Genomic DNA, 72,089 nt, shown 5'->3' with positions numbered 1-72,089 from the left:
GGACAAGATGAAGAAAAGAAAGAGAACGACTGCAGAGACAACGTCATCTATCAGGTACGTGGATGTAAATATATTTGTGATACTAATTCTCATATTTTTATTTGTTAGAAGTGTTAAAGGGGTTGTCCAAGTCTGTCATGAGATTGCAGTCATTCTATGTGACTGCAGACTACTGAATTCTCAAGTGTTCACACTGCACATTGACGGGATTCTCTAGTCCCAGCAATTTGCATACATGCCTGTTGTGATAGGCAATTCAGTAACACAATGGACACAGCGATCAGAGCACATACAGTGATCTGACAAACACCCAAAATAATAGAACGAGCTCTGAGACGTGGGAACTCTGCAGACCGCAATCCCTAATCCTCTCCAAACAACACTAGAGGCAGCCGTGGATTGCGCCTAACACTGCCTATGCAACTCGGCACAGCCTGAGAAACTAACTAGCCTGAAGATAGAAAAATAAGCCTACCTTGCCTCAGAGAAATACCCCAAAGGAAAAGGCAGCCCCCCACATATAATGACTGTGAGTAAGAGGAAAAGACAAACGTAGAGATGAAATAGATTCAGCAAAGTGAGGCCCGACTTTCTTAACAGAGCGAGGATAGGAAAGATAACTTTGCGGTCCACACAAAACCCTAAAGAAAACCACGCAAAGGGGGCAAAATGACCCTCCGTACCGAACTAACGGCACGGAGGTACACCCCTTGCGTCCCAGAGCTTCCAGCAAAACAAATAGACAAGCTGGACAGAAAAAATAGCAAACAAATAGCAAAGAAGAACTTAGCTATGCAGAGCAGCAGGCCACAGGAATGATCCAGGGAAAAACAAGTCCAACACTGGAACATTGACAGGAAGCATGGATCAAAGCATTAGGTGGAGTTAAGTAGAGAAGCACCTAACGACCTCACCAGATCACCCGAGGGAGGAAACTCAGAAGCTGCAGTACCACTTTCCTCCACAAATGGAAGCTCCCAGAGAGAATCAGCCGAAGTACCACTTGTGACCACAGGAGTGAACTCTGCCACAGAATTCACAACAGTACCCCCCCCTTGAGGAGGGGTCACCGAACCCTCACCAGAGCCCCCAGGCCGACCAGGATGAGCCACATGAAAGGCACGAACAAGATCGGGAGCATGGACATCAGAGGCAAAAACCCAGGAATTATCTTCCTGAGCATAACCCTTCCATTTAACCAGATACTGGAGTTTCCGTCTTGAAACACGAGAATCCAAAATCTTCTCCACAATATACTCCAATTCCCCCTCCACCAAAACCGGGGCAGGAGGTTCAACAGATGGAACCATAGGTGCCACGTATCTCCGCAACAATGACCTATGGAATACGTTATGTATGGAAAAAGAATCTGGGAGGGTCAGACGAAAAGACACAGGATTAAGAACCTCAGAAATCCTATACGGACCAATAAAACGAGGTTTAAACTTAGGAGAGGAAACCTTCATAGGAATATGACGAGAAGATAACCAAACCAGATCCCCAACACGAAGTCGGGGACCCACACGGCGTCTGCGATTAGCGAAACGTTGAGCCTTCTCCTGGGACAAGGTCAAATTGTCCACTACCTGAGTCCAAATCTGCTGCAACCTGTCCACCACAGTATCCACACCAGGACAGTCCGAAGACTCAACCTGTCCTGAAGAGAAATGAGGATGGAACCCAGAATTGCAGAAAAATGGCGAAACCAAGGTAGCCGAGCTGGCCCGATTATTAAGGGCGAACTCAGCCAAAGGCAAAAAGGACACCCAATCATCCTGATCGGCAGAAACAAAGCATCTCAGATAAGTTTCCAAGGTCTGATTGGTTCGTTCGGTCTGGCCATTAGTCTGAGGATGGAAAGCCGAGGAAAAAGACAAGTCAATGCCCATCCTACCACAAAAGGCTCGCCAAAACCTCGAAACAAACTGGGAACCTCTGTCAGAAACAATATTCTCTGGAATGCCATGCAAACGAACCACATGCTGGAAGAACAACGGCACCAAATCAGAGGAGGAAGGCAATTTAGACAAGGGTACCAGATGGACCATCTTAGAAAAGCGATCACAGACCACCCAAATGACTGACATCTTTTGAGAAACGGGAAGATCTGAAATAAAATCCATAGAGATATGTGTCCAAGGCCTCTTCGGGACCGGCAAGGGCAAAAGCAACCCACTGGCACGAGAACAGCAGGGCTTAGCCCGAGCACAAATCCCACAGGACTGCACAAAAGTACGCACATCCCGCGACAGAGATGGCCACCAAAAGGATCTAGCCACTAACTCTCTGGTACCAAAGATTCCAGGATGAGCAGCCAACACCGAACAATGAACCTCAGAGATAACTTTATTCGTCCACCTATCAGGGACAAACAGTTTCTCCGCTGGGCAACGATCAGGTTTATTAGCCTGAAATTTTTGCAGCACCCGTCGCAAATCAGGGGAGATGGCAGACACAATTACTCCTTCCTTGAGGATACCCGCCGGCTCAGATAAACCCGGAGAGTCGGGCACAAAACTCCTAGACAGAGCATCCGCCTTCACATTTTTAGAGCCCGGAAGGTACGAAATCACAAAGTCAAAACGGGCAAAAAACAACGACCAACGAGCTTGTCTAGGATTCAAGCGCTTGGCAGACTCAAGATAAGTCAAGTTCTTATGATCAGTCAATACCACCACGCGATGCTTAGCTCCTTCAAGCCAATGACGCCACTCCTCGAATGCCCACTTCATGGCCAGCAACTCTCGGTTGCCCACATCATAATTTTGCTCAGCAGGTGAAAACTTCCTGGAAAAGAAAGCGCATGGTTTCATCACTGAGCACCCAGAACCTCTCTGCGACAAAACAGCCCCTGCTCCAATCTCAGAAGCATCAACCTCGACCTGGAACGGAAGAGAAACATCGGGTTGACACAACACAGGGGCAGAAGAAAAACGACGCTTCAACTCTTGAAAAGCTTCCACAGCAGCAGAAGACCAAATCAGCACCCTTCTTGGTCAAATCGGTCAATGGTTTGGCAACACTAGAAAAATTGCAGATGAAGCGACGATAAAAATTAGCAAAGCCCAGGAACTTTTGCTGACTTTTCAGAGATGTCGGCTGAGTCCAATCATGGATGGCTTGGACCTTAACCGGATCCATCTCGATAGTAGAAGGGGAAAAGATGAACCCCAAAAATGAAACCTTCTGCACACCAAAGAGACACTTTGATCCCTTCACAAACAAAGAATTAGCACGCAGGACCTGAAAAACCGTTCTTACCTGCTTCACATGAGACTCCCAATCATCCGAGAAGATCAAAATGTCATCCAAGTACACAATCAGGAATTTATCCAGGTACTCTCGGAAGATGTCATGCATAAAGGACTGAAACACTGATGGAGCATTGGCAAGTCCGAACGGCATCACTAGATACTCAAAATGACCCTCGGGCGTATTAAATGCAATTTTCCATTCATCGCCTTGCCTGATTCTCACCAGATTATACGCACCACGAAGATCTATCTTAGTGAACCAACTAGCCCCCTTAATCCGAGCAAACAAATCAGATAACAATGGCAAGGGGTACTGAAATTTAACAGTGATCTTATTAAGAAGGCGGTAATCTATACACGGTCTCAGCGAACCATCCTTCTTGGCTACAAAAAAGAACCCTGCTCCTAATGGCGACGATGACGGGCGAATATGCCCCTTCTCCAGGGATTCCTTCACATAACTGCGCATAGCGGTGTGCTCAGGCACGGATAAATTAAACAGTCGACCTTTTGGGAATTTACTACCAGGAATTAAATTGATAGCACAATCACAATCCCTATGCGGAGGTAGGGCATCGGACTTGGGCTCATCAAATACATCCCGGTAATCAGACAAGAACTCTGGAACCTCAGAAGGGGTGGATGATGAAATTGACAGAAATGGAACATCACCATGTACCCCCTGACAACCCCAGCTGGACACCGACATGGAATTCCAATCCAATACTGGATTATGGGCTTGTAGCCATGGCAACCCCAACACGACCACATCATGCAGATTATGCAAGACCAGAAAGCGAATAACCTCCTGATGTGCAGGAGTCATGCACATGGTCAGCTGGGTCCAGTATTGAGGCTTATTTTTGGCTAAAGGCGTAGCATCAATTCCTCTCAATGGAATAGGACACTGCAAGGGCTCCAAGAAAAACCCACAATGCTTAGCATAATCCAAGTCCATCAAATTCAGGGCAGCGCCTGAATCCAGAAACGCCATGACAGAATACGATGACAAAGAGCATATTAAGGTAACGGACAGAAGAAATTTTGACTGTACAGTACCAATGGTGGCAGACCTAGCGAACCGCTTAGTGCGCTTAGGACAATCAGAGATAGCATGAGTGGAATCACCACAGTAGAAACACAGCCCATTCAGACGTCTGTGTTCTTGCCGTTCAACTCTGGTCATAGTCCTATCGCACTGCATAGGCTCAGGTTTATTCTCAGGTAATACCGCCAAATGGTGCACAGATTTACGCTCACGCAAGCGTCGACCGATCTGAATGGCCAAAGACATAGACTCATTCAAACCAGCGGGCATAGGAAATCCCACCATGACATCCTTAAGGGCTTCAGAGAGACCCTTTCTGAATATAGCTGCAAGCGCAGATTCATTCCATTGAGTGAGCATGGACCATTTTATAAATTTCTGGCAATATACCTCTATCTCATCCTGAGCCTGACAAAGAGCCAGCAAATTTTTCTCTGCCTGATCTACTGAATTAGGCTCATTGTACAGCAATCCAAGCGCCAGGAAAAACGCATCGATATTACTTAATGCAGGATCTCCTGACGCAAGAGAAAATGCCCAGTCCTGAGGGTCGCCACGCAAAAAAGAAATGACGATCCTAACCTGTTGCGCTGGGTCACCAGAGGAGCGAGGTTTCAAAGCCAGAAACAGTTTACAATTAATCTTGAAACTCAGAAATTTAGTTCTATCTCCAAAAAACAAATCTGGAATAGGAATTCTCGGTTCTAACAAAGAATTCTGAACCACAAAATCTTGAATATCTTGAACTCTTGCCGTGAGCTGATCTACACATGAAGACAGACCTTTAATGTCCATTGTTACACCTGTGTCCTGAACCACCCAAATGTCTAGGGGAAAAAAAAGACAAATCACAGTGCAAAGGAAAAAAAATGGTCTCAGAACTTCTTTTTTCCCTCTATTGAGAATCATTAGCACTTTGGCTTCCTGTACTGTTGTGATAGGCAATTCAGTAACACAATGGACATAGCGATCAGAGCACATACAGTGATCTGACAAACACCCAAAATAATAGAACGAGCTCTGAGACGTGGGAACTCTGCAGACCGCAATCCCTAATCCTCTCCAAACAACACTAGAGGCAGTTGTGGATTGCGCCTAACACTGCCTATGCAACTCGGCACAGCCTGAGAAACTAACTAGCCTGAAGATAGAAAAATAAGCCTACCTTGCCTCAGAGAAATACCCCAAAGGAAAAGGCAGCCCCCCACATATAATGACTGTGAGTAAGATGAAAAGACAAACGTAGGGATGAAATAGATTCAGCAAAGTGAGGCCCGATATTCTAGACAGAACGAGGATAGGAAAGATAACTTTGCGGTCTACACAAAACCCTAAAGAAAACGACGCAAAGGGGGCAAAAAGACCCTCCGTACCGAACTAACGGCACGGAGGTACACCCTTTGCGTCCCAGAGCTTCCAGCAAAACAAATAGACAAGCTGGACAGAAAAAATAGCAACAAATAGCAAAGAAGCACTTAGCTATGCAGAGCAGCAGGCCACAGGAATGATCCAGAGAAACACAAGTCCAACACTGGAACATTGACAGGAAGCATGGATCAAAGCATTAGGTGGAGTTAAGTAGAGAAGCACCTAACGACCTCACCAGATCACCTGAGGGAGTAAACTCAGAAGCTGCAGTACCACTTTCCTCCACAAACGGAAGCTACCAGAGAGAATCAGCCGAAGTACCACTTGTGACCACAGGAGTGAACTCTGCCACAGAATTCACAACACATGCCATCTCATGCCAACTAGACATGCATGGCCTTGCTAATTGAAAATGAAGTGAGCAAGTTGGAATGTGGTCAAAAGTATACAAATCACATACTTGTGCTGACATGACCGTCTACTCTTGCCACTGGCGAGGGAGAATCCTAAAAGTGTGCAGTGTATGTGATGTGATAATTCAGAGGCTTGCAGTCACATACAGTGACTGCAGACTTTCATCTCAAACCTGGACAAGACATTTAATTATAAAATGAGGCCCTATAGCATGCCAATCCTAACAGCTTGTAATCTACTCACTGTCAGGATTCAGCTCTGCTTGCAGTTTGCTTGCTTCAGTCATCAACTTCACTCATATGCGATTTTCATACTAATGGTCCTGTGACAACTAGCTTTTCTTCCCGCTTCTCTCAGTTTTTCACTGAACATTGAGAGAATTAGGGAGAGCAGCTCGTCATTACTAGGGTTGAGCAAAATGGATCGTTCATTTTCAAAAGTCGCCGACTTTTGGCACAGTCAGGTTTCACGAAACCCGACCCGACCCCTGTGTGGGGTCGGCCATGCGGTACGTGACTTTCGCGCCAAAGTCGCGTTTCAATGACGCGAAAAGCGCCATTTCTCAGCCAATGAAGGTGGACGCAGAGTGTGGGCAGCGTGATGACATAGGTCCTGGTCCCCACCATCTTAGAGAAGGGCATTGCAGTGATTGGCTTGCTGTCTGCGGCATCACAGGGGCTATAAAGAGGCGTTCCCGTCGACCGCCATCTTACTGCTGCTGATCTGAGCATAGGGAGAGGTTGCTGCCGCTTCGTCAGAAGCAGGGATAGCGTTAGGCAGGGTCCATTAACCACCAAACTGCTTGTGCTGTAGCGATTTCCACTGTCCAACACCACCTTTTGTTTGCAGGGACAGTGGAAGCTACATTTTTTTTCCTCAGCGCTGTAGCTCATTGGGCTGCCCGAGAAGGCTCCCTGATAGCTGCATTGCTGTGTGTACGCCGCTGTGCAAACCAACTGCTTTTTTCCAAGCACAAATCCTGTTGTTCCTTCCTTTCTGCACAGCTATCTTTTTTGTTTGTCCACACTTTTGATTTAATTTGTGCAGCAGTCTACTCCTTCTTATTGCTGCCTGCCATACCTGGCTGAGATTACTGCAGGGAGAGAGTAATTGTAGGACAGTCCCTTTTTTTTTTAATTCTCCATAAAAAAATAAGTTGTGGGAGATTAAGATTGGCCTTTGTGCTTGTGTGCCACGTTGTGAATTCTGTGGCCAAGCTCCCTCCTGTGGTCGTGAGTGGTACTTCGGCTGGTTCTGTCTATGAGCTTCCTTTGGTAGATGAGAGTGGTACTGCGGCTTCTGAGTTTCCTTCCTCAGGTGATGAGGTTAAGTCGTTAGGTGCTGCTCTATTTAACTCCACCTAGTGCTTTGATCCTGGCTTCCAGTCAATGTTCTAGTATTGGTCTTGCTTTCTCCTGGATCGTTCCTGTGGCCTGTCTTTCCTGCATAAGCTAAGTTTTGCTTGTGTTATTTTTGTTTGCTATTTTTTCTGTCCAGCTTGCTATATTGGTTTTTCTTGCTTGCTGGAAGCTCTGGGACGCAGAGGAAGCACCTCCGTACCGTTAGTCGGTGCGGAGGGTCTTTTTGCCCCCTCTGCGTGGTTGTTTGTAGGGTTTTGTGTTGACCGCAAAGCAATCTTTCCTATCCTCGGTCTATTCAGTAAGTTGGGCCTCAATTTGCTAAATCTATTTCATCTCTGCGTTTGTATTTTCATCTCAACTCACAGTCATTATATGTGGGGGGCTGCCTTTTCCTTTGGGGTATTTCTCTGAGGCAAGGTAGGCTTATTTTTCTATCTTTAGGGCTAGCTAGTTTCTCAGGCTGTGCTCGAGGCGCATAGGACTGGTCAGGAGCGCTCCACGGCTACCTTTAGTGTGGTTGGATAGGATTAGGGATTGCGGTCTGCAGAGTTCCCACGTCTCAGAGCTCGTCCTATGTTTTTGGTAATTGTCAGGTCACTTTGTGTGCTCTGAACTTCAAGGTCCATTGTGGTTCTGAATCACCTGCTCACAACAGTGCCAGTCCTGAGTGTGCCATCTCTCTTAAATAGTGGGCCATAGAAAGCCCGTGTTTGTTTGTTTTTTTAAATTTGGTTTCTAACTTCTCCCTGAATAAATAAAAAAAACAGTGGGAGATTAATATTGGCCTTTCTGCTTGTGTGCCAGTCCTGAGTGTGCCATCTCTCTTAAATAGTGGGCCATAGAAAGCCCTGTGTTTTTGTTTTTTTTTAAATTTGGTTTCTAAATTGTCCCTGAAAAAAAAAACAGTGGGAGATTAATATTGGCCTTTCTGCTTGTGTGCCAGTCCTGAGTGTGCCATCTCTCTTAAATAGTGGGCCATAGAAAGCCTAGTTGTTTTTTTTTAATTTGGTATCTAAATTCTCCCTGAAAAAAAAAACAGTGGGAGATTAATATTGGCCTTTCTGCTTGTGTGCCCGTCCTGAGTGTGCCATCTCTCTTACATAGTGGGCCATAGAAAGCCTAGCGTTTTTTTTTTAATTTGGTATCTAAATTCTCCCTGAAAAAATAAAAAAAACAATGGGAGATTAATATTGGCCTTTCTGCTTGTGTGCCAGTCCCGAGTGTGCCATCTCTCTTAAATAGTGGGCCATAGAAAGCCTAGAGTTTTTTTTTTTTTTTTAAATTTGGTATCTAAATTCTCCTTGAAAAAAAAACAATGGGAGATTAATATTGGCCTTTCTGCTTGTGTAACAGTCCTGAGTGTGCCATCTCTCTTAAATAGTGGGCCATAGAAAGCCTAGCGTTTTTTTTTTTAAATTTGGTATCTAAATTCTCCCTGAAAAAATAAAAAAAACAGTGGGAGATTAATATTGGCCTTTCTGCTTGTGTGCCAGTCCTGAGTGTGCCATCTCTCTTAAATAGTGGGCCATAGAAAGCCTAGTGTTTTTTTTTTTTTTTTTAATTTGGTATCTAAATTCTCCTTGAAAAAAAAAACAATGGGAGATTAATATTGGCCTTTCTGCTTGTGTACCAGTCCTGAGTGTGCCATCTCTCTTAAATAGTGGGCCATAGAAAGCCTAGTGTTTTTTATTTTAAATTTGGTTTCTAAATTCTCCCTGGAAAAATTAAAAAAAAACGTGGGAGACTAATATTGGCCTTTCTGTTTGTGTACCAGTCCTGAGTGTGCCATCTCTATTAAATAGTGGGCCATAGAAAGCCACGTGTTTTTTTTTTTTTTTTTAAATTTGGTTTCTAACTTCTCCCTGAAAAAATAAAATAAACAGTGGGAGATTAATATTGGCCTTTGTGCTTGAGTGACAGTCCTGCGTGTGTGGCATCTCTCTCATTTGGTGCCACAGAAAACAGAGTGTGTAACATTGTGCCTGATTTTCCTTGCGGTCTCACCCACCTATTAAGGGATATCTAAATCATACAGAAGTTAGAGTTCACCTTGTAAGTTGTTTGACAGTAACAAATACCGTTAGTGTGGTGACGTTTTTAAAACAATGAGGAAGTCTGGTGGAAGAGGTCGTGGCCGTGGGCGTTCATTGCCAGCTGGAAATGATGGTAGTGGTAGTGGAGCATTGGGTGGTCGTGGGAAAAACAATATAGCACCTAAGTCTCGAGCTGTGGAGCCAGGTTCGTCATCTGGCTACACAAGGCCTCGAATGCTCCCTTTTCTGGGAGTAGGAAAACCGCTTTTAAAGCTGGAGCAGCAAGAGCAAGTTTTGGCTTACCTTGCTGACTCAGCCTCTAGCTCTTTTGCCTCCTCTTCTGAAACTGCTAAATGTAAAAGCAGCGCGTCGTTTGTGGATGTTCACGGTCAGGGACAAGTCGCTTCCTTGTCCTCTTCAGCAAAAACAGAAACAGAGAAGGATGCAGCAGGCGACACAACGGGTTACTCCATGGAGCTCTTTACACATATCGTCCCTGGCTTAGAAAGTGAAACAGTTAACAGGCCACGCCCATTACAAGTTGAATCTGAAATGGAGTGCACTGATGCACAGCCACAACCAGACTACTATGCTGGTCCTTTGACTCAGACCACAACATTGCCCTCGCAGGGTACTGATCCAGAATCAGACCCTGATGAGACTATGGTGCCCCGTCACGAACGCTATACCACCGACTTACACGGTGACACAGATGAAGTTGCACACGAGCTAGAAGAGGAGGTTATAGATGATCCAGTTGTTCACCCTGATTGGCAGCCATTGGGGGAACAGAGTGAAGGCGGCAGTAGTTCTGAAGCGGAGGAGGAGGGGCCGCAGCAGGCATCAACATCGCAACAGGTTCCATCTGCCGGGCCCGTATCTGGCCCAAAACGCGTGGAAAAGCCAAAACCTGTTGGAGGGCAACGTGGCCATCCGGTTAAAGCTCAGTCTGCAATGCCTGAAAAGGGATCCGATGTTAGAAAGAGTGCAGTCTGGCATTTTTTTAAACAACATCCAATTGATCAGCGCAAAGTCATCTGTCAAAAATGTTCAACTACCTTAAGCAGAGGTCAGAATCTGAAAAGTCTAAATACAAGTTGCATGCATAGACATTTAACCACCATGCATTTGCAAGCCTGGACTAACTACCAAACGTCCCTTAAGGTTGTAGCACCCTCGGCCAATGAAGCTAGTCAGCAACGCTACATCCCTTCCGTCACTGTAAGGCCACCATTTTCCGCACCACCTGAAGTATCTGTGCAGGTTTCTTTGCCAGGCCAAAGCAGTCAGGGTCAGGGAATCACCAGTTTCGTAGTAGGAAACACTGCATCTAGGGCACCGGCGGCCACAATATTGTCTCCAACCGTCTCTCAGTCTGCCATGTCCACCGGCACCCCCGCTAGTTCCACAATCTCCAGCTCTCCAGTCAAGCTCACCCTACATGAGACTCTGGTTAGAAAAAGGAAGTACTTGGCCTCACATCCGCGTACACAAGGTTTGAACGCCCACATAGCTAGACTAATCTCGTTAGAGATGATGCCCTACCGGTTAGTTGAAAGCAAAGTTTTCAAAGTCCTGATGGACTACGCTGTACCACGCAACGAGCTACCCAGTCGACACTTCTTTTCGAGAAAAGCCATCCCAGCCCTCCACCAGCATGTTAAAGAGCGCATCGTCCATGCACTCAGGCAATCTGTGAGTACAAAGGTGCACCTGACAACAGATGCATGGACCAGTAGGCATGGCCAGGGACATTACGTGTCCATCACGGCACACTGGGTAAATGTGGTGGATGCAGGGTCCACAGGGGACAGCAATTTTGGGACAGTTCTGCCTAGCCCACGGTCTAGGAAACAGTTGGCTGTAGCCATTCGCACCCCCTCCTCCTCCTCCTCCTGCAGAAGCGAGAGCTCGTCCACAGACCGCAGTCGCCCAACCACTCCTTCCGCAGCTGCCACTGTTGCACACCAGTTGTCCCACTATGGGGCAGCTACTGGCAAGCGTCAGCAGGCTGTATTGGCTATGAAGTGTTTGGGCGACAACAGACACACCGCGGAAGTTCTGTCCGAGTTCTTGCAGAAAGAAACGCAGTCGTGGCTGGGCACTGTAGATCTTGAGGCAGGCAAGGTAGTGAGTGATAACGGAAGGAATTTCATGGCTGCCATCTCCCTTTCCCAACTGAAACACATTCCTTGCCTGGCTCACACCTTAAACCTCGTGGTGCAGTGCTTCCTGAAGAGTTATCCTGGGTTATCCGACCTGCTCCTCAAAGTGCGCGGACTTTGCTCGCATATCCGCCGTTCACCCGTACACTCCAACAGTATGCAGACCTATCAGCGGTCTTTGAACCTTCCCCAGCATCGCCTAATCATCGACGTTACAACAAGGTGGAACTCAACACTGCACATGCTTCAGAGACTGTGCGAACAGAGGCGTGCTATTATGTATTTGTGGGAGGATACACATACACGGGCAGGCAGTAGGATGGCAGACATGGAGTTGTCAGGTGTGCAGTGGTCGAAGATACAAGACATGTGTCAAGTCCTTCAGTGTTTTGAGGAATGCACACGGCTGGTTAGTGCAGACAATGCCATAATAAGCATGAGCATCCCCCTAATGCGTCTGCTGATGCAAAGTTTGACGCACATAAAGGAGCAGGTGTCTGCAGCAGAGGAAGAGGAAAGCCTTGATGACAGTCAGCCATTGTTTGGTCAGGGCAGTGTACAGGACGAGGTAGCGGGCGAACAGGAGGAGGAGGACGAGGAGGGTGATGGGGATGAGTATTTTTTTAATGAGGAAGCTTTTCCGGGGCCACTGGAAATTGGTGGCGTGGCAAGGCCGGGTTCTGGTTTTTTGAGGGACACAAGTGACGTAGATTTGGCTGAAACAGCCCCTCAACCCAGCACAACCGCAGATTTGACAACTGGAACTTTGGCCCACATGGCGGATTATGCCTTACGTATCCTCAAAAGGGACACACACATTACTAAAATGATGAATGATGACGATTACTGGTTGGCCTGCCTCCTTGATCCTCGCTATAAAGGCAAATTGCAAAATATTATGCCACATGAGAACTTGGAACTAATATTAGCAACCAAACAATCAACTCTTGTTGACCGTTTGCTTCAGGCATTCCCATCACACAGCGCCCGTGATCGTTCTCACACGAGCTGCAGAGGGCAGCACACCAGAGGTGTTAGAGGTGCAGAAATCAGAAGTGGCGTTGGACAGAGGGGTTTTCTGATCAGGTTGTGGAGTGATTTTGCTATGACCGCAGACAGGACAGGTACTGCAGCATCAATTCAAAGTGACAGGAGACAACATTTGTCCAGTATGGTTACTAACTATTTTTCATCCCTTATCGATGTTCTCCCTCAACCGTCATTCCCATTTGATTACTGGGCATCCAAATTAGACACCTGGCCAGAATTGGCAGAATATGCATTGCAGGAGCTTTATTGCCCGGCAGCTAGTGTCCTATCAGAAAGAGTATTCAGTGCTGCAGGTTCAATATTAACCAAAAAAAGGACTCATCTGGCTACCCAAAATGTGGATGATCTAACCTTCATTAAAATGAACCACAACTGGATTTCGAATTCTTTTGCCCCACCTTGCCCGGCTGACACCTAGCTTTCCTATGAAAAGGTCTTGCTTGTGGACTACTCTGACAGACTTTTCCAATCGCGTAATTTGCAGCAGCTGATTGCCCAGCATACGACATGTTTACACCTCCCTAAATGCCAAACTCCCCCCAAGGGGCCGTGGTCTCGCCACTTGGCGCAAGCACCCGTGAGAGTGCCGTTTGTCTGAAGAGGTGGGTGTGCCCGCTTCTGGTCGACGGCACTGCCACTGGGTCCCTCATAGTACAATAAAGTGTCTCTGGCGGTGGTGGTGCGCACCCAACGTCAGACACACTGTTGTAACATGAGGGGCCCTGGGACTGTACCGCCGGCCACAAGAGAGTTCCCCCCCAGCTCAAACATTGCTCTACCACTTGCACAATTATCTCTCACAATTCCACCAATGTTTAGTCTATGCGCTGACATCATTCAATGCCTGGCACTGACAATACCATTGTGTTGACATGTATGATGGTACTTAACATAGTCAGGGGCAGTGTTCTATATTTACACCAGTAAATAATTAGCGCCAAATTACTAGGTCTAAAACTCAGTAGAGTAGCCCACCCCTGTACCTAAGTATTCCACCCTTTTGTGCTTTGGTTTTGTTGTAATGCGAGACATTAACACCTATATTTTTTTTTGGAGTACTAACTGGCAGACACTCATTACAATCAGCCTCCACTGACAATACCAATGCTGCCTGTGTACCCCTGCAAGAGAATTGCAAGTGCCTACAGCCGAATTTTGTTATGTTAGGCCTACTACGCCTGTCTGCGGTCCCTCCTTCCACTAGTCCTCCACTGACCAGACCACTGCTGCCCGTGTACCCCTGGAACCTATTTAAAAGTGCCTACAGCCAAATTTTGTTATGTTAGGCCTACTACGCCTGTCTGCGGTCCCTCCTTCCACTAGTCCTCCACTGACCAGACCACTGCTGCCCGTGTACCCCTGGAACCTATTTAAAAGTGCCTACAGCCAAATTTTGTTATGTTAGGCCTACTACGCCAGTCTGCGGTCCCTCCTTCCACTAGTCCTCCACTGACCAGACCACTGCTGCCCTTGTACCCTTGGAACCAATTTAAAAGTGCCTACAGACAAATTTTGTTATGTTAGGCCTACTACGCCTGTCTGCGGTCCCTCCTTCCACTAGTCATCCACTGACTAGACCACTGCTGCCCGTGTACCCCTGGAACCTATTTAAAAGTGCCTACAGCCAAATTTTGTTATGTTAGGCCTACAACGCCTGTCTGAGGTCCCTCCTTCCACTAGTCCTCCAGTGACCTGTCTACTGCTGCCCGTGTACCCCTGGAACCTATTTTAAATTGCATAGAGCATCCTTTTTTTAATAGTAGACATACAAACTCTGTCTGTGGTCCATAATTGAAATTGTCCTCCACTGAACAGACCAATGCTGCCTGTGTACCCCTGTAACCTTTTTTAAACTGCATTGAGCCAAATGTTGTGTTTAAGGCCTACTACCTGTGTCTGTCTGCGCCACTCAATACAGCTGTCCTCCTCTGAAAAAAGCTGAGCGTCAATAGTCTGGTTTTCAGCCTATAGGAATTTGAAAACTGCATTGGGGCTACTACTACTACTTCGGTAGGGCCTACTAACGGTGTCTGCCGCTCCAAGGTGTTCCCCAGGTTTCCTCTCCATAGCTTCGAGCTTCTAGCTCTCGTTTAGTAGTTGTTGAAAACAACACTGCATTAGGCCTACAAGTTGGGTCTGGGTTGTAGAGACGGTGTCATCCGCTCCAAGGTGTTCTCCAGGTTTCCTCTCCATTGCTTCAATCTTAAAGCTCTCGTTTAGTAGTTGTTGAAAACAACACTGCATTAGGCCTACAAGTTGGGTCTGGGTTGTAGAGACGGTGTCTTCCGCTCCAAGGTGTTCTCCAGGTTTCCTCTCCAGGTTTCCTCTCCATTGCTTGAATCTTAAAACTCTCGTTTAGTAGTTGTTGAAAACAACACTGCATTAGGCCTACAAGTTGGGTCTGGGTTGTAGAGACGGTGTCTTCCGCTCCAAGGTGTTCTCCACGTTTCCTCTCCAGGTTTCCTCTCCATTGCTTGAATCTTAAAGCTCTCGTTTAGTAGTTGTTGAAAACAACACTGCATTAGGCCTACAAGTTGGGTCTGGGTTGTAGAGACGGTGTCTCCCGCTCCAAGGTGTTCTCCAGGTTTCCTCTCCATTGCTTCAATCTTAAAGCTCTCGTTTAGTAGTTGTTGAAAACAACACTGCATTCGGCCTGCAAGTTGGGTCTGGGGTGTAGAGACGGTGTCTTCCGCTCCAAGGTGTTCCCCAGGTTGCCTCTCCATTGATTCAATCTTAAAGCTCTTGTTTAGTAGTTGTTGAAAACCACACTGCATTCGGCCTACAAGTTGGGTCTGGGGTGTAGAGACGGTGTGTTCCACTCCTGGGTGTTCCCCAGGTTGCCTCTCCATTGCTTCAATCTTAAAGCTCTTGTTTAGTAGTTGTTGAAAACAACACTGCATTCGGCCTACAAGTTGGGTCTGGGGTGTAGAGATGGTGTGTTCCACTCCAAGGTGTTCCCCAGGTTGCCTCTCCATTGCTTCAATCTTAAAGCTCTTGTTTAGTAGTTGTTGAAAACAACACTGCATTCGGCCTACAAGTTGGGTCTGGGGTGTAGAGACGGTGTGTTCCACTCCAAGGTGTTCCCCAGGTTCCCTCTCCATTGCTTCGATCTTCTGGCTCTCGTTTAGTAGTTGTTGAAAACAACACTGCATTAGGCCTACTAGTTGGGTATGGGGTGTAGAGACGGTGTGTTACACTCCAAGGTGTTCACCAGGTTGCCTCTCCATTGCTTCAATCTTAAAGCTCTTGTTTAGTAGTTGTTGAAAACAACACTGCATTCGGCCTACAAGTTGGGTCTGGGGTGTAGAGACGGTGTCTTCCGCTCCAAGGTGTTCCCCAGGTTGCCTCTCCATTGCTTCAATCTTAAAGCTCTTGTTTAGTAGTTATTGAAAACAACACTGCATTCGGCCTACAAGTTGGGTCTGGGGTGTAGAGACGGTGTGTTCCACTCCAAGGTGTTCCCCAGGTTGCCTCTCCATTGCTTCAATCTTCTGGCTCTCGTTTAGTAGTTGTTGAAAACAACACTGCATTCGGCCTACAAGTTGGGTCTGTGGTGTAGAGACGGCGTGTTCCACTCCAAGGTGTTCTCCAGGTTTCCTCTCCATTGCTTCAATCTTCATGCTCGTCTTAAGTAGTTGTTGAAACAACACAACATTAGGCCTACAAATTGGGTCTGGGTCGTAGAGAAGGTGTCTGATGCTCCAAGGTGTTCTCCAGGTTGCCACATAATCGAAGCTGCATAGAGCCTATTCTGTAATTTTACGCCTACAAAGTCTTTCTGCGGTCCCTCCTTCCAATTGTCCTGCACTGAGCACAACAATGCAGAACGTGTACCCATGTAACCTTTTTAAAACCAGCGTCGAGCCAACTTTGTGGTTTAAGGCCTACTTGTAGTGTCTGGCTGCGCCACTCAATACAGCTGTCCTCTTTACAAAAAATGACCTACAATTATCTGGTTTTCAGCCTATCGGAATTTTAAAACTGCAGTGGGCCTACTAGTTGGGTTGGGGCCTTCTATCTGTGTCTGCCGCTCCTTGCTGTTCTCCTACAGTGAACAAAGCTGTGCCAACTGTTTACTACTCTTGCCAATTTTGAACTGCATTTAGACTACTTACAGATTTGGGCCTTCTCTCTGTGTCAGCCTCTCATTCCAGTTGTCCTCCACTGAACAAAACAATGCCCCCTGGTTAGTCCTGTTACCAATTTTGAACTGCATTTAGCCCACTTTATTCTTTGGGCCTATATCTGTGTTTCCTCCTCATCCTGCCCATTGCCCAGCCAGTAATAGATGAGTCTGCTGGTACATTGACCCATAATGCAACATTCCCCGTGCACATTACACTGCAAGATTGTGACCCTGCTGAAAGTAAAGTCCCCCTTCCCGCATACCATACCACCTTACACGGGGACAAAGAGGAAGGTGCAGATGAAGGTGCAGGTTCCTTCATCAGGTGGGGGGAGGAATACTCGTTGGTGACGTCACTGGCACAGGGCCCCTCATAGTACGCAAAAGTGTTGCTGCCGGTGGGAGGCGCACCTGCCGTGCAAACAGTAACAAGAATGGATGTTTTTGCCATTAAAATGGGCTCTGTACATGTTTTCCTGGCCTCTACTCACTGCCGACTATGCTCCCCCATTGACTTGCATTGGGTTTCGTGTTTCGGTCGATCCCCGACTTTTCGCGATAATCGGCCGATTCCACTCGACTCGACTTTTGAGATAGTCGGGTTTCGCGAAACCCGACTCGACTCTAAAAAGGTCAAGGTCGCTCAACCCTAGTCATTACCTGACTAAGTGTGTAAATCAAGTATGTGCATGAGGTGGGGGGCATCGTAGATAAAGAGTGATGGCCATCAAATGGGCAATTGACAAGCTGAGATACTACCTGTTAGGCTGGAAGTTCAGGTTAGTGTCAGATCCTGCGCCCCTGAGATGGATGAAGGAAAGGAAGGGGAAGAATTCCCAGGTGACTAGATGTTTTATAGCGCTCCAGGATTTTAGTTTTCATGTCGCGCACAGGCCAGCACATAAAATGTTGCAAGGGGTGAACAGCCAATTTGTAAAAGGGCTGTTTTTTTTGGTGGACAACCGTAGAGAGGGTTGGAAGTTGTTGACCTTATCTCCACCCCATGATGTGGTCTGGGGCTTAAATAGCTGGCCTCCAGGGGCAGTCAGGATTCAATAGGGTGTAATAATTATATGGATACTATGGAATCTAATAGCATGGGATAAAGCCAGTCCGAGAACAAAGTTGCAGCAAAGAATATTTTACTCAAAACAGAAAAGTAAACAGATATTTCTGCAATTGTAACGAGGTCATCAGCTCTATATAGTAAATAATAGCAGACAGAACATAATACAGATATTCCTGTTACAGTGACGAGGTCCTCAGCACAATATAGTAAGTCACAGCAAATGGAGAGGCGAACAGATATATAAACAAGGAAGTCCGATAAGGTTATTAGTGCAAATGCACACAGTCCTTAAATGAGGAAGTCCAGCAAAACTCGATCACACATGTACACAGTAATTGTAGAAGTAGTCCAGTAATTCACAGATGAGGCGTTGTGTGAATGCAGTCCTGGGAAAGAGAGGATGAGGGAAAAAGAGAGAGCGCTATCTAAGCGTAGCAAATGAGTAAATATTCCTGAATGAGACAAGCACAACTTGAATCTTGCTCACCTGGTGTGGTTGTGCAAAGAGGCACAACACTGGGAAAAGTTTTGCAAACAAGGAAGATACTTCCACAGGTACGCAGCCCGTTGCAGAGGTTCCAGAGATAGCTGAATGCAGACCACTGAGTAGTGAACAGAAGTAGCAGGGAGTTCACCAGCAGAAGCTCAGGAGCCAGCAGCACAAAATACTCAGGCACCTTAGCACACATGACCCGGACTTAAATAATCTGGACAGACAGGAAGTTCCATGACAGGGCGAGATACAAGACTCCATCTTGGATCAGGGCGAACAGGCACTAGGAAATTCCAGAATCCTTACATAGGGCTGGAGAGAGGAACTCCACTGGTTTGTGTCCTGAGGAGGAAAGACTGAACCTGTGCTATCCCTGTGTTTCACCAGAGCGGGCAGCTCCCTGCAGATGTATAGACTGTTTTGTCTTCCTGTTTTGTCTGAAGGACTATGTATATCTTTCCCTTCGTGTTGGTTTATGCAGTCTACATAATAAACCAAAAGAAGATTTAAAGAGACAGTGTTCCTGTTTTCAACCTCCGTGTACCGCTTAGGGAGCGCAACTACCGCGAGTGGAGTTTTGAATACGGGCAACATTCCAGGAACAAGAGTAGCTGCTGTGGACAAACCTTTTCGTAGGTAAAGGCGACCATAAACCAGGTAACAAAGTCAGACAGTATGGAGGACGTGATCAAGCATCTGGTGAAAGCACAGCAGCATCAACAGCTGGCACATCAAGAGACAAGTAAGAGTCTTATCCAGAAGATGCAACAGCACCAGCATCTGCTCGAACAACAGCAGCAGCACCAACAAGACCAGTTCAGAAAACAGCAGCAGCAGAAAGAGGCGGTTCGTAGAATGCCGGAAGCCCATTACCCAAGTTCAGGTGACGACACATACATCCAGAAGGCATTAAGACTACAGAAATGACTCCTGTGTTATATGTGATGGTCACTATGTATCCCCCAGGATGTGCATCAAAGCGTATAGAGGCCGCTGGAGTACATTGATGTCACAGGCATAGCTGTGATTGCAGTGCAAAATAAAAATAAGTTTGGTCTTGGGCAAGCTATTTTCCCAAGGCAGATTTAAGAAAACCCGGCATGGGCTTTCATAAACGGAGAGAACTACAGAATGGTAGTGGGAAGTTTGCTCCCTCCAGGCCGGGTCTTACAAGTGGCCCATGTGTTGTGAATTCTGGGGCAGAGTTCACTCCTGTGGTCACAAGTGGTACTTCGGCTGATTCTCTCTGGGAGCTTCCGTTTGTGGAGGAAAGTGGTACTGCAGCTTCTGAGTTTCCTCCCTCAGGTGATCTGGTGAGGTCGTTAGCTGCTTCTCTACTTAGCTCCACCTAATGCTTTGATCCATGCTTCCTGTCAATGTTCCAGTGTTGGACTTGTGTTTCTCTGGATCATTCCTGTGGCCTGCTGCTCTGCATAGCTAAGTGCTTCTTTGCTATTTGTTGCTATTTTTTCTGTCCAGCTTGTCTATTTGTTTTGCTGGAAGCTCTGGGACACAAAGGGTGTACCTCCGTGCCGTTAGTTCGGTACGGAGGGTCTTTTTGCCCCCTTTGCGTGGTTTTCTTTAGGGTTTTATGTAGACCGCAAAGTTATCTTTCCTATCCTCGTTCTGTCTAGAATATCGGGCCTCACTTTGCTGAATCTATTTCATCCCTACGTTTGTCTTTTCATCTTACTCACAGTCATTATATGTGGGGGGCTGCCTTTTCCTTTGGGGTATTTCTCTGAGGCAAGGTAGGCTTATTTTTCTATCTTCAGGCTAGTTAGTTTCTCAGGCTGTGCCGAGTTGCATAGGGAGCGTTAGGCGCAATCCACGGCTGCCTCTAGTTGTGTTTGGAGAGGATCAGGAATTGCGGTCTACAGAGTTCCCACCAGGGGTGGATTAAGGGTAGCCAGGGCCCCGGGCTGTTCAGACACTGTGGGCCCCCCCGGTCATGTGACGGGGGTCATGTGACGGGGGTCATGTGACGGGGGTCATGTGACGGGGGTCATGTGACGGGGGTCATGATATACCCGAACCAGATTATTCCAGAAAAATGGCCGGGCCCTACTCTACTGTAACCTATTAAATATTTGTTAGAATCTGCAATACAATTTAGGTATATTTTGACCAATAATATCACATACAAGGAACAAATACCACCGCACCGTGACCAGACCACAAATTACAACCACAGTGATCGAATAATATCACATACAAGGATCAAATACCACCGCGCCATGACCAGACCACAAATTACAACCACAGTGATCGAATAATATCACATACAAGGGACAAATACCACAACACCATTTCCAGACCACATATTACCACCACATAGTGACTAAATACTACAATACTGATCAGTAAAAAACAACAACACAATACTATTACCATAAGTGCCAGTATTCACAGGAGATCTGTACTTAGTGTGCAGTGTCTGTGTAGAGGTAATACAGAGATCACTGGTGGTATTATACACAGGAGCTCAATATAGTATACAGTGTATAGTGTCAGTGTATAGGTAACACTGACTCACCAGTGACGTCTCTAGGTGAAGTCCTTCATCTTTCAGCCAGCACAGACCGCCATCATTTCTTCCAGCCAGGACTCGTTTCTGCAGGAAATAACACAGTTATCTCGAGCTCCGCTTGCAGAACACATTACTTAATTTTCACAACTTCTACATTACACCACATGAAGAAAAAAAGGTGATATAGTGTCACTCTGCACAGTAACAGGACCGACCCCCATTTAAAACAGTATACTCAAAAAATAAAATAAATACATCACTGCAGTAATAATATCCCTAAATTAGCCCCTATGGTAATAATATTCCACATCCTGGCCCCGTGTGTCTCATTCCTGGCTCCAGCCATATGTTCTCGCATCCTGCCCTCATGAGTATCCATTCTACCCCATATGATCTCCACATCCTGCCCCATGTGTCTCCATCGTATCCATCCTGCCCCATGATCCAATCCTGCCCCATGTCTTTAATTCTGCCCCGTGTCTCCAATCATGCCCCGTGTCTACATTCTGCCCATGCCTCCAGTCCTGCCCCCATTGTGTCCAGCAATCTGCCCCAGTATGTCCAGCATATTGCCCCAGTGTCCAGCAATCTGCCCCAGTGTCTCCAGCATATTGCCCCCAGTGTGTCCAGCATTGCCCCCAGTGTGTCCAGCAATCTGCCCCAGTGTGTCCAGCAATCTGCCCCAGTGTGTCCAGCATATTACCCCCAGTGTGTCCAGCATATTGCCCCCAGACAGTGTGTCCAGCAATCTGCCCCAGTGCATCCAGCATTGCCCCCGGACAGTGTGTCCAGCAATCTGCCCCAGTGCGTCCAGCATTGCCCCCAGACAGTGTGTCCAGAAATCTGCCCCAGTAAGTCCAGCATTTCCCCCAGTATGTCCAGCATTTCCCCCAGTGTCTCCAGCATTGCCCCAGTGTCCTCCAGCTCCAGCAATCTGCCCCAATGTCCTCCAGCATTGCCCCAGTGTCCTCCAGCATTGCCCGTGTCATCCAGCAATCTGCCCCAGTGTCCTCCAGCATTGCCCCAGTGTCCTCCAGCAATCTGCCCCAGTGTCCTCCAGCAATCTGCCCCAGTGTCCTCCAGCAATCTGCCCCAGTGTCATCCAGCATTGCCCCAGTGTCTTCCAGCATTGCCCCAGTGTCCTCCAGCAATCTGCCCCAGTGTCCTCCAGCATTGCCCCAGTGTCCTCCAGCATTGCCCCAGTGTCATCCAGCAATCTGCCCCAGTGTCATCCAGCATTGCCCCAGTGTCATCCAGCATTGCCCCAGTGTCTTCCAGCATTGCCCCAGTGTCTTCCAGCATTGCCCCAGTGTCCTCCAACCATCTGCCCCAGTGTCCTCCAGCCATCTGCCCCAGTGTCCTCCAGCCATCTGCCCCAGTGTCCTCCAGCCATCTGCCCCAGTGTCCTCCAGCCATCTGCCCCAGTGTCCTCCAGCCATCTGCCCCAGTGTCCTCCAGCCATCTGCCCCAGTGTCCTCCAGCCATCTGCCCCAGTGTCCTCCAGCCATCTGCCCCAGTGTCCTCCAGCCATCTGCCCCAGTGTCCTCCAGCATTGCCCCAGTGACTGTCCTCCAGCAATCTGCCCCAGTGTCCTCCAGCAATCTGCCCCAGTGTCCTCCAGCAATCTGCCCCAGTGTCCTCCAGCATTGCCCCAGTGTCCTCCAGCCATCTGCCCCAGTGTCCTCCAGCCATCTGCCCCAGTGTCCTCCAGCATTGCCCCAGTGTCCTCCAGCCATCTGCCCCAGTGTCCTCCAGCCATCTGCCCCAGTGTCCTCCAGCCATCTGCCCCAGTGTCCTCCAGCCATCTGCCCCAGTGTCCTCCAGCCATCTGCCCCAGTGTCCTCCAGCCATCTGCCCCAGTGTCCTCCAGCATTGCCCTCAGTGTGTCCAGTCCACCGTTGTAAAAAAAACAAAGTCTCCTCACCTGTCCTCGCTCCAGCGCCGCGGTGAGCTCCCTCCAACAGAGCACACTCGCCGGCGACTGACAATGACGTCAGACGCCGGCGACGTGTGCGCCTGCGGCCGACATCAGCCGCCAGCCTCCAATTGGCTGGCGGCAACTATTGACGTGCGGGCGCGTGCCCGCACGTCAATAGGAAACCGCCGCAGGCAGCGCCGGAAGGGGCCCGGTGAGCAGATGAGAAGGGGCCCGATGCGGGCCCCCTCTCTCTGCCCACCGGCTACGGCAGGGGGCCGGGGGCGGGCACATAAATGCCGGCGGCGGCCGCCGGCAGCGGTATTCGAATCACAGATGATCAGAGGGTCAACAGTGCGGTAGCCCAGGGCCCCCCCAGACCACTGGGCCCTGGGCTACCGCCCATATTGACCCTCTGATAATCCGCCCCTGGTTCCCACGTCTCAGAGCTCGTTCTATTATTTTGGGTTATTGTCAGATCACTGTATGTGCTCTGATCGCTATGTACATTGTGTTACTGAATTGCCTATCATAACAGTACAGGAAGCCAAAAGTACTAATGATTCTCAATAGAGGGAAAAAAGAAGTTCTGAGACCATTTTTTTTCCTTTGCACTGTGATTTGTCTTTTTTTTCCCCTAGAAATTTGGGTGGTTCAGGACACAGGTGTTACAATGGACATTAAAGGTCTGTCTTCATGTGTAGATCAGCTCACGGCAAGAGTTCAAGATATTCAAAATTTTGTGGTTCAGAATTCTTTGTTAGAACCGAGAATTCCTATTCCAGATTTGTTTTTTGGAGATAGAACTAAATTTCTGAGTTTCGAGAATAATTTTAACTGTTTCTGGCTTTGAAACCTCGTTCCTCTGGTGACCCAGCGCAACAGGTTAGGATCGTCATTTCTTTTTTGCGTGGCGACCCTCAGGACTGGGCATTTTCTCTTGCGTCAGGAGATCCTGCATTAAGTAATATCGATGCGTTTTTCCTGGCGCTTGGATTGCTGTACGATGAGCCTAATTCAGTAGATCAGGCAGAAAAAAATTTGCTGGCTCTTTGTCAGGCTCAGGATGAGATAGAGCTATATTGCCAGAAATTTAGAAAATGGTCCGTGCTCACTCAATGGAATGAATTTGCGCTTGCAGCCATTTTCAGAAAGGGTCTCTCTGAAGCCATTAAGGATGTCATGGTGGGATTTCCTATGCCCGCTGGTTTGAATGAGTCTATGTCTTTGGCCATTCAGATCGGTCGACGCTTGCGTGAGCGTAAATCTGTGCACCATTTGGCGGTATTACCTGAGATTAAACCTGAGCCTATGCAGTGCGATAGGACTATGACCAGAGTTGAACGGCAAGAACACAGACGTCTGAATGGGCTGTGTTTCTACTGTGGTGATTCCACTCATGCTATCTCTGATTGTCCTAAGCGCACTAAGCGGTTCGCTAGGTCTGCCGCCATTGGTACTGTACAGTCAAAATTTCTTCTGTCCGTTACCTTGATATGCTCCTTGTCGTCGTATTCTGTCATGGCGTTTGTGGATTCAGGCGCTGCCCTGAATTTGATGGACTTGGATTATGCTAAACGTTGTGGGTTTTTCTTGGAGCCCTTGCAGTGTCCTATTCCATTGAGAGGAATTGATGCTACACCTTTGGCCAAGAATAAGCCTCAATACTGGACCCAGCTGACCATGTGCATGGCTCCTGCACATCAGGAGGTTATTCGCTTTCTGGTCTTGCATAATCTGCATGATGTGGTCATGTTGGGGTTGCCATGGCTACAAGCCCATAATCCAGTATTGGATTGGAATTCCATGTTGGTGTCCAGCTGGGGTTGTCAGGGGGTACATGGTGATGTTCCATTTCTGTCAATTTCGTCATCCACCCCTTCTGAGGTTCCAGAGTTCTTGTCTGATTACCGGGGTGTATTTGATGAGCCCAAGTCTGATGCCGTACCTCCGCATAGGGATTGTGATTGTGCTATCAATTTGATTCCTGGTAGTAAATTCCCTAAAGGTCGACTGTTTAATTTATCTGTGCCTGAGCACACCGCTATGCGCAGTTATGTGAAGGAATCCCTGGAGAAGGGGCATATTCGCCTGTCATCGTCGCCATTAGGAGCAGGGTTCTTTTTTGTAGCCAAGAAGAATGGTTCGCTGAGACCGTGTATAGATTACCGCCTTCTTAATAAGATCACTGTTAAATTTCAGTACCCCTTGCCATTGTTATCTGATTTGTTTGCTCGGATTAAGGGGGCTAGTTGGTTCACTAAAACAGATCTTCGTGGTGCGTATAATCTGGTGAGAATCAGACAAGGCGATGAATGGAAAACTGCATTTAATACGCCCGAGGGTCATTTTGAGTATCTAGTGATGCCGTTTGGACTTGCCAATGCTCCATCAGTGTTTCAATCCTTTATGCATGACATCTTCCGTGAGTACCTGGATAAATTCCTGATTGTGTACTTGGATGACATTTTGATCTTCTCGGATGATTGGGAGTCTCATGTGAAGCAGGTCAGAACGGTTTTTCAGGTCCTGCGTGCTAATTCTTTGTTTGTGAAGGGATCAAAGTGTCTCTTTGGTGTGCAGAAGGTTTCATTTTTGGGGTTCATCTTTTCCCCTTCTACTATCGAGATGGATCCGGTTAAGGTCCAAGCCATCCATGATTGAACTCAGCCGACATCTCTGAAAAGTCTGCAAGAGTTCCTGGGCTTTGCTAATTTTTATCGTCGCTTCATCTGCAATTTTTCTAGTGTTGCCAAACCATTGACCGATTTGACCAAGAAGGGTGCTGATTTGGTCAATTGGTCTTCTGCTGCTGTGTAAGCTTTTCAAGAGTTGAAGCGTCGTTTTTCTTCTGCCCCTGTGTTGTGTCAACCAGATGTTTCTCTTCCATTCCAGGTCGAGGTTGAGGCTTCTGAGATTGGAGCAGGGGCTGTTTTGTCACAGAGAGGTTCTGGTTGCTCAGTGGTGAAACCATGCGCTTTCTTTTCCAGGAAGTTTTCGCCTGCTGAGCGAAATTATGATATGGGCAACCGAGAGTTGCTGGCCATGAAGTGGGCATTCGAGGAGTGGCGTCATTGGCTTGAAGGAGCTAAACATCGCGTGGTGGTATTGACTGATCATAAGAACTTGACTCATCTCGAGTCTGCCAAGCGTTTGAATCCTAGACAAGCTCGTTGGTCGTTGTTTTTTGCCCGTTTTGACTTTGTGATTTCGTACCTTCCGGGCTCTAAAAATGTGAAGGCGGATGCTCTGTCTAGGAGTTTTGTGCCCGACTCTCCGGGTTTATCTGAGCCGGCGGGTATCCTCAAGGAAGGAATAATTGTGTCTGCCATTTCCCCTGATTTGCGGCGGGTGCTGCAAAAATTTCAGGCTAATAAACCTGATCATTGCCCAGCGGAGAGACTGTTTGTCCCTGATAGGTGGACGAATAGAGTTATCTCTGAACTTCATTGTTCGGTGTTGGCTGGTCATCCTGGAATCTTTGGTACCAGAGAGTTAATGGCTAGATCCTTTTGGTGGCCGTCTCTGTCGCGGGATGTTCGTACTTTTGTGCAGTCCTGTGGGATTTGTGCTCGGGCTAAGCCCTGCTGTTCTCGTGCCAGTGGGTTGCTTTTGCCCTTGCCGGTCCCAAAGAGGCCTTGGACACATATCTCTATGGATTTTATTTCAGATCTTCCCGTTTCTCAAAAGATGTCAGTCATTTGGGTGGTCTGTGATCGCTTTTCTAAGATGGTCCATCTGGTACCCTTGTCTAAATTGCCTTCCTCCTCTGATTTGGTGCCTTTGTTCTTCCAGCATGTGGTTTGTTTGCATGGCATTCCTGAGAATATTGTTTCTGACAGAGGTTCCCAGTTTGTTTCGAGGTTTTGGCGAGCCTTTTGTGGTAGGATGGGCATTGACTTGTCTTTTTCCTCGGCTTTCCACCCTCAGACTAATGGCCAGACCGAACGAACCAATCAGACCTTGGAAACTTATCTGAGATGCTTTGTTTCTGCTGATCAGGATGACTGGGTGTCCTTTTTGCCTTTGTCTGAGTTCGCTCTTAATAATCGGGCCAGCTCGGCTACCTTGGTTTCGCCGTTTTTCTGCAATTCTGGGTTCCATCCTCGTTTCTCTTCAGGACAGGTTGAGTCTTCGGACTGTCCTGGTGTGGATACTGTGGTGGACAGGTTGCAGCAGATTTGGACTCAGGTAGTGGACAATTTGACCTTGTCCCAGGAGAAGGCTCAACTTTTCGCTAATCGCAGACGCCGTGTGGGTCCCCGACTTCGTGTTGGGGATCTGGTTTGGTTATCTTCTCGTCATATTCCTATGAAGGTTTCCGCTCCTAAGTTTAAACCTCGTTTTATTGGTCCGTATAGGATTTCTGAGGTTCTTAATCCTGTGTCTTTTCGTCTGACCCTCCCAGATTCTTTTTCCATACATAACGTATTCCATAGGTCATTGTTGCGGAGATACGTGGCACCTATGGTTCCATCTGTTGAGCCTCCTGCCCCGGTTTTGGTGGAGGGGGAATTGGAGTATATTGTGGAGAAGATTTTGGATTCTCGTGTTTCAAGACGGAAACTCCAGTATCTGGTTAAATGGAAGGGTTATGCTCAGGAAGATAATTCCTGGGTTTTTGCCTCTGATGTCCATGCTCCCGATCTTGTTCGTGCCTTTCATGTGGCTCATCCTGGTCGGCCTGGGGGCTCTGGTGAGGGTTCGGTGACCCCTCCTCAAGGGGGGGGTACTGTTGTGAATTCTGTGGCAGAGTTCACTCCTGTGGTCACAAGTGGTACTTCGGCTGATTCTCTCTGGGAGCTTCCGTTTGTGGAGGAAAGTGGTACTGCAGCTTCTGAGTTTCCTCCCTCAGGTGATCTGGTGAGGTCGTTAGCTGCTTCTCTACTTAACTCCACCTAATGCTTTGATCCATGCTTCCTGTCAATGTTCCAGTGTTGGACTTGTGTTTCTCTGGATCATTCCTGTGGCCTGATGCTCTGCATAGCTAAGTGCTTCTTTGCTATTTGTTGCTATTTTTTCTGTCCAGCTTGTCTATTTGTTTTGCTGGAAGCTCTGGGACGCAAAGGGTGTACCTCCGTGCCGTTAGTTCGGTACGGAGGGTCTTTTTGCCCCCTTTGCGTGGTTTTCTTTAGGGTTTTGTGTAGACCGCAAAGTTATCTTTCCTATCCTCGTTCTGTCTAGAATATCGGGCCTCACTTTGCTGAATCTATTTCATCCCTACGTTTGTCTTTTCATCTTACTCACAGTCATTATATGTGGGAGGCTGCCTTTTCCTTTGGGGTATTTCTCTGAGGCAAGGTAGGCTTATTATTCTATCTTCAGGCTAGTTAGTTTCTCAGGCTGTGCCAAGTTGCATAGGGAGCGTTAGGCGCAATCCACGGCTGCCTCTAGTTGTGTTTGGAGAGGATCAGGAATTGCGGTCTACAGAGTTCCCACGTCTCAGAGCTCGTTCTATTATTTTGGGTTATTGTCAGATCACTGTATGTGCTCTGATCGCTATGTACATTGTGTTACTGAATTGCCTATCATAACACCCATGGCCACAGATTTCATTTAGAAAAAAAACCCTGCAGCAAAAGGTTGGGTGTGTCAGTCTTGATTTACAAGCTTGTAGAACAGGTGGCTCTGCAAAGCTCAACCTGTGTGAGGCAACACGGAGCCAAGCAAAGCCAAAATGCCTGGCACCCCTCAGTGTCGCACGGTGGTGCATTTGCCCAAGGTAACTGGTCTCGGATATGGACTGTCTTGATTCCCGGCTGCGATCCAGAGAATACAATGTGCTGCTTACTTTGTGAGTTCTGGACAGTAATACACATTTGTTTTGAACTTTCCTGGGTCACTGTCTGTCTGTCACACTGCACTAACCCAGCTGCACTACACTCCAAGAAATGATATAGAGACATTGTGGAGACACATAATTGCATCTTAATTAACCAGATTACTATTTTTAGCAAGTCAAGAAGAATAGACTGTTATTTGTATTTTGGCTTTTGAATTTATGTGTCTGTCAAGAAAGCAGACTTCTGCTTGTGTAAGGGTACCGTCACACAGTGCAATTTTGATCGCTACGACGGCACGATTTGTGACGTTACATCGTCGCTTAATTATCGTTTCAAACATCGTAGACTGCGGTCACACTACACGATGCACGGCGCTGAAGCGATAAATTCATGACGTATTTGCGATGTAGAAGTCGTATGGGACAGTCGTAGGGTCGTGTCACACACGACGATTCTGAGCAAATTTTGCATAATCTGTGCGTGACGTTGTTCACTAGGGGCGTGTTGTGCTACTAGCTAGTGTGCTGATAGGCCAAAGGTTCTGTGCACACAATTGGTTGGAAAATTTGTCACCTGAGCGCTATTGTTCCCAATGCCACCTCACTGCTTTCAAAATTTCCTTTCTTCACTTCGTACTTGGACACTTGGTGGACCTGGACATTGGAATTTTCTACTTCGCTGAATATACCACGCTTTGCACCGCTGCTTCGAGGTATGTAAACCGCTTGGGCGTGGTGGATGGAACGCTGTATGGACGGCATGAGTGCTTCGTTCCACCGCTGAAGCGAAGCGGATGGTACACTGTCGTGGCTGGAGGGCTACAATGTGGCAGATGGTACGCTGTTGTGACTGGTTGTGTCTGGTGAGCTAGAGCGTGGCAGATGGTACAATGTATGGTCACCATGAGCGCTTTGTGTGGCTGCTGTGGGGAAGCGGGCGGTAGTGGCCTATGGCGCGGCAGATGGAAGAAGCGATGCGGATGGTACGCTGTTGTGACTGGTTGTGACTGGTCATGACTGGTGGGCTACAGCGTGGTAGATGGAACGCAGTTTGGTCGGCATGACCGCTTCGTTCCGCCGCTGAAGCGATGCGGATGGTACGCTGTTGTGACTGGTGGGCTAGAGCGTGGTAGATGGAACGCTGTTTGGTCGGCATGACCGCTTCGTTCCGCCGCTGAAGCGATGCGGATGGTACGTTGTTGTGACTGGTTGTGACTGGTTGTGTCTGGTGAGCTAGAGCGTGGCAGATGGTACAATGTATGGTCACCATGAGCGCTTTGTGTGGCTGCTGTAGGGAAGCGGGCGGTACACTGTTCTGGGTTATGGTGGCCTATGGCGTGGCAGATGGAAGAAACGATGGTAGGCATGAGCGCTTTGTGTGGCTGCTGTTGTTAAGCGTTTGGCACACTGGCAAAAGTATTGTTTAAAGGACTCTTTGTCAACCATGTAATTTTTTTTTATAATTATTTTTCAGATGTCAAATCGTGTGGAGTTCATCAGGGATTTCATCGAAATTTATCAGTCTTTTCCCTGCCTCTGGAAAATCAAATCTCCTGAGTATTGTAACAGGGAAAAGAGGAGGGAGGGTTACTTAAAGCTCATTGAGCTTTACAATAGTCATGCACCCGAAGAGGCAGCAAACGAAGCAGTTATTAAAAAGAAAATCCAGGCGCTCCGCACGGTGTGGAGGAAGGAGCTGAACAAGGTTCTTCAGACTACAAGGTCCGGAGCTTCCACTGAAGATGTTTATGTGCCAAAACTTTGGTATTTTGAACATCTTAATTTTCTGAGGGACCAAGAGGTGCCACGGACTTCCACGTGTCTTCGCTTGTTGCCACCTGTGGAACAAATAGTTTTGGAGAACCACGACGAGCAGGAGTCACAAGGGCAACAAGTAAGTAGCTCTTTGGACGAAAGTTCACCAATGTGTCCTATAATTACATAATTTTTCTCTGCATTTTATGTTTTATACTTCTGATTATCACATCAGTTTGAAGTTGTTACAAAAACATGTACACATAAGTAACCCTGTCGCAGTCAAGTATTATATGGGGAACGTAATATGTATGAAATGGCGATATATCTAAACCATACCATCTAAGCAATATAGAAAATAGTATCGCTTCAAGCTGCCGATGTACTCTTGTTGACACTATTTAGACTATAAAATATTCGTCAGGTTCCCCTAGCAGTCAGAACAGTGTAGTTCAAAGTATTAAATAAAAGGGAGGGTTAAAGAATATTACTAAGCTTAAAATATATTATAATCTTTTTTTTACCTACTACGAATATATAGTTTGGATGCGGTTATGGTGGTACAACTTTTTGTTGCCGGGTTCATAACTTGTTTTTTTTTTCCCCCCAGGATGACAGTGCGCAGGAGAGTACACTGGACTGTTCACAGGACTGCACGACAACAGATTTAGTGGAGGCTGCACCTGCCAGGACTCAATCGAGGCAAGGTCCAAGAAAACGGAAAGCCACCTCTGACGCCTCGCATGAACTATTGAGCCTTGCAAAGAAGGTGTTGACAAGCAATGTTAGCCCTGCGTTGCAGGGGTTTGGACACTATGTGGTTGACAAACTGGCCAAAATGGACGACAACCAAAGAATACTAGCAGAGCGTCTGATTATGGAAGCAGTAAACAAGGGTACAGATGGCGATTTGGACAAGAACACTTGTTTGGTCTCTTCCCGGCCAATACAGCGGACAGAGCCATCAAATTACAATGGTTGGTCACAGTGTCAGACATCGATGCGACACAATGCTCACGTTTCCCACTTCGGCCAGCCACCCCCTAATAACTCCTACATGCCAATACCTTCACATATGGCTTCGCCCATCAGGCACCAAAGTTTTCAGCCGGAACAATCGTCGTATCATCATTTGTGATTTCCTAACTTCTTTTACATTCCTTTTTATTTTATTGTCTTGTTAAAATAATGTTTGAAATAAAAGCTTTTATTAGAAATTCTATCACTACTTTTTGATTGGTGTGTCTCGATCACAGCACTGTATGAGGGCAGAAATTAACGTAACAAACTAATGTAAACTTAACTAAAACAAAGAAAAATTGAATAAAAGTTTAAATAATTTTTTTTAATTTAACAACATAACATTTTTTTAACCATTAACACTATTTATTATTGTCCCCCCTACAACTGGTGGCACATGTCCTTTATCTTCTGCAACTCTACGATTGCCAGATTCTGCTGCTTGTGAATGTGCGCCAGAGTCTCGCACAGCCTTTCAATCCTGGCTTTTACATCCAGGATGGTCACACTGCCGGCTGCTGTTGGTGACAAAGCATAAAAACCTAACATTAATACCACAGTATTATCCTGATAGTGGGCTGTGATCACATCCCCATAATAGCGTACAGGATGAATGAAACATCTGAGGCGGCAGAAGGCTCTGAAACGGCCCTTGCTGTACAGGGTTACATAGAGAGAGGCAGTGAGTGACAATCTTTAACGTGTAGGGAAAACTTACGTGGCAAGACCTCGTCTGGGGACATATTCTCCGAAAGAGAGAAGCCCGGAAGAGCATCAGGGGGACAGTACTGCGGTGACTGGGATGCCTCGGGGTGGCGGCGCTGTTTCTTTGCCTCTTTTAATGGAAAAAAAGGTGCTGTCAGCATTCATAAATAAATAATTTTTTAGAAGAGGGAAGAGGGGACCTGCCACCAAATCCTCATCACATTATTGTGTGAACCTACTAGGTTGTTGTGCCGTTGACCCTGAGGGCGCACGGACATCGGAGGCGGGGTGGGAAGCCTCGTGGCTGCTGCGCTGTGTTTTTGCCTCTGTGAAGGAAAAAATAAAGTTCGGTCTTCAGATATGGCAACTGTGACTGCGGGGGTGGGGGGGGGAGTTGGAAGAGGGGACCTGCAACCAAATCAAAATCACATTATTGTGTGAACATACTAGGATCTGGAGGCACGGAGGGCAACTCTGGATCAGAGTCCGTGTCAAAGGCCCGGTACAGACGACGGCGGCGCTGTGTCTTTGCCTCTGTGAAGGGAAAAAAATCAAATTTTTTAAACATAAATGGCAACAGTGACTGCAGGTGGGGGGGGGGATCGAGGGGACCTGCCACCAAATCCTCATCACATTATTGAGTTAACCTACTAGGATCTGTTGTTGACCCGGAGGGCACTGGGACAGAAGAGGCCGTGTGGGAAGCCTCGTGGCTGCTGCGCTGTGTTTTTGCCTCTGTGAAGGAAAAGATAAAGTTTGGTCTTCAGATATGGCAACTGTGACTGCGGGGGTGGGGGGGGGTAGTTGGAAGAGGGGACCTGCAACCAAATCAAAATCACATTATTGTGGGAACATACTAGGATCTGGAGGCACGGAGGGCAACTCTGGATCTGAGTCCGTTTCAAAGGCCTGGTACAGACGACGGCGGCGCTGTGTCTTTGCCTCTGTGAAGGGAAAAACATCAAATTTTTTAAACATAAATGGCAACAGTGACTGCAGGTGGGGGGGGGGGATCGAGGGGACCTGCCACCAAATCCTCATCACATTATTGAGTTAACCTACTAGGATCTGTTGTTGACCCGGAGGGCACTGGGACAGAAGAGGCCGTGTGGGATGCCTTGTGGCGGCGGCGCTGTCTCTTGTCCTCTGTGAAGGAAAAAAAATCAAATTTTTTTAGCATAAATGGCAACAGTGACTGCAGGTGGGGGGGGGGGGATCGAGGGGACCTGCCACCAAATCCTCATCACATTATTGTGTTAACCTACTAGGATCTGTTGTTGACCCGGAGGGCACTGGGACAGAAGAGGCCATGTGGGATGCCTTGTGGCGGCGGCGCTGTCTCTTGTCCTCTGTGAAGGAAAAAAAATCAAATTTTTTTAACATAAATGGCAACAGTGACTGCAGGTGGGGGGGGGGGATCGAGGGGACCTGCCACCAAATCCTCATCACATTATTGTGTTAACCTACTAGGATCTGTTGTTGACCCGGAGGGCACTGGGACAGAAGAGGCCGTGTGGGATGCCTTGTGGCGGCGGCGCTGTCTCTTGTCCTCTGTGAAGTAAAAAAAAAAGTTCGGTCAGCAGAAAGCTGTGCCACATAGTGCTCTTCACCGTTCAAACTGCCCCATAGCTGTGCCACATAGTGGCTCTGCAACGTTCAAACTGCCCCATAGCTGTGCCACATAGTGGCTCTGCAACGTTCAAACTGCCCCATAGCTGTGCCACATAGTGGCTCTGCAACGTTCAAACTGCCCCATAGCTGTGGCACATAGTGGCTCTGCAACGTTCAAACTGCCCCATAGCTGTGCCACATAGTGGCTCTGCAACGTTCAAACTGTTCCCTAGGCTGTGGCACATAGTGGCTCTTCACCGTTCAAACTGTCCCATAGCTGTGCCACATAGTGGCTCTGCAACGTTCAAACTGTTCCCTAGGCTGTGGCACATAGTGGCTCTGCAACGTTCAAACTGCCCCATAGCTGTGCCACATACTTTTGGCTACCTGAGTACTAACCTCTGCGAATCTCCTGGCGAAGCTCCTGCAGGCGCTCTGGACTTTTGGACTTGAGATCGCCCCATTTTTTCACTATCTGGGCCTTGCTGCGAGTTATCCCAAACCGCTTCCTGAGGCCCTCAGACACCACACGGACAACTTCCTCCTTGTGCTGGTTGCGGTGCAGCACCATCCCTGTGGTTTCATACTGCATCCTATCCATTGTTCCAATAAGGAACTTGAGCTCTGGGATGCCCATAGGTGGACCACGGCGACTGGCAGCCATTATCACGATGTCAGGGGACAAAAACAAGCTAGGGCAGGCACGCAGGAACGCTGTAACGTCATCACGCCATCATAGACCACGAGCGTACATTACGTGCCGCTCCGGCGTTATATAACGATCCTTCGAACGGCATTTACTATGCGCGTTCCTTTTGTAACGCTCAGTCGTCACAAATGTGACGCTGTTCATAAACGGCAACGCTGTTGCGATGCCAATCGCGCGGCAGGACGGCGGTGCGCTGCTCCTCCTCTGGGCGTTGCTGTTCAGGGTCATTCCAGCTAAAATGGCGGCGAGAATGCGTTCTGCTCCTCTGGGGCAGCCAGAACTGCTTTTTTTTATTCGTCAGATGGATGCCATGGATTACGAGGGTCTGGAGAGCCGCCCTGCCCACCCACACATCCACAAGCGAGAAGTGCTTGGCCACATAACAAGAATGATGGAGAGGAGGTTTGGCGTCTGCCGCAGTCAGCTTCAGCTGCGTAAAAAATGGGCTGACCTCCGCTATAAAACGCCACAAATGTTTGCTGAGTTGCGTGCGGAGGCAAGGCGAGGCAAGTACTAGTATGTGGGGATGCACGCTGTCAGGAGGGGGGGGGGGTTTGGGAGGGAGGCTTGCGCTCATGGTTGCCAACGTGACCTCAAATGCATTAAAACACATGCCCCGTTTTGGTAAAATTTAGTTATTTTCCAAGCAGAATATGCGTTGTCCGTGAGAAAACTTGTCGGGTTCCCTAATCTCAACCACCATCTTGAAATTATTAAGATGTCCATAATTTTTACTTTCTCAATTTCCCATAAATATTAACGGAGGAGGTTGGCCTAATGATGAAATAATAAGTTTTCCAAAGACAGGAAGACCATTGAACACCAGAGCCCACATACATGTCTGAGTATCGCACCCCTGTAAAGTGTGATCTCTATTTTATGTTTGAGTATATTGTAAGCTTTGATCTGCAGCACTCAACATTTGTGTGTAAACATTGTGATTCTTTACTTTAGGTGTAGAGAGACAGCGGCGGCAAGTCAGACCCACCATTGCCACCAGTACCCCATCTTCAGGCACCAGTGGGAGCCCACAGTCCGGGACATCACGTAAGTTCACAATCATTTATTGCATTTTTTTTTTTACATAACAGGGTAGCTGAAATATTTGAAGACATTACAGACGCAGTAATGACCCAGCGGCCTACCACGCCTCCACCATCTGTTGCGACCCCAGTGAAGTGTGATATAAATTTTATGTTTCTGTATATTGTTAGCTTTGATCTGCAGCACTCTACATGTGTTTTTAAAGATTGCGTTTGTTAACTTTCTGTGTAGAGAGACAGCGGCGGCAACAGGTACCTGCCATTGCCAGCAGCACCACAGCATCCACCACCAGCGGGAGCCCACAGTCCGTGACGTCACGTAAGTTAACAATCATAGATTACAGTTTTTCAACTGCATACGGGACATAAGAGGGTAGCGGAAATATTTGAATACATTACAGACGCAGTAATGACCCAGCGGCCTACCACGCCACCACCAGACAGCAGACAGCCTCGCACCCCTACACCACCCTCAACACCTCCCTTTCGACACTCCTCTTCCTCCCCCGGGTCGGCGGCATTCTCCCCAGAAGCTAACATACGTAAGTGACCAAAACAGCGAGCGCTTCCCAACGGCGTGTTCCATAGTTAACCAGATCTGTTATTATTTCCTTTTAGCTGCTGCAGCTAGATCGCTGGGATGGGACATTAGCAGCTCTGGTTCTGGCAATGAGGAACCGGCGTCCCTTCTCCGTAAGTATCAAGATAATGCGAGTGGTTTTCTGCTGGATGTCACCATAGACAACTAAAACTGTAAAATGTAATAAAATTTACATCGCCCTGTGGTGCCAGACCAAATAGAAATTTACAACACAGAAAATTTGGTCCTGCCCCAGAGGTCGAGATGTATTTTCAGTGGAATCAACGTTGGTTCTCCAACCTCTTCTATCCACAGAACCGGCCACCGTAAGAGAGCTCCTGGCGAGACAATTGCGACTGGAGCGGACAGCAGCGCTCCTGCAGCAGACAGCAGCGCTCCTCCAGAGTCAAGTGGAGCAGCAGGGCGTGACGCTGCGACACCTCTTGGGCCGGAGATAATTTTTTTTTTTGGGGGGGGGGATATGTTATATTTTGTTGTAAAATAATTTAAAACCAAGAAAGTGTTACAAAAAAAACCAAAAATCTTCGCATTATTTCTTTAATGTTTACCAAGCTATAAGGGTTAACAGCACCATTTTATAGGCATCACATTTAAAGTTATTTAGAGAGGTTTATATGACAACAAAGCAAAAAAAAATTTTTTTTTATACGGCGCGATCCTGCCAGGGTACAGCTCCAGAACCATTAAAGTACTGACAGTATTTTTCGCGACAGTCCCTTGCATCGTCTGCCTGTCTGCCAGATCCAAGAGCTTGAAGAGCTGTAAAATTATCAGGTTGTGTACGCCATTCCCCGGGCACAATATCTCCGGTTCTTGCGTCCACTGCATCAATAAACGAAGGAGGAGAATAGGAGCTCGTATCATGACGTCTCAGGAAATTATGGAGCACACAGCATGCCAAAACCACAAAGTCTATAGACGGCAGCTTCAAGTTGATAGCTGTGTGGAACACTCTAAACCGATTTGCCATAATCCCAAAGGCATTTTCAACCACACGACGGGCCCTCGACAACCGGTAATTAAAGATTCTGCGCTCCGGTGTGAGTGTTCTCTGTGCAAATGGCTTCAGCAAATGTGGATGAAGAGGGAAAGCTTCATCAGTAGTGTTGAGCGATACCGTCCGATACTTGAAAGTATCGGTATCGGATAGTATCGGCCGATACCCGAAAAATATCGGATATCGCCGATACCGATATCCGATACCAATACAAGTCAATGGGACATCAAGTATCGGAAGGTATTCTCATGGTTCCCAGGGTCTGAAGGAGAGGAAACTCTCCTTCAGGCCCTGGGATCCATAGGGAGGTGTAAAATAAAGAATAAAAATAAAAAATATTGATATATTTACCTCTCCGGCGGCCCCTGAACTCAGCGCGGGTAACCGGCAGGCTTCGTTGTTCAAAATCAGCGCTTTTAGGACCTGAGAAACACGTCCCGGCTTCTGATTGGTCGCGGGCCGCCCATGTGACCGCCACGCGACCAATCACAAGCCGCGACGTCACCGCAAGCTATTAGCGCGCTCATTTTTGAAAAATGAGCGCGTTAATGACTTTCAAAGACGTAGCGGCTTGTGATTGGTCGCGGCCACGCGACCAATCACAAGCTGCTATGTCTTTCAAAGCCATTAACGCGCTCATTTTTAAAAATGAGCGCGTCAATAGCTTGCGGTGACGTCGCGGCTTGTGATTGGTCGCGGCCACGCGACCAATCACAAGCCGCTATGTCTTTCAAAGCCATTAACGCGCTCATTTTTAAAAATGAGCGCGTCAATAGCTTGCGGTGACGTCGCGGCTTGTGATTGGTCGCGGCCACGCGACCAATCACAAGCCGCTATGTCTTTCAAAGCCATTAACGCGCTCATTTTTAAAAATGAGCGCGTCAATAGCTTGCGGTGACGTCGCGGCTTGTGATTGGTCGCGGCCGCGACCAATCACAACCCGCTACGTCTTTGAAAGCCATTAACGCGCTCATTTTTAAAAATGAGCTCGTTAATAGCTTGCGGTGACGTCGCGGCTTGTGATTGGTCGCGTGGCCGCGACCAATCACAAGCCGCTACGTCTTTGAAAGTCATTAACGCGCTCATTTTTCAAAAATGAGCGCGCTAATAGCTTGCGGTGACGTCGCGGCTTGTGATTGGTCGCGTGGCGGTCACATGGGCGGCCCGCGACCAATCAGAAGCCGGGACGTGTTTCTCAGGTCCTAAAAGCGCTGATTTTGAACAACGAAGCCTGCCGGTTACCCGCGGACTCACCAGGGGCCGCCGGAGAGGTAAATATATCAATATTTTTTATTTTAATTCTTTATTTTACACATCTCTATGTATCCGATACCGATACCCGATACCACAAAAGTATCGGATCTCGGTATCGGAATTCCGATACCGCAAGTATCGGCCGATACCCGATACTTGCGGTATCGGAATGCTCAACACTATTCATCAGCGATGAAGACAAAATTTAGGTTTGCTTTTGTGTCTTCATTTAGTGGCAACAGCAGTTCATTGTTCCTCAAGCTTTCCCCAAATGAAGTGTGTTCAAAAACACCACCGTCGGAGACTCGACCATTCATGCCAACATCCACATCGACAAACTCATAGTTTGCATTGACAAGGGCCATGAGGATCACACTGAAATATCCTTTGTAGTTGAAAAAAAAGGATCCAGAGTTGGCTGGTTGCGTGATGCGCACATGCTTTCCATCTAATGCACCACCGCAGTTTGGAAACTGCCACAGCTCATCAAAATCGGAAGCAATCCTCTTCCAGTCATCGGCCGTCTTGGGAAACTGCAAGATGAGAAGGAAACATGTACTAATTAGGTCAAATATATTATGCACATATTATGTGGACATCCTACAGTGATTGAGGCGCAGTATGGATTAGTATAACAAAGTCAACAACCCAGAGTATGCAGGCAGCCATTTTTTCAGATGGCTTTGGTGACTCAGAGGGGGTGCTAAACAATATATCTAAATAATTTAATCAATAAAATTACGTTGGGAGCAGCAAATAAAAAAGGGTGGCGCAGGGTTGGAGCAGCACATATCAGAATGGAGCCGCAAAATGGTAGCAGCACATGTCAGAATGGAGGTGCAGGATCACAGCAGCACATGTCAGAATGGGGGCGCAGGATGGGAGCAGCACATGATAGGATGTAGAACATATACCTATAGAAATGCTCGCCATCAGGGCGTCGAACGGGTTCAATTGCTAGTATAACATATAGAGACATAACACAGCAGCCAAAAAAATATAGTAGTACCTCCATATAATGCCTTAAGCTCTGCACAATGGCCTCGCATGTCTCCGGAATCACAACGCTCAGGAAAGGTCTGGAAACAGCTGCGGAAAACTGCAAATCCTGAAGAGACCTTCCTGTTGCCAGGAAGCGCAGTGTCACCGCCAACCTTTCCTCCACGGGCACGGCTGCACGCATCGGCGTATCACACCTTTGTATGAGTGGCGTAACAGCAGACAGTATTATTTTGAAGGATTCCTCGGACATCCGAAGGTAGTTTCGGAAATCTTGAGGGTTATTGTCACGTAACTCTCTTATGAGACCCATGTGTGACAATGTGGATCTTTTCTGCAGCCAGCTCTGGGTCCACATGCGACGTTTTCGTTTAGGACATCTCTCCTCTTGGAGACGTGCTGCCTCAAACACCAGGGCAGCAGCAACAACAGAACTCTCATCGGAAGTGAGCATAGTTCCTAAAAAGAAAACAAGCGTACAATAAATACACGTGCTTACAAAACAATGTTCTGACCATTCATCTAATAACTATATATGTTACCACTGGTATTAAATGGGGCAGTCAACCATCTCGATCTGTAAAAGGATTAATTAATTGGGCCACGCTACAGCTGTGTACCTGAGGTTCTCAGGCCTACCCTACTCAAAGGAACAATCAACCACACTCCAGCGTTTATCCCCGTTGAAGCGCAACATATGCTACGCTGTAGCGTTATACATACCTTTTGCGGTAAAAGTCTAGTAGTTAAAAGTCCAGGGAATCCAGCGAATTTAGTTCTGTTCACAGCACGTGCTACAGAGAGAAATGAATAGCGCGCTCGAGAGCTCCGGTTTTATCCGCTGGGAACAATAGTCCTTTGTCGAATGAGCGCACAGTATTGTACCGCCCAATCAGCACACGGGAGGTGGAGAATTCAGCGCTCCTACGTAGCCAGCTCCTCCGCCCTTTACATCGTATACAATATCGTGCACACCTTTGTCACACCATGCGATCATGCCGCCACAGCGGGACACTGGACGACGAAAGAAAGTTTCAAACGATCTGCTACGACGTACGATTCACAGCGGGGTCCCTGATCGCAGGAGCGTGTCACACGCTGCGATATCGTACCTATATCGCTCGAACGTCACAAATCGTGCCGTCGTAGCGATCAAAATTGCACTGTGTGACGGTACCTTAAGCCTGTAATATTGACATTTTAAATAACATATTGTACTCTTATCCTTGATGACTAGTGATGTTTACTGATATGCTAATTATGCATTGTGTAAGCTAGTTTGGTGACTATGAAAACATAGAAGAAAAAACTATGCAAATAGATGAAATAATCAATTAATGCTACTTGATCTCATGTCCATTCTTACCCTTTATGTCAATACTGAATGAAGGACACTTGTTAACCCCTTTACCCCCAAGGGTGGTTTGCACGTTAATGACCGGGACAATTTTTACAATTCTGACCACTGTCCCTTTATGAGGTTATAATTCTGGAACGATTTAATGGATCCCAGTGATTCTGACACTGTTTTCCCGTGACATATTGTACTTCATGATAGTGGTAAAATTTATTTGATATTACCTGCGTTTATTTGTGAAAAAAATGGAAATTTGGCAAAAAATTTTTAAATTTCGCAATTTTCCAAATTTGAATTTTTATGCAATTAAATCACAGAGGTATATCACACAAAATACTTAATAAGTAACATTTACCACATGTATACTTTACATCAGCACAATTTTGGAACCAAAATTTTTTTTGTTAGGGAGTTATAAGGGTTAAAATTTGACCAGCAATTTCTCATTTTTACAACACCATTTTTTTTTAGGGACCACATCACATTTTAAGTCATTTTGAGGGATCTGTATGATAGAAAATACCCAAGTGTGACACCATTCTAAAAACTGCACCCCTCAAGGTGCTCAAAACCATATTCAAGAAGTTTATTAACCCTTCTGGTGCTCCACAGGAATTTTTGGAATGTTTAAATAAAAATGAACATTTAACTTTTTTTCACAAAAATTTACTTCAGCTCCAATTTGTTTTATTTTACCAAGGGTATCAGGAGAAATTGGACCCCAAAAGTTGTTGTACAATTTGTCCTGAGTACACCGATACCCAATATGTGGGGGTAAACCACTGTTTGGGCGCATGACAGAGCGAAGGAGCGCCATTTGACTTTTCAATGCAAAATTGACTGGAATCGAGATGGGACACCATGTTGCGTTTGGAGAGCCCCTGATGTGCCTAAACATTGAAACGGGGGGTTTCAATGTTTAGGCACATCAGGGGCTCTCCAAACGCAACATGGTGTCCCATGCACTTTGCACTTTGACCCACCAAGTGCTTCACAGAAGTTTATAATGCAGAACCATAAAAATAAAAAATCATATTTTTTCACAAAAATTATCTTTTGCCCCCAATTTTTTATTTTCCCAAGTGTAAGAGAAGAAATTGGACCCCAAAAGTTGTTGTACAATTTGTCATGAGTACGCTGATACCCATTATGTGGGGTGAACCACTGTTTGGGCGCATGGGAGAGTTCGGAAGGGAAGGAGCGCCGTTTGACTTTTCAATGCAAAATTGACAGGAATTGAGATGGGACGCCATGTTGCGTTTGGAGAGCCACTGATGTGCCTAAACATTGAAACCCCCCAAAAGTTACACCATTTTGGAAAGTAGACCCCCTACGGAACTTATCTAGAGGTGTGGTGAGCACTTTGACCCACCAAGTGCTTCACAGAAGTTTATAATGCAGAACCGTAAAAATAAAAAATCATATTTTTTCACAAAAATTATCTTTTCGCCCCCAATTTTTTATTTTCCCAAGGGTAAGAGAAGAAATTGGACCCCAAAAGTTGTTGTACAATTTGTACTGAGTACGCTGATACCGAATATGTGGGGGTAAACTACTGTTTGGGCGCATGAGAGAGCTCGGAAGGGAAGGAGCGCCGTTTGACTTTTCAATGCAAAATTGACAGGAATTGAGATGGGACACCATGTTGCGTTTGGAGAGCCACTGATGTGCCTAAACATTGGAACCCCCCACAAGTGACACCATTTTGGAAAGTAGACCCCTAAGGAACTTATCTAGATGTGTGGTGAGCGCTTTGACCCACCAAGGGCTTCACAGAAGTTTATAATGCAGAGCCGTAAAAATAAAACAAAAAATTTTTCACACAAAAATTATTTTTTAGCCCCCAGTTTTGTATTTTCCCGAGGGTAAAAGGAGAAATTGGACCCCAAAATTTGGAATGCAGACATAGATGGAATGGTCTGCAGGCGTCACATTGTGTTTGCAGAGCCCCTAATGTACCTAAACAGTAGAAACCCCCCATAAGTGACCCCATATTGGAAACTAGACCCCCCAAGGAACTTATCTAGATGTGAGAACTTTGAGCCCCCAAGTGTTTCACTACAGTTTATAACGCAGAGCCATGAACATAAAAAAATCTTTTTTTCCCACAAAAATTATTTTTTAGCCCCCAGTTTTGTATTTTCCCAAGGGTAACAGGAGAAATTGGACCCCAAAATTTCTTGTCCTATTTTTCCTGAGTACGCGGATACCCCATATGTTGGGGTAAACCCCTGTTTGGGCACGCGAGAGAGCTCGGAAGGGAAGGAGCACTGTTTTACTTTTTCAACGCAGAATTGGCTGGAATTGAGATCGGACGCCATGTCGCGTTTGGAGAGCCCCTGATGTGCCTAAACAGTGGAAACCCCCCAAATTATAACTGAAACCCTAATCCAAACACACCCCTAACCCTAATCCCAACAGTAACCCTAACCACACCTCTAACCCTGACACACCCCTAACCCTAATCCCAACCCTATTCCCAACCGTAAATCTAATCTAAACCCTAACGGTAACTTTAGCCCCAACCCTAACCCTAACCCTAGCCCTAACCCTAGCCCTAACCCTAATGAGAAAATGGAAATAAATACATTTTTTTTATTTTTCCCTTGCTAAGGGGGTGATGAAGGGGGGTTTGATTTACTTTTATAGTGGGTTTTTTAGCGGATTTTTATGATTGGCAGCCGTCACACACTAAAAGACGCTTTTTATTGCAAAAAATATTTTTTGCGTTACCACATTTTAAGAGCTATCATTTTTCCATATTTGAGTCCACAGAGTCATTTGAGGTCTTGTTTTTTGCGGGACGAGTTGACGTTTTTATTGGTAACATTTTTGGGCATGTGACTTTTTTTTATCGCTTTTTATTCCGATTTTTGTGAGTCAGAATGACCAAAAACCAGCTATTCATAAATTTCTTTTTGGGGAGGCGTTTATACCGTTCCGCGTTTGGTAAAATTGATAAAGCAGTTTTATTCTTCGGGTCAGTATGATTACAGCGATACCTCATTTACATCATTTTTTTATGTTTTGGCGCTTTTATACTATAAAAACTATTTTATAGAAAAAATAATTATTTTTGCATCGCTTTATTCTCAGGACTATAACTTTTTTTTTTTTTTGCTGATGTTGCTGTATGGCAGCTCGTTATTTGCGGGACAAGATGATGCTTTCAGCGGTACCATGGTTATTTATATCCGTCTTTTTGATCGCGTGTTATTCCACTTTTTGTTCGGCGGTATGATAATAAAGCGTTGTTTTTTGCCTCGTTTTTTTTTTTTCTTACGGTGTTTACTGAAGGGGTTAACTAGTGGGCCAGTTTAATAGGTCGGGTCGTTACGGACGCGGCAATACTAAATATGTGTACTATTATTGGTTTTTTTTTTATTTAGATAAAGAAATGTATTTATGGGAATAATATATATATATATTTTTTTCATTATTTAGGATTTTTTTTTTTTTTTTTTTTACACACTTGTAAATTTTTTTTTTTACTTTTTTACTTTGTCCCGGGGGAGGGCAATACAGATCGGTGATCTGACAGTTTGCACAGCACTCTGACAGATCACCGATCTGTCAAAGAGCGCTGCAGCGTTACCAAGTGCCTGCTCTGAGCAGGCACTTGGTAAGGCACCTCCCTCCCTGCAGGACCCGGATGCCGCGGCCATATTGGATCCGGGCCTTGCTGCAGGGAGGAAGGTAGGAGACCCTCGCAGCAATGCGATCACATCGCGTTGCTGTGGGGGTCTCAGGGAAGCCCGCAGGGAGCCCCCTCCCTGTGCGATGCTTCCCTGCACCGCCGGCACATCGCGATCATGTTTGAGCGCGGTGTGCCAGGGGTTAATGTGCTGGGGGCGGTCCGTGACCGCTCCTGGCAAATAGTGCCGGATGTCAGCTGCGATAAGCAGCTGACACCCGGCCGCGATTGGCCGCGCTCCCCCCGTGAGCGCGGCCGATCGCCTATGATGTACTATTCCATCCTTGGGAAGTAGGGCCCACCCCACATGGATGGAATAGTACGTCTAATGGCAGAAAGGGGTTAAAGAATCGATATAACAAGAAGAGCTGGAGGATGTCCTCCTTATTGGTTGCTTGGCTCCCTTGTACCCACTGTAGCAGTGACCGCCGTAATTTACAGGCCCATTCAGCATTGGTATCGGTTACACATTTTATAAGTCTGCAGAACTTTTGACGGTATGCCTCTGATGTCAGTGCATAACGGGCCAAGATCACTTCTTTGATCCGCTCATAGTCCATACAGTCCTCATCAGGTACCGTGCGATAGGCGTCCGCTGCCCGGCCTGTCAGCTTGCTGGCCAGAATCTGAACCTGTTCCTCCTGCTTCACTTGATGAAGGGCACACTGCCGCTCAAAGTCCTGCAGATAGCCATCAATGTCTTCCTCTGCCTCCCCCAACTGTCGCAAGGCAGTTTTGTGACTTACTGTTGAAGGTACCTGGTCGAAGGCCAGAGCTCCCCCTGCTCGCTGACTCTCCTCTCTCCGCTCTGCCATCTCCATCTTGGCCAGCTCCACTTTGGTCTGCTCTGCCATCTCCATCTTGGCTAGCTCTATCCTGGTCCGCTCGGCCATCTTTTCCTTCAGATCAGTACGCACATCAGCCATCACCTCTCATATGATCTCTACTGCAGGGTTTGGGCCATAGAACGCCAGTCTGTTCTTTACCTCCCTCTGGAATTCAGTCTCCCCCACGTTCACATTTGGGGGGCGCTGCACTGTCGTGTTCCATGATGACTGCTATCAAATCCGCTTTTGTTTTGTTGCTCGCGATCAACCCTCGGGCTTCCACGAGATCTGTTAATGTAGTCCTCTTTAACTTCTGGTAGTTGTTTTCCATTCATTCCTTTCCTCCTGTAGAAGGGGTATCATCCTGCTGTCTGCCACCAGTGTTATGGGGTCTACCAATCTGGGGTACCTCTTTCAGTACCATCCCGTGTTTTCGGAGGTCCGCTCTGCGTTGGCTGGAGTCTGAATGAAGGATGCTGGCTTGAATTCCTTGATTACATGGGCGCATATAAAAGATCACTGCTTCTCCACGTATTTCCAGTCTGACAACACTTTACTCACAGGACACAGAATCTATAACACAGATATAGAGGGCAGGCCAATAGAAAAGCGGCAGGCCAGACATACATTACAATAGCCGCAGGTGGCCGGAGCCTGCCGATATTTACTGTGGGAATTACAAAGGTGGGGGGCAGACAAAAGGGGAATATCGTATCCCCTCTGCCCAGGGGCGCAGCCTGTGGGCTGATGCATCAGGGTCATGCATCTCACATGAAACTTATTATACATACATATAACTGCACAACATATTCTGGGTGCTGAGGGGTTCCGTAACACGTAACAGTGGTATTGTCTGCTTGTAGTCAGGGTCCGGCTGAAATAAGCCACTAGAATACCGGCACCTCCGGTGAGGAGTTTTTTGTGGTGAATTCAGGGCTAGCGTAAAGCCATTAGAATTCTGGCTCCACCGGAGAGGAGATGTTTGTGCGCTTGCTACTCCCTGACCACTGATTGCTTTTGCTCTGTTAGGGAGCTGCGTACCCCTGTGACGCTAACAGGGCACAGTATTTTCCCTTCTGTTCGACTCTGTGAAGTAACAGAGTTTGCTTATACCCCCATATTGTGCCGCCATTTGCTAGCAGCAGGTTCGTCTCCTACACGACCCCGGGCTGCGAACGCACCAATAATTATATCTAACTATACTCGGTGCATTCTGCCAGCCCTAACACTGGCAGATTCTCCTTTCTCCATGTGCCAAGGAGAAGAAGGCCCTCTCTACACCTTCTTGAATGCTTTCAATATAACAGGATGCTGTTATAACATGGAGCCCCAGCTACATTCCAGAGGGCCATGGAGCGGATCCTAGTCTCTCACAAAAAGTACACTGATGCTTATCTGGAAGACATCTTGACAAAGTCACTGGCAAGGTGCTGGTCAATACTATTCACTGAGGTGAATGGCTTCAGTGATGTGAAACCTAGGAGTTTTTCCTTCACCACATCAAGTGTGCACCAAAGATTTTTCCTTTACATTTTTTATAAAACTGTTTTTATATAAAACAAAATAAGCAAAATCTACAGTACCAGTATGATTTTTATAAAGGTCTAAGTCCCTTATATGAATATCTAAATAGTTCAATTTGAGTTTTGAGGGTGCCAGATTCCATTTGAAAAGTGGATTGAAGCACAGCTCATGCTAATTATTGAGGATTATTGAGGGTTATATTTAATCTTGGAATGAGAATTGCATTATTGATCAATCATGGATGAATTTCATGGATTTGTCTTTTTTCAGTCTACTGCATTTCACTATGTGGTAAACACTATACCCATAGTTTCAGTGAAACTCAGTTTATACTTCTGCTGTAGCAAGTTCAAGGTAGGGTTGAGCGAAACGGGTCGAACATTTTCAAAAGTCGCCGACTTTTGGCGAAGTCGAGTTTCATGAAACCCGATCCGACCCCTGTGCGTTGTCGGCCATTCGGTACGCGACTTTCGCGCCAAAGTCGCGTTTCAATGACGCGAAAAGCGCCATTTCTCAGCCAATGAAGGTAAATGCAGAGTGTGGGCAGCGTGATGACATAGGTCCTGGTCCCCACCATCTTAGAGAAGGGCATTGCAGTGATTGGCTTGCTGTCCGCGGCGTCACAGGGGCTATAAAGGGGCGTTCCCGCCGACCGCCATCTTACTGCTGCTGATCTGAGCTTAGGGAGAGGTTGCTGCCGCTTCGTCAGAAGCAGGGATAGCGTTAGGCAGGGTCCATTAACCACCAAACCACTTGCGCTGTAGCGATTTCCACTGCCCAACACCACCATCGGTGTGCATGGACAGTGGAAGCTACATTTTTTTTTTTCCCCCCTCAGCGCTGTAGCTCATTGGGCTGCCCTAGAAGGCTCCCTGATAGCTGCATTGCTGTGTGTACGCCGCTGTGCAAACCAACTGCTTTTTTCAAAGCACAGATCCTCTTGTTCCTTCCTTTCTACACAGCTATCTTGTTTGTTTGTCCACACTTTTTATTTAATTTGTGCATCAGTCCACTCCTTATTGCTGCCTGCCATACCTGGCTGAGATTACTGCAGAGAGATAGTAATTGAAGGACAGTTCCTTTTTTTTTTTTTTTTTTTTGGTGGGAGATTAAGATTGGCATTTCTGTTAGAGTGCCATCCCTGTCTGTGTCATCTCTCACTCTGTGGGCCATAGAAAGCCTATTTATTTTTTTTGCTTGATTTGGCTTCTAAAATCTACCTGAAAAAATAACTACATCAATCAGTGGGAGAAAAATATTGGCCTCAGGACTTGTGTGCCACTCCTGACTCCTGTGTGTGCCATCTGTCACTCAGTGGGCCATAGAGAGCCTATTATTTTTTTTGCTTGATTTGGGTTCTAAATTCTACCTGAAAAAATCAATAAATCAATCAGTGGGAGATTAATATTGGCCTTTGGGCTTGTGTGCCAGTCCTAAACGTGCCATCTCTCTCTCTCACATAGTGGGCCATAGAAAGCCTATTTATTATTTTTTTTATTGGGTTTATAAATTTTCCCTGGAAAAAAAAAAAAAAGTGGGAGATTAATATTGGCCTCTGGGCTTGTGTGCCAGTCCTGAGCGTGCCATCTCTCTCACAAATAGTGTGCCATAGAATGCCTATGTATTTTTTTGGTTGATTTGGGTTCTAAATTCTACCTGAAAAAATCAATAAATAAATCAGTGGGAGATAAATATTGGCCTCTGGGCTTGTGTGCCACTCCTGACTCCTGTGTGCGTCATCTCTCACTCAGTGGGCCCTAGAAAGCCTATTTTTTGTTTTATTTGTTTTCTAAATTCTCCCTGAAAAAATAATTTTATTTTATTTGGTTTCTAAATTATTCCTGAAAAAATCATTTTGTTTGTATTTTTTTTTCTCTAAAGTCTCCCTGAAAAAAAAAAAACAACAAATCTGTGGGAGATTCATATTGCCCTTTCTGCTTGTGTGCCAGTCTTGACTCCTGGGTGTGCCATCTCTCTCTCTCTCTCTCTCCAATTGTGGGCCATAGAAAGCCTATTAATTTTTTTGCTTGATTTGGGTTCCAAAATCTACCTGAAAAAATCACTAAATCAATCAGTGGGAGATAAATATTGGCCTCTGGGCTTGTGTGCCACTCCTGACTCCTGTGTGCGTCATCTCTCACTCAGTGGGCCCTAGAAAGGCTATTTTTTGTTTTATTTGTTTTCTAAATTCTCCCTGAAGAAATCATTTTATTCTATTTGGTTTCTAAATTATTCCTGAAAAAATCATTTTGTTTGTATTTTTTTTCTCTAAAGTCTCCCTGAAAAAAAAAAAAAAAACAAATCTGTGGGAGATTCATATTGCCCTTTCTGCTTGTGTGCCAGTCTTGACTCCTGGGTGTGCCATCTCTCTCTCTCTCTCTCTCCAATTGTGGGCCATAGAAAGCCTATTAATTTTTTTGCTTAATTTGGGTTCCAAAATCTACCAGAAAAAATCACTAAATCAATCAGTGGGAGATAAATATTGGCCTCTGGGCTTGTGTGCCACTCCTGACTCCTGTGTGCGTCATCTCTCACTCAGTGGGCCCTAGAAAGGCTATTTTTTGTTTTATTTGTTTTCTAAATTCTCCCTGAAGAAATCATTTTATTTTATTTGGTTTCTAAATTATTCCTGAAAAAATCATTTTGTTTGTATTTTTTTTTCTCTATAGTCTCCCTGAAAAAAAAAAAAAAAAAAAAATCTGTGGGAGATTCATATTGCCCTTTCTGCTTGTGTGCCAGTCTTGACTCCTGGGTGTGCCATCTCTCTCTCTCTCTCTCTCCAATTGTGGGCCATAGAAAGCCTATTAATTTTTTTGCTTGATTTGGGTTCCAAAATCTACCTGAAAAAATCACTAAATCAATCAGTGGGAGATAAATATTGGCCTCTGGGATTGTGTGCCACTCCTGACTCCTGTGTGCGTCATCTCTCACTCAGTGGGCCCTAGAAAGGCTATTTTTTGTTTTATTTGTTTTCTAAATTCTCCCTGAAAAAATCATTTTATTTTATTTGGTTTCTAAATTATTCCTGAAAAAATCATTTTGTTTGTATTTTTTTTTTCTCTAAAGTCTCCCTGAAAAAAAAAAAAAAAAACAAATCTGTGGGAGATTCATATTGCCCTTTCTGCTTGTGTGCCAGTCTTGACTCCTGGGTGTGCCATCTCTCTCTCTCTCCAATTGTGGGCCATAGAAAGCCTATTAATTTTTTTGCTTGATTTGGGTTCCAAAATCTTCCTGAAAAAATCACTAAATCAATCAGTGGGAGATAAATATTGGCCTCTGGGCTTGTGTGCCACTCCTGACTCCTGTGTGCGTCATCTCTCACTCAGTGGGCCCTAGAAAGGCTATTTTTTGTTTTATTTGTTTTCTAAATTCTCCCTGAAAAAATAATTTTATTTTATTTGGTTTCTAAATTATTCCTGAAAAAATCATTTTGTTTGTATTTTTTTTTCTCTAAAGTCTCCCTGAAAAAAAAAAAAAAAACAAATCTGTGGGAGATTCATATTGCCCTTTCTGCTTGTGTGCCAGTCTTGACTCCTGGGTGTGCCATCTCTCTCTCTCTCTCTCTCTCTCCAATTTTGGGCCATAGAAAGCCTATTAATTTTTTTGCTTGATTTGGGTTCCAAAATCTTCCTGAAAAAATCACTAAATCAATCAGTGGGAGATAAATATTGGCCTCTGGGCTTGTGTGCCACTCCTGACTCCTGTGTGCGTCATCTCTCACTCAGTGGGCCCTAGAAAGGCTATTTTTTGTTTTATTTGTTTTCTAAATTCTCCCTGAAAAAATCATTTTATTTTATTTGGTTTCTAAATTATTCCTGAAAAAATCATTTTGTTTGTATTTTTTTTTTCTCTAAAGTCTCCCTGAAAAAAAAAAAAAAAAAACAAATCTGTGGGAGATTCATATTGCCCTTTCTGCTTGTGTGCCAGTCTTGACTCCTGGGTGTGCCATCTCTCTCTCTCTCTCTCTCCAATTTTGGGCCATAGAAAGCCTATTAATTTTTTTGCTTGATTTGGGTTCCAAAATCTTCCTGAAAAAATCACTAAATCAATCAGTGGGAGATAAATATTGGCCTCTGGGCTTGTGTGCCACTCCTGACTCCTGTGTGCGTCATCTCTCACTCAGTGGGCCCTAGAAAGGCTATTTTTTGTTTTATTTGTTTTCTAAATTCTCCCTGAAAAAATCATTTTATTTTATTTGGTTTCTAAATTATTCCTGAAAAAATCATTTTGTTTGTATTTTTTTTTTCTAAAGTCTCCCTTTTAAAAAAAAAAACACAAATCAGTGGGAGATTAATATTTACATTTGCGCTTCAGTGACAGTCCTGCGTGTGTGGCATCTCTCTCATTTGTTGCCAACAACAACAGAGTGTGTAACATTGTGGCTGATTTTCGTTGTGGTCTCACCCACCTGTAAAGGGGTAGCTAAATCATACTGAAGTTATAGCTCACCGTGTAAGTTGTGTGACACCAACAAATACCGTTAGTTTGTTAACGTTTTTAAAACAATGAGGAAGTCTGGTGGAAGAGGTCGTGGTCGGGGGCGCTCATTGTCAGCTGGTAATGAGGGTAGTGGTAGTGGTGGAGCATCAGGTGGTCGTGGGAAAAAAATATTGCACCTAAGTCTGGAGCTGTGGAGCCAGGTTCGTCGTCTGGCTACACAAGGCCTCGAACGCTCCCTTTTCTGGGAGTAGGAAAACCGCTTTTAAAGCCGGAGCAGCAAGAGCAAGTTTTGGCTTATCTTGCTGACTCAGCCTCTAGCTCTTTTGCCTCCTCTCGTGAAACTGGTAAAAGTAAAAGCAGCGCGTCGTTAGTGGATGTTCACGGTCAGGGACAAGTCGCTTCCTTGTCCTCTTCAGCAAAAACAACAACAGAGAAGAATGCAGCAGGCGACACAACGGGTTACTCCATGGAGCTCTTTACACATACCGTCCCTGGCTTAGAAAGTGAAGCAGTTAACAGTGCATGCCCATTACAAGTTGAATCTGACATGGAATGCACTGATGCACAGCCACAGCCAGACTACTATGCTGGTCCTTTGACTCAGACCACAACATTGCCCTCGCAGGGTGCTGATCAAGAATCAGACCCTGATGAGACTATGTTGCCCCATCACGAACGCTATACCACCGACCAACACGGTGACACAGACGAAGTTGCACACGAGCTACAAGAAGAGGTAATAGATGACCCAGTTCTTGACCCCGATTGGCAGCCATTGGGGGAACAGGGTGCAGGCGGCAGCAGTTCTGAAGCGGAGGAGGAGGGGCCGCAGCAGGCATCAACATCGCAACAGGTTCCATCTGCCGGGCCCGTATCTTGCCCAAAACGCGTGGCAAAGTCAAAACCTGTTGGAGGACAGCGTGGCCATCCGGTTAAAGCTCAGTCTGCAATGCCTGAAAAGGTATCCGATGCTAGAAAGAGTGCAGTCTGGCATTTTTTTAAACAACATCCAATTGATCAGCGCAAAGTCATCTGTCAAAAATGTTCAACTAGCTTAAGCAGAGGGCAGAATCTGAAAAGTCTCAATACAAGTTGCATGCATAGACATTTAACCACCATGCATTTGCAAGCTTGGACTAACTACCAAACGTCCCTTAAGGTTGTAGCACCCTCGGCCAATGAAGCTAGTCATCAACGCAACATCCTTTCCGGCAGTGTAGGGCCAACATTTTCTGCACCACCTGCAGTATCTGTGCAGGTTTCTTTGCCAGGCCAAAGCAGTCAGGGTCAGGGAATCACCAGTTTCGTAGTAGGAAACACTGCATCTAGGGCACCGGCGGCAACAATACCATCTCCCACCGTCTCTCAGTCTGCCATGTCCACCGGCACCCCCGCTAGTTCCACGATCTCCAGCTCTCCAGTCCAGCTCACCCTACATGAGACTATGGTTAGAAAAAGGAAGTACTTAGCCTCGCATCCGCGTACACAGGGTTTGAACGCCCACATAGCTAGACTAATCTCGTTAGAGATGATGCCCTACCGGTTAGTTGAAAGCGAAGCTTTCAGAGCCCTGATGGACTACGCTGTACCACGCTACGAGCTACCCAGTCGACACTTTTTTTCCAGAAAAGCCATCCCAGCCCTCCACCAGCATGTTAAAGAGCGCATCGTCCATGCACTCAGGCAATCTGTGAGCACAAAGGTGCACCTGACAACAGATGCATGGACCAGTAGGCATGGCCAGGGACGTTACGTGTCCATCACGGCACACTGGGTAAATGTGGTGGATGCAGGGTCCACAGGGGACACCAAGTTTGGGACAGTTCTGCCTAGCCCACGGTCTAGGAAACAGTTGGCTGTAGCCGTTCGCACCCCCTCCTCCTCCTCCTCGTCCTCCTGCAGAAGCGAGACCTCGTCCACAGACCGCAGTCGCACAACCACTCCATTCGAAGCTGCCACTGTTGCACACCACGTCTCCCATTATGGGGCAGCTACTGGCAAACGTCAGCAGGCTGTATTGGCTATGAAGTGTTTGGGCGACAACAGACACACCGCTGAAGTTCTGTCCGAGTTCTTGCAGAAAGAAACGCAGTCGTTGCTGGGCACTGTAGATCTTGAGGCAGGCAAGGTAGTGAGTGATAATGGAAGGAATTTCATGGCTGCCATCTCCCTTTCCCAACTGAAACACATTCCTTGCCTGGCTCACACCTTAAACCTGGTGGTGCAGTGCTTCCTGAAAAGTTATCCGGGGTTATCCGACCTGCTCCTCAAAGTGCGTGGACTTTGCTCACATATCCGCCGTTCGCCCGTACACTCCAGCCGTATGCAGACCTATCAGCGTTCTTTGAACCTTCCCCAGCATCGCCTAATCATAAACGTTGCAACAAGGTGGAACTCAACACTGCACATGCTTCAGAAACTGTGTGAACAGAGGCAGGCTGTTATGTTTTTGTGGGAGGATACACATACACGGGCAGGCAGTAGGATGGCAGACATGGAGTTGTCAGGTGTGCAGTGGTCGAAGATTCAAGACATGTGTCAAGTCCTTCAGTGTTTTGAGGAATGCACACGGCTGGTTAGTGCAGACAACGCCATAATAAGCATGAGCATCCCCCTAATGCGTCTGCTGATGCAAAGTTTGACGCACATAAAGGATCAGGTGTCTGCAGCTGAGGAAGAGGAAAGCCTTGATGACAGTCAGCCATTGTCTGGCCAGGGCAGTGTACAGGACGAGGTAGCGGGCGAAGAGGAGGAGGAGGACGAGGAGGATGATGGGGATGATTATATTTTTAATGAGGAAGCTTTTCCGGGGCCAGTGGAAATTGTTGGCGCGGCAAGGCCGGGTTCTGGTTTTTGGAGGGACACAAGTGACGTGGATTTGCCTGAAACTGCCCCTCAACCAAGCACAACCACAGATTTGAGAACTGGAACTTTGGCCCACATGGCGGATTATGCCTTACGTATCCTCAAAAGGGACACACGCATAACAAAAATGATGAACGATGACGATTACTGGTTGGCCTGCCTCCTTGATCCTCGCTATAAAGGCAAATTGCAAAATATAATGCCACATGAGAACTTGGAACTAATATTAGCAACCAAACAATCAACTCTTGTTGACCGTTTGCTTCTGGCATTCCCTGCACACAGCGCCCGTGAACGTTCTCACACGAGCTGCAGGGGCCAGCAGACCAGAGGTGTTAGAGGGGCAGAAATCAGAAGTGGCGTTGGCCAGAGGGGTTTTCTGACCAGGTTGTGGAGTGATTTTGCTATGACCGCAGACAGGACAGGTACTGCAGCATCAATTCAAAGTGACAGGAGACAACATTTGTCCAGTATGGTTACTAACTATTTTTCATCCCTTATCGACGTTCTCCCTCAACCGTCATTCCCATTTGATTACTGGGCATCAAAATTAGACACCTGGCCAGAATTGGCAGAATATGCATTGCAGGAGCTTGCTTGCCCGGCAGCTAGTGTCCTATCAGAAAGAGTATTCAGTGCTGCAGGTTCAATACTAACAGAAAAAAGGACTCGTCTGGCTACCCAAAATGTAGATGATCTAACCTTCATTAAAATGAACCACAACTGGATTTCGAAATCTTTTGCCCCACCTTGCCCGGCTGACACCTAGCTTTCCTATGTAAAGGTCTTGCCTGTGGACTATTCTGAACGACTTTTCCAATCTCGTAATTTGCAGCACCTGATTGTCCAGCATCCAACATGTTAACACCTCCCTAAATGGCCAAAGTCCCCACACGGGGCCGTGGTATCGCCACTTGGCGCCAGCACCCATGAGAGTACTGTTTGTCTGAAGAGGTGGGTGTGCCCGCTTTTGGTCGACGGCACTGCCACTAGGTCCCTCATAGTACAATAAAGTGTCTGGCGGTGGTGGTGCGCACCCAACGTCAGACACACCGTTGTAATATGAGGGGCCCTGGGCCTGTACCGCCGGCCACAAGACAGTCCCCCCCCCCCCAGCTCAAACAGTGCTCTACCACTTGCAAAATTTTCTCTCACAGCTCCACCAATGTTTAGTCTATGCGCTGACATCCTTCAATGCCTGGCACTGTCAATACCATTGTATTGACATTTTTGTTATGTTAGGCCTTCGAAGCCTGTCTGCGGTCCCTCCTTCCACTAGGCCTCCACTGACCTGTCTACTGCTGTCCGTGTTCCCCTGGAACTCATTGTAAATTGCCTACATCCCAATTTTTGTTATGTTAGGCCTTCGAAGCCTGTCTGCGGCCCGTTCTTTCCACTACTACTACACTGACCAGGCCACTGCTGCCCGTGTTCCCCTGGAACCAATTTTAAATTGCCTACAGCCAGCCCAATTTATTATGTTAGGCCTTCGAAGCCTGTCTGCGGTCCCTCCTTCCACTAGGCCACCACTGACCTGTCTACTGCTGCCCGTGTTCCCCTGGAACCAATTGTAAATTGCCTACAGCCAGCCCAATTTATTATGTTAGGGCTTCGAAGCCTGTCTGCGGTCCCTCCTTCAATAGGCCTCCACTGACCTGTCTACTGCTGCCCGTGTTCCCCTGGAACCAATTGTAAATTGCCTACAGCCAGCCCAATTTATTATGTTAGGCCTTCGAAGCCTGTCTGCGGTCCCTCCTTCCACTAGGCCTCCACTGACCTGTCTACTGCTGCCCGTGTTCCCCTGGAACCAATTGTAAATTGCCTACAGCCAGCCAAATTTATTATGTTAGGGCTTCGAAGCCTGTCTGCGGTCCCTCCTTCCACTAGGCCACCACTCACCTGTCTACAGCTGTCCGTGTTCCCCTGGAACCAATTCTAAATTGCCTACATCCCAATTTTTGTTATGTTAGGCCTTTGAAGCCTGTCTGCGGCCCATTCTTTCCACTACTACTACACTGACCAGGCCACTGCTGCCCGTGTTCCCCTGGAACCAATTTTTAATTGCCTACAGCCAGCCCAATTTATTATGTTAGGCCTTCGGAGCCTGTCTGCGGTCCCTCCTTCCACTAGGCCTCCACTGACCTGTCTACTGCTGCCCGTGTACCCCTTGAACCAACATCAGAAAAAAAAAAAAAAAAAGGATTTTGCTTATAAAAAAGAAAATACTGGAGAGATATCAATTGCAGACATGTTAAAATTAAAAACAAACACATACAACAAAAATCTGGTACAGTACTAAAAATGGCCACCAGCTACAATAACTTTCTCCTGCAAGTAGTTAACTGAAAGTTTTTTTAAATTTAAAACACAGATATGGCATCCACCGAGTGTTGTCCTGTCGCGTCTTCTTTATATTATTGCCAAGAAGATGCAAAACAATGAAAACAATAAAATCATTATTTACCAAAAAAAAAGAGTAAGTCAAAACCACATTGCAAATAAACATTCATTACAAATAAAGAAGCAGGGCGCGTCCGAGGGTGAGTATATACCTAATAAGAATATAATCACCCTCGGACGCGCAATGCTTCTTTCCGACAGCCTTCCTTCCTAAGAATCAGCCCTTCCGTGGTGTAGAGAGAGGGTGTGTTACACGCCAAGGTGTTCCCCAGGTTGCCTTTCCTGAGCTTCGATCTTCCGGCTCTCGTTTAATAGTTGTAGAAAACTACACTGCATTAGGCCTACAAATTGGGTATGGGGTGGAGAGAGATGGTGTGTTACACTCCAAGGTGTTCCCCAGGTTTCCTCGCCATTGCTTCGATCTTCCGACTCTCGTTTAGTAGTTGTAGAAAACTACACTGCATTAGGCCTACAAATTGGGTATGGGGTGGAGAGAGATGGTGTGTTCCACTCCAAGGTGTTCTCCAGGTTGCCTTTCCTGAGCTTCTATCTTATCAGGCTCTCGTTAAATTGTGGTTAAATGGAACAACTGCATTTGGCGTACTAGTTGGTTTGGGGCCTACTAACAGTGTCTGCCGCTCCTTGCTGTTCTCCTGGTTTCCTGTCCTGAAATTCCATTTTCAGGCGCTCGTTAAGTAGTTGTTAATGTTAGACTGCATTTGGCCTACTAGTTGGGTTGGGGCCTACTATCGGTGTCTGCCACTCCTTGCTGTTCTCCACTGAACAAAGCTGTGCCGCCTGTTTACTACGGTTGCCAATTTTGAACTGCATTTCGACTACTTACTGATTTGGGCCTACTCTCTGTGTCAGCCTCTCATTCCAGTTGTCCTCCACTGCAATGCCCCCTGGTTAGTCTTGTGTTACCAATTTTGAACTGCATGTAGCCAACTTTATTCTTTGGGCCTATATCTGTGTTTCCTCCTCATCCTGCCCATTGCCCAGCCAGTGATAGATGAGTCTGCTGGTACATTGACCCATAACGCAAAATTCCCCGTGCACGCTACACAGCAAGATTGTAACCCTGCTGAAAGTCAGGTTCCTCTTCCCGCATACCATACCACCTTACACGGGGACAAAGAGGAAGGTGCAGATGAAAGTGCAGGTTCCTTCATCAGGTGGGGGGAGGAATACTAGTTGGCGACGTCACTGGCACAGGGCCTCTCATAGTACGCAAAAGTGTTGCTGCCGGTGGGAGGCGCCCCCACCGTGCAAACACACCGCTGTACTTTGAGGGGCCCTGTGCCAGTGCCAATGCCAACGAGTGGGCCCCCCCTGCTTGCTCAGGTTCACAGCACTTGCAAAGTTGAAATACTTACCTCTCCCTGCTCCACTGCCGTGACGTGGTCCAGATTTCCTGGGCCCACTAATTACTTGAACCAGCCCTACCCACCACAACTTTAGCCAAATGACCCCCAATTTCAAATGCCTTCCAATTATTATAAGGTTAATTACACTTGACAAGCTTCATTAAGAAGAATGGATGGTTTTGACATTAAAATGGGCACTCTAGGTGTTTTCCTGGCCCCCACTCACTGCCGACTATGCTGCCCCATTGACTTGCATTGGGTTTCGTGTTTCGGTCGATCCCGACTTTACGTCATAATCGGCCGATTTCACTCGACCCGACTTTTGAGATAGTCGGGTTTTGCGAAACCCGGCTCGACTCTAAAAAGGTCAAGGTCGCTCAACTCTAGTTCAAGGTTATATTCCCTTGAATTTCTGTCACCTTCCTATTTCCTTTGACCATTATCTTTCCAAAAAAGTTGCAAATAATCAAATATTAGCTTCTCATTGATAAAAAATGTTATGCTGAGGAAGTATGTTAAAGGCCATGCCCTACCACAGGAGGTAGTAATGGCAGACACAGTAACAGCTTTTAATAAAGGGCTGGGTGATTTCCTTAATACACATAACATTGCAGGTTATAGTTAAATTAGTGACAAAAATTGGTGGTTAAAGGTTGAACTTGATGGGCCTAGGTTTTTTTTCAACCTACATAACTATATAACTATGTAACATGGAATAAGATATTTGTCAAGACTTTTTCTTCATGCACTTTTTGTAAAATTGTATTAATTGTCTTTTTTTCTTCGACTTCAATACATTCTATTCTCATTACATGCAAAAAAATGCAGATTTAATGGAAAAATGCCAGCCTATACCTACATATTTCATTATATCACCATTTATGTAATAGAGTGTTTAATGTAATTTAAATCTATAAAAGATTATATGTAGCTTTAGCTAGAATCCACCGTACATGATAGATAATGCATGAACCATTGTTCCCAAAGCTGTCTAAGGACACACTCTGATGTATTATTAAAACCTTTTTCGTGTGTCTTTCTTATATATAAAAGAAATGAAATCTGTCAAGATCGAAAAGTGCGATATTTCTTAGTTAACAATGGAGGTTTTCAAGACTCTAATGTAAGTTATTGTTCCAATGCTCCATCTTTTCTAATATGCACAGAACATAAATACTATGAAACATAAGTATATCAGTAAGTAGACATTTTGGGTTACCAAAATCAACCTGTATAGTAGAAAAAAAGAATTTAAAAAGACTAATTGCCTTGTGATCACTGGTCTGATCCTTGCTGGTCAGTAGGCATTTTGCTGGTGGGTATTTTATCATTTACTTGAAGTGCAGCTTTCAACATGTACAGTCATGGCCAAAAGTATTGACACCCCTGCAATTCTGTCAGATAATACTCATTTTCTTCCTGAAAATGATTGCAAACACGAATTATTTGGTATTATTATCTTCATTTAATTTGTCTTAAATGAAAAAACACAATAAGTACTGTCATAAAGCCAAATTGGATATAATTCCACACCAAGCATAAAAAGGGGGTGGACAAAACTATTGGCACTGTTCGAAAAATCATGTGATGCTTCTCTAATTTGTGTAATTAACAGCACCTGTAACTTACCTGTGGCACCTAACAGGTGTTGGCAATAACTAAATCACACTTGCAGCCAGTTGACATGGATTAAAGTTGACTCAACCTCTGTCATGTGTCCTTGTGTGTACCACATTGAGCATGGAGAAAAGAAAGAAGACCAAAGAACTGTCTGAGGACTGGAGAAACCAAATTGTGAGGAAGCATGAGCAATCGAAAGGCTACAAGTTCAAGTCCAAAGACCTGAATGTTCCTGTGTCTACTGTACGCAGTGTCATCAAGAAGTTTAAAGCCCATGGCACTATGGCTAACGTCCCTAGATGTGAACTAAAAAGAAAAATTGACAAGAGATTTCAACGCAAGATTGTGCGGATGTTGGATAAAGAACCTCGACTAACATCCAAACAAGTTCAAGCTGCCCTGTAGTCCGAGGGTACAACAGTGTCAACCCATACTATCCATCGGCGTCTGAATGAAAAGGGACTGTATGGTAGGAGACCCAGGAAGACCCCACTTCTTACCCCGAGACATAAAAAAGCCAGGCTGGAGTTTGCCAAAACTTACCTGAAAAAGCCTAAAATGTTTTGGAAGAATGTTCTCTGGTCAGATGAGACAAAAGTAGAGCTTTTTGGGCAAAGGCATCAACATAGAGTTTACAGGAGAAAAAAAGAGGCATTCAAAGAAAAGAACACGGTCCCTACAGTCAAACATGGCGGAGGTTCCCTGATGTTTTGGGGTTGCTTTGCTGCCTCTGGCGCTAGACTGCTTGACCACGTGCACGGCATTATGAAGTCTGAAGACTAACAACAAGTTTTGCAGCATAATGTAGGGCCCAGTGTGAGAAAGCTGGGTCTCCCTCAGAGGTCATGGGTCTTCCAGCAGGACAATGACCCAAAACACACTTCAAAAAGCACTAGAAAATGGTTTGAGAGAAAGCACTGGAGACTTCAAAGGTGGCCAGCAATGAGTCCAGACCTGAATCCCATAGAACACCTGTGGAGAGATCTAAAAATGGCAGTTTGGAGAAGGCACCCTTCAAATATCAGGGACCCGGAGCAGTTTGCCAAAGAAGAATGGTCTAAAATTCCAGCAGAACATTGTAAGAAACTCATTGATGGTTCCTGGAAGTGGTTGGTCGCAGTTATTTTGGCTAAAGGTTGTGCAACCAAGTATTAGGCTGAAGGTGCCATTACTTTTGTCTGGCCCATTTTTAGAGTTTTGTGTGAAATGAAGTTTTGAGTTTTTCTTCAATCTCTTTTGTGTTTTTTCATTTAAGACAAATTAAATGAAGATAATAATACCAAAGAATTTGTGTTTGCAATCATTTTCAGGAAGAAACTGAGTATTATCTGACAGAATTGCAGGGGTGTCAATACTTTTGGCCATGACTGTACAAATATAAAATCTAATACGTGATTTTCATAAAATAATATTCATCCTCTTTTTCGTTTGTATTTACTTGGATAATAATCTCACTATGTAGAAAATCGACTTTTTACAGTCCTAAAAGAAACTCTGAAAGGGAATTGTCACCAGGTTTTTGCTGCCTCATCTAATAACAATATTTTGTATGGGCAGGAGACCCTGAATCCAATGATGTATCACTTAGTTTACTGGGTGCAGCAGTTGTGACACAATACAGTTTTTAGATTAAGCTATGCAGCAGTGCTGAGAGAGCTAAACCCACCCACACTAGTCTTTTTGTGTACATTGTCTATTGACAGTGAGCTGCTTATCACAGGTGGGGGAGGAGTTAGACTAGCAATCTTGCGCTATTGTAGTCTGGCAATTAAAATCACTGGGAGATAAAATCTTCAATGTAAGTAAACAGCAGCACACAGCCTGACATTTGAGATATTGGTGAAATCTGTGTTTTAACTCTTACCTCATGCTGTCCTCAGACTACATAGCAAAACCTGCTGACAGATTCAAGTGTAAAAAGGCTACTGATCTCAGGATGAACATACAAAACACTCACTCTTATGGTAAAGTGATCTTTTGGGCAGCACTAAGTACAAAAGTTTATTGTTCTTAGTGGTATATCGTTCTATGTAAATAGGAGAAGAACAAATGGCAGTGAGCACAGCAACAATGTGACTAGGTTACTACTAATCTCTGCAAAATTGAATATATGATTAAAAAACAAAAAGGTGTACAGACTAGTGTTGAGCGATACCGTCCGATACTTGAAAGTATCGGTATCGGATAGTATCGGCCGATACTCGAAAAATATCGGATATCGCCGATACCGATTTTCGATACCAATACAAGTCAATGGGACACCAAGTATCGGAATGTATCCTGATGGATCCCAGGGTCTGAAGGAGAGGAAACTCTCTTTCAGGCCCTGGGATCCATAGGGAGGTGTAAAATAAAGAATAAAAATAAAAAATATTGATATATTTACCTCTCCGGCGGCCCCTGGACTCAGCGCGGGTAACCGGCAGGCTTCGTTGTTCAAAATCAGCTCTTTTAGGACCTGAGAATCACGTCCCGGCTTCTGATTGGTCGCGGGCCGCCCATGTGACCGCCACGCGACCAATCACAAGCCGCGACATCACCGCAAGCTATTGACGCGCTCATTTTTAAAAATGAGCGCGTTAATGGCTTTGAAAGACGTGGCGGCTTGTGATTGGTCGCGTGGCCGCGACCAATCACAAGCCGCGACGTCACCGCAAGCTATTGACGCGCTCATTTTTAAAAATGAGCGCGATGATGACTTTGAAAGACTTGTGATTGGTCGTGGCCACAGTGGAGCACGGATCGTGTATAGTGACCTCTATATACCGCCTGGTGCAGTGTGAGCAGACACTAGTGTGAACCATCCCTAGATCAGCGGTGCGGCTCTTAGGAGGAGGATGTGGGGGCTCTTAGAAGAGCCTTTGGGTGTGTGGACAGATGTGGAGGAGCGGAGTTTCCAGTCCTGGCACAGCAGACTAGCCGCTTCCTGGATCTATGGGGAAACGGCCATTATCTGCCCCAATCACTGCACAAAGTCCTCCTTCAATAGGGGCTAATTTCCAGCTATCTGCTGATTATTCTGAGGCTGAGTTCTGCGAGCGACACTCAGTGTTCACTGACAGGCTGGCGGGTGAGGGGTTAATCCCTGTCAGTGCTTCTCCTCCGCTCCAGTATGTCAGGACCCGGGAGTATACAACTAGCACGTCCCAGGCTGTGGCCGATACTACAGGCAGCCGCACGGGGGATAAAAATGAGCGCGTTAATGGCTTTGAAAGACATAGCGGCTTGTGATTGGTCGCGGCCACGCGACCAATCACAAGCCGCTACGTCTTTCAAAGCCATTAACGCGCTCATTTTTAAAAATGAGCGCCTCAATAGCTTGCGGTGACGTCGCGGCTTGTGATTGGTCACGGCCACGCGACCAATCACAAGCCGTTACGTCTTTCAAAGCCATTAACACGCTCATTTTTAAAAATGAGCGCGTCAATAGCTTGCGGTGACGTCGCGGCTTGTGATTGGTCGCGTGGCGGTCACATGGGCGGCCCGCGACCAATCAGAAGCCGGGACGTGATTCTCAGGTCCTAAAAGCGCTGATTTTGAACAACGAAGCCTGCCGGTTACCCACGCTGAGTCCAGGGGCCGCCGGAGAGGTAAATATATCAATATTTTTTATTTTAATTCTTTATTTTACAGATCCCTATGTATCCGATACCGATACCCGATACCACAAAAGTATCGGATCTCGGTATCGGAATTCCGATACCGCAAGTATCGTCCGATACCCGATACTTGCGGTATCGGAATGCTCAACACTAGTACAGACTAATTACATAGTGCAAACAAGGCAATCAAAAATATGTAAAATTCTATGGAACAAAAAACACTAATTAATGATTAAAAACAATTAAAAAAGTAAAAAAAAGTGTACAGACAACATATGGGGGTATGGACAAAATAATAAAAAAATGAAACCCCATACTAGGCAAGCATAAGCTATGATATATAGTCATACAAATAAATAAATGTGCAGCTGAATGGAAATAAATTCTAAAGAAAGAGATAAATACATAAAATGAACAAGGATTGGACAGTAAATACTGAAAATAAATGATCATTATTTCTGTAAAAAGTATAAGAACTGACAAGACCTACAAGAAAGACTTTCGATTGGAATGCAAAAATCAGCAGCACAGGATAAATAAATAAATTGCCTGGTAGCATGAGAATCCCCACCCGTATCATTACTCCATCATAGTTTCATAAGGGGTAATCTGTGCAGTGAAATATCAGGCATATAAAAGTTAATTCATAATTAATAATGAAAGACACTTTTATGTGGTGCAACATAGCATCCAAAGCTTGGGACCAGAGACGGTCCACAATGCATGCATTCTATTGAGGCCAGAAGTGGTAAATGTGCTCCACGGCAGAAGCACAATGACGAATGAAACCTGATATTAGGTTTGTGCATTCCACAGACAATGGGCATGTAAATAAGTATATCATAAATATCCAATATAAAAAATGAATGCATATATTTAAATAAGTATAATAAGTATAATGAAATGATAAATGGGATAATTTATGAAAAAGAGGCTAAAGGTAATATGTGCAAAAGTGAAAAGTGCAATTGCGAAAATAAAAAAGTGATTGAATGAAGAATATAACAAAGACTTTATACACATTTTCTTATAAATATACAGCATAATTAGTAGAACCAATACTTGCAACGAGGTGTAAAAAATAATAATATAATTCCATAAGTACCCAGGAAGAAGTGAAATACATACAAAGAAGAATGAAGTATAATTGGATGTTTGATTTTATGAACACTACTAAAAGATAAAAAGAAATAAAGAATAAAACATAAGAAATACCGCGCTACAAGTGTCTGCTACCCTAATAAATTATTACCATAAGTAGCCACAAACATTATTGGTGCATATTAAAAGTATGTGTGCCGTGCAATTTGCCCTATGGGTAGTGTAATGATCAATACTCTTTAGAATGCGTCTAAATCTGCTCTGATTAAAATATACAAATATAATTACATTTCTAATTTTACATACCTTATAAATCTCAAAAAGTGTTTCTCTATGTTGAGGAGTTTGCAGGCAGGTTCCCCCTTGTGAAAAATGGACTTTGCAGAGGGCACTTTAGTATGCTACTGCGGAGCTGTTCCCGTTCTGGATGGTAAAGGTGTTGAACCTGCAGCCGCCGATAGGGCAGGAAGATGTTAGTAATACGAGATTAGCGCGCACCTCCCGGTGCTCGCCGTTGCAGGCAGAGAGGTGCCGCTGTTCCGTGCAGAGCCAGAGATGTCCCGGCTGGTGGCGTCCCTGGATACATGGAAAGAAAAATGGCCGACACTGACAAGCAGCGTGTGACGTCACTGGCCTACGGAGCCTTGCTGGGCAAAAACTAACCAATGCGTTTCAAAGTGTAACGCACTCCTTCATCAGGGTTACCGCCCCTTGTTCCTTGCTCTATATATAGGCACTCTGCATGCACCCCACTGTGTGTCCTGCACTGTCTTTGTGTTCGTCTTTGTGTTCACTCACAGCTACCACCCACAAACATAATTCTGTTGTCCGCTATTCCTTTCATAGGGAATAAAAATCCACTAAAATACAATTTTATTATGTAAAATACAATAATTTAAATATTAGAGTAAAGGGAAAATTACAGGGTAATGTAAAAAAAATGGACGCTGACCAAGGTTGAATGTTGATGTAGGGTTGAGCGAAACAGATCGGCACTTTTCAAAAGTCGCCGACTTTTAGCAAAGCCGGCTTTTCATTTCTCCTGCCAAACCCTGACATGATATGAGACATGGTTTACATACAGTAAACCATGTCATATCCCCATTTTTTTTGCATATTCCACACTACTAATGTTTAGTTTGGTAGAGCAGCTTAGTATACATTTTTTGCAAAAAACGTATCAACCAAATACCCTGTTTTTTACATCTTTTACTAGCACTTGCGGATTACTGCAACATTTTTTCAAACTGAGTGTTTTTGGTTTTACTATTCTCTTTTGTGTCGTAATGTTAGTAGCGTGTATGTGCAAAATTTCAGCGCTCTAGCTCTTAAATTTAAGGGTTAAATCGCAGACAAAAATTGGCGTGGGCTCCCGCGCAATTTTCTCCACCAGAGTGGTAAAACCAGTGAATGAGGGCAGGTATTAATAGCCTGGAGAGGGTCCACAGTTATTGCCCCCCCCCCCCTGGCTAAAAACACCTGCCCCCAGCCACCCCAGAAAAGGCACATCTGGAAGATGCGCCTATTCTGGCACTTGGCCACTCTCTTCCCATTCCCGTGTAGCGGTGGGATATGGGGTAATGAAGGGTTAATGCCACCTAGCTATTGTAAGGTGACATTAAGCCAGATTAATAATGGAGAGGCGTCAATTATGACACCTATCCATTATTAATCCAATAGTATGAAAGAGTTAAAAAAAACACAAACACATTATTAAAAATTATTTTAATAAAATAAACACACCGTTTGTTTTAATATTTTATTGTACGCTCAATCCACTGGCTGAAGACCCCCGTTCTGTAACAAATAAAAAATAATAAATCAACAATATACATACGTTCAGTAGATCTGTAACGTCCCACTGCTGGATGTCCCTGGAGCGTGGGAAAAGTTCCCAGGCTCGAGGTCATATGAGGACATCCAGCAGGGGGCGCATCACCACGAATGAAGGTAACTATAGGTCATTGACCTAAATTACCTTCATTCGCTGGGGTTTACAGCCACGAGCACAGCTGCATTAGCAGAGCTCCTGGCTGTAAAATATTTTAACCCCTTCAGATGGATTTACAACGTGGGACATTACAGATCTACGGAAGGTATGTATATTGTTGGTTTATTATTTTTTATTTGTTACATTGCGAGGGTCTTCAGCCAGTGGATTGAGCGTACAATAAAATATTAAAACAACCTGTGTTTTTATTTCATTAAAATACTTTTTAATAATGTGTGTGTTTTTTTAACCATTTAATACAAATGGATTAATAATGGAGAGGTGTCAGAATTGACGCCACTCCATTATAAATCTGGCTTAATGTCACCTTACAATAGCAAGGTGACATTAACCCTTCATTACCCCATATCCCACTGCTACATGGGAATGGGAAGAGAGTGGCCAAGTGCCAGAATAGGCGCATCTTCCAGATGTGCCTTTTCTGGGGTGGCTGGGGGCAGATGTTTTTAGCCAGGGGGGGCCAAAAACCGTGGACTCTCTCTAGGCTATTAATATCTGCACTCAGTCACTGGCTTTACTACTCTGGCGGAGAAAATTGCGCGGGAGCCCACGCCAATTATTTCAGTGCTTTAACCCTTAGATTGCCTTTAACCCTTAAATTTAATAGCTTTCAGCAATTTAAGGGTTAAATCGCTGAAAAAATTGGCCTGGGCTCCCGCGAGAGCCAGAATATAGTAGTTGGCTTTCCCTCTGCTGGCTATTAAAATTATGCGAGAGCCCACGCAATTTTTTTTTTAACTTTTTGAAAAATAAACAGATATTGCATTTAACACAAATTTCTGACAGTTGTTTTTTTGTTACAGCATTTGTAGGTTAATTATGTTAATGCTCCTACATAGGCTGGTGTGTGTGTCTTTATTTAATATTAATGAGAGTATCTGGCTGAAGAGGTTGAACAAGGAAATTACATCACATTTCATTTTTTTGTAATAATACATCTTTATTTAGCTCTATGGATTTCCAAAAACGCATGGATATCGGCGTGAAAATCCACATGAAAATCCACATCAAATCCACATAAAAAATGCATCAAATCCGAATAAAAACCACAAGGATTTTCAACTGTGTTTTCTGCCAAGAGAAGCAGAAACCACACAGAATTTTACACAAGCAAATCTGCAAAGTGTGCACATATAAATCAACTCAATGATCCACAATATAAATGTGCAATAACTTATATCTAGTGTTGAGCATTCCGATACCGCAAGTATCGGGTATCGGCCGATACTTGCGGTATCGGAATTCCGATACCGAATTCCGATACTTCCCGCGTATCGGATACCGGAATCGGAAGTTCCCAGAATTCAAACTGAACGCAGCAGCCAATGAGGAATGATTGGAAGTGTGGGCACATCCTGTTTAGCATGGTGGGCATGTAAGTACTGGCAAGGCTGTGATTGGCTGCTGAAATGATGTCACTCTGCACTATAAAAAACGCTGCCGCCATTTTGCGCTCACTCTGCTGTGATTTCAGTTAGGGACAGGACGCTGTGTTCTAACTGAGGGCCAGTTGAGATAGCTAATTGCTTTATTTTCCTTTCCAAAGGCTAATTTAGCAAAATGCTGTGTGTTCTTCACTGTTCACCTTGCTCTTGCCTTGCAGCGCTGTTTTAACAGCGTTCTGCAAGGTCTCTGTGTGTGTGTGTGCAGCTCACTCTGTAGTCTGTGTGCAGCCATATACCCGGTTGTATTCAGCTCAGGGGGGGTTCACACTGCCTCACACAGTTGTCCTTTTTTGCTCATAGTGCAGCCTGCTGCACATTTTTTCTCAAATTTCCTATTAGTGTTTTTCCACCAGTCTCCAGCTAAATTGTGGAAAAACACTACATAGGATAACCTAGAGGGGGGGTTTTGGGCCTTGCAGCGCCGTTTACGGCTGTCTGCACGGTCTCCGTGGGAGCCCAGCTCGCCCTGTAGTCTGTGTGCAGCCATAGCCGGTTGGATTCAGCTCAGGGTTCGTTACTGCCTCATACCTTGAGAAAAATTTTCCTTTTTTTCAAATAGTGCAGCCTGTTTAAAATTTTAAAAAAAAATTCCCTATTAGTGTTTTTCCACCCGTCTCCAGCTAAATTGTGGAAAAACACTACATAGGATAACCTAGAGGGGGGTTTTTGGGCCTTGCAGCGCCGTTTACGGCTGTCTGCACGGTCTCCGTGTGATTTAAACTAGCTCTGTAGCCCCATCTGCACACAAAAAAAAAAAAGTAAAGTTCACCAAACACAACTTAACACTTGTGTAGGCCACATTTGAAAAATAATAAAGTTTAGTCCACACTTTACAACATTAGTGTTTCTTACACCTGTTAGGAGGAGCATTTCAGGAATAAGCACACTAAGGCCTTAGTACTTTTCTGCTTATCTTTATCTGTCAACAAAGATGAAGAAGGCAGGGAGTAAGGCACATGGGCGTGGGCGCGGAGCAGGGAGAGGAGCAGGGAGAGGACGTGGTGATTCTGTGCCTGCTGCGGGCGCCGGTGACTCGTCGTCATTCAGTTTCAGCAGGGAACAGTCCTTCATGCGCAGCTTTGTCGGAGAGCGCCGTGCACCGCTGCTGCGTGAAGACCAAATTGAAGCCGTTGTCGGGTGTATGGCAGCTAACGCCTCAGCATTGACTTCAGTTAGTGCCACATCTTCTCTTCACCACCTGCCAAATTGGCCAGGCAGTCAGAGAGCCCAGGACAGGAGCCGTCTCTACTTCTGTTCTCTGAATCTCTTGGCTTGGAAACAGGGGGCCAGCCAAGCAGCATTGGAGAAATGGAAGAAGAGGCAGTGTGCAGTGATGCCCAACAGCGTTGTCTCTCTGACTCTGAAGAGGCGGGTGGGCCAGTGCCTCCGGTGACCACAGCGCAGTACGCATCTGATGATGAAACTCAGGTGTCGCTTTCTGGTGCGTACTGTGCTGCCGAGACTACCCAGGAGGAGCAGTTGGTGGCAGAGGGTAGTGGAGATGATGAGGTCGTTGACCCATCGTGGCGTGAGGAACAGGAAGGTGGTGGGAGCAGCTCTGAGGAAGAGATTCCCCTTACGGCCAAAGAGGGAGAGGGAGGGGGAAGACTGCGGAGCCTGTAGCCTCCACTTTGGCACCCGTTAGGAGCCTGTCTCTTTCCAAAGCCAAAAAGGGTGCTCCCAAGACTTGCAGTGCCTGGTCCTTTTTTGACACAGTTGCAGATGACATTTGTTTTGTCAAATGCAAGCTGTGTCATCAGAAAGTAAAAAGAGGGAAAAATGTCAGCAACCTCAATACCACAAATATGTGGAAACATGTGCGGACCAGGCACGCGGTGGAGTTACAGAAACACACTGAAGATGTAGGCCAACCAACAGCGGCAGCTACCACCTCTTCAGCTCGTGTTGCCTCTTCCTCCAGCTCACGCACAGCTGGTTTGGCTTCCTCCCAGGATCGCCATGGAAGAACCTCTGGCACTGTTGTCCAGAGACCTTGTGTAATTCCACCCACAGCATCACCTTCCCAGTCATCCTCACACTCCCAGTATACTCTACAGCCATCGGTAGTACAGGCATGGGAGAAAAGGCGGGCATTCTCGGCCAACCACCCCCGAGCACAGGCTCTGAATGCAGGCATTGCCAAACTGTTGTCCCTGGAAATGCTCTCGTTCAGGCTGGTGGAGACTGACAGCTTCCGTGACTTGATGGCATTGGCAGTCCCACAGTACAAGGTGCCCAGCCGCTTTTACTTCAGCAGGCAAGCTGTCCCTGCCCTGCACAGGCATGTTGAGGGAAACATAAAACATGCGCTACTGAACGCCGTCAGTAGCAAGGTCCACCTCACCACCGATGCGTGGACCAGTCAGCATGGACAGGGGCGATACGTTTCCCTCACTGCCCATTGGGTTAATGTTGTTGAGCCAGGTACAGATCGTGCGAGTGGCGCAGGACGTGTCCTGCCCACTCCAAGGATTGCAGGAATCCAGTCTGTACGCATTGACTCCTCCTCTTACACAAGTTCCTCAGAATCAACTCTGCAGGAGCCGTCACAGTCCACCTCCACATGGACCCGTGAACGTTTACCTATGACCGACATGAGCACAGCCATGGCCAAACGTCAGCAGGCCGTCTTGAAACTAGTTTCATTGGGGAATCGAAGCCACACAGCGCAGAAGCTCTGGAATGCCATCAAGCAGGAAAGCGATGTGTGGTTACTGCCAGCGAATCTCCAGCCAGGCATGGTAGTGTGTGACAATGGCCGAAATCTGGTGGCAGCTTTGGCCCTTGGCAACCTCACTCACATCCCATGTCTGGCACATGTGCTCAATTTGGTTGTGCAGAGTTTTCTGAGGGACTATCCGGATCTTGATGCCCTGCTGCACAAGGTCCGCCTAGAGTGTGCTCACTTGCGGCGTTCCAGCTTGGCCAGATCCCGCATTGCTGCTCTGCAGCGCCGATTCCGCCTTCCGGAACACCGCATCATATGTGACCTACCTACCCGGTGGAATTCCACGTTACATATGTTGGAGCGGTTGTGTGAGCAGCAGCAAGCAGTTATGGAGTACCAGCTGCATCAGGCGCAAAGAAGTCGCAGTCAGCGCCGATCAGACTTCACAACCACAGAGTGGGCCACTATGAAGGACGTCTGCCAGGTTTTGCGTCCTTTTGATTATTCCACGCGGATGGCAAGTGCAGATGATGCAATAGTCAGCATGACTGTCCCCCTTATCTGCCTGCTTCAGCAAACTTTGCAAGGGTTAAGGGATGATGTTGTGGAAGAGGTGGAGGATGAGGAGTCACCTTTTCCATCAGCTTCTGGAGAGTCAGCGCCACGTGGTTCCTCACAAAGGGGTACGCAGGGGCCAATTTGTGAGGAGGATGAGGAGGAGTCAATGGACGAGGAAGAGCAACGTCCAGAGGAGGGAGCGACACAATTGTCCAGTGGTCTGTTATGATAGCAATCCAGTGACACAGTGTGTCAGAAATCAGAGCACATACAGTGATCAGACAATAACAAAAAAACAATAGAACGAGCTCTGAGACGTGGAATCTCTGTAGACTGAAAACCTGAACCTATCCTAAACACAACTAAAGGTGGCTGTGGATTGCGCCTGACACTACCTATGCAACTCGGCACAGCCTGAGGAGCTGACTAGCCTGAAGATAGAAACACAAGCCTGACTTGCCTCAGAGAAATACCCCAAAGGAAAAGGCAGCCCCCCACATATAATGACTGTTAGCAAGATGAAAAGACAAACGTAGGGATGAAATAGATTCAGCAAAGTGAGGCCCGATATTCTAGATAGAGCGAGGATAGCAAAGAGAGCTTTGCAGTCTACAAAAAACCCTAAAGCAAAAAACCACGCAAAGGGGGCAAAAAGACCCACCATGCCGAACTAACGGCACGGCGGTACACCCTTTGCGTCTCAGAGCTTCCAGCAAAACGAATAGACAAGCTGGACAGAAAAAGTAGCAACAAAAGCAAAGAAGCACTTATCTAAGCAGAGCTGCAGGCCACAGGAAAAATCCAGGAGCTCAGATCCAACACTGGAACATTGACAAGGAGCAAGGAAGACAGAATCAGGCGGAGTTAAATAACAAAGAAGCCAACGAGCTCACCAGAATACCTGAGGGAGGAAGCTCAGAAGCCGCAGTACCACTTGTGACCACAGGAGTGAATTCAGCCACAGAATTCACAACAGTACCCCCCCCCCTTGAGGAGGGGTCACCGAACCCTCACCAGAGCCCCCAGGCCGACCAGGATGAGCCACATGAAAGGCACGAACAAGATCTGGAGCATGGACATCAGAGGCAAAAACCCAGGAATTATCTTCCTGAGCATAACCCTTCCATTTAACCAGATACTGGAGTTTCCGGCTAGAAACACGAGAATCCAAAATTTTCTCCACAATATACTCCAATTCCCCCTCCACCAAAACCAGGGCAGGAGGCTCAACAGAAGGAACCATAGGTTCCACGTATCTCCGCAACAACGACCTATGGAATACATTATGTATGGAAAAGGAGTCTGGGA

General features: G+C 46.1%; 1 protein-coding gene and 1 long non-coding RNA gene across 2 annotated transcripts; one reads left to right on the top strand and one right to left on the bottom strand.

Moving 5' to 3' along the window:
• Positions 1-35,239: 35,239 nt before the first annotated feature.
• On the top strand, positions 35,240-35,980 carry LOC138673944 (uncharacterized). The gene is made up of 3 exons (XR_011320384.1): positions 35,240-35,455; positions 35,684-35,770; positions 35,853-35,980. It is a non-coding gene; the product is annotated as an uncharacterized lncRNA (long non-coding RNA).
• A 1,570-nt stretch (positions 35,981-37,550) lies between these two features.
• On the bottom strand, positions 37,551-39,757 carry LOC138674453 (uncharacterized). The gene is made up of 3 exons (XM_069762293.1): positions 39,313-39,757; positions 38,519-38,836; positions 37,551-37,571 (listed from the first exon to the last, which is right to left on the bottom strand). Exons 1-3 carry the CDS (start codon positions 39,754-39,756, stop codon positions 37,551-37,553), a joined length of 783 nt encoding a protein of 260 aa, XP_069618394.1. The 5' UTR covers position 39,757.
• Between the last annotated feature and the right edge of the window lie 32,332 nt (positions 39,758-72,089).

This window comes from Ranitomeya imitator, chromosome 4 (genome assembly GCF_032444005.1).
Source record: "Ranitomeya imitator isolate aRanImi1 chromosome 4, aRanImi1.pri, whole genome shotgun sequence".
Lineage (NCBI taxonomy): Eukaryota > Metazoa > Chordata > Amphibia > Anura > Dendrobatidae > Ranitomeya > Ranitomeya imitator.
This window is presented reverse-complemented; position numbering and strand designations above follow the sequence as displayed.

Bases quoted from the DNA above. Each gene is read 5' to 3' on its own strand.
- LOC138674453 (XM_069762293.1), bottom strand. From the start codon at position 39,756: ATGCTCACTTCCGATGAGAGTTCTGTTGTTGCTGCTGCCCTGGTGTTT. The intron at 38,837-39,312 runs GTACTACTATAT...CTCATCTTGCAG, and splicing joins GCTTAAGGCATTATATGGAG to TTTCCCAAGACGGCCGATGA. The intron at 37,572-38,518 runs GCAAACCTAAAT...TTCAAAAATGAG, and splicing joins CACTAAATGAAGACACAAAA to CGCGCTAATAGCTTGCGGTG.